The sequence below is a fragment of the Pan troglodytes genome, chromosome 14 (assembly GCF_028858775.2).
Source record: "Pan troglodytes isolate AG18354 chromosome 14, NHGRI_mPanTro3-v2.0_pri, whole genome shotgun sequence".
Classification (NCBI taxonomy): domain Eukaryota; kingdom Metazoa; phylum Chordata; class Mammalia; order Primates; family Hominidae; genus Pan; species Pan troglodytes.
In genome coordinates this window covers 9,768,002-9,840,090 of record NC_072412.2, presented here as the reverse complement: position 1 = coordinate 9,840,090, position 72,089 = coordinate 9,768,002, and the positions used below count along the sequence as shown (strand labels likewise).

Genomic DNA, 72,089 nt, shown 5'->3' with positions numbered 1-72,089 from the left:
CTCTCAGGCCAGGGGCACCCGCGATCCAGAGGCCGCCCGGGGCATGCTCCACCACCTGGGCGCCCAGCTACAGGCGCCGGGCGACTCCCAAGCTGGCTGGCGCGCCCAGCCGCGCAGAACCGGGGCTAGATGTCGCCGTGGCTGCGACCAAGCCAGGCGGTCTGCCCAGGGGCGGCTGCACCGGGGCAGGAACGGACCCTCAGCCCCATCCCCGGTGGCTGCAGACGGCCCCTGGGGCGGCCCCCATCTCTCTTCGGAGGAGGAGAGGGGCGGGAGTCACGGCCAGGCGGGCCCTCAGGCGGGAAGGAATGCACGCCTGCGATTCCGGGACGTCCCGCGACAGCCCAGGAGAACCCGCAAGCCAGCGGCGCCTGTTTCTCTGTGTGATTCTTTAAGGAACCACCAAACTGTTTTCCACAGCAAGTGCATCATTTTCTCTTCCTAGCAGCCAGTTCATGAGGGCTCCGGTTTCTCCACCTCCTTAGCAATATGATTTTCTGTGTCGTTGTTATGAAAGCCTTACTAGTGGATGCAAAGTGGCATCTCATTTGGGTTTTGCCTTGCATTTTATTAATGAATAATGGTGTTTAGCATCTTTTCTTTTCCTTCTTAGACATTTGTGTATCTTCTTTGGAGAAATGTCTGTTCAAGTCCTTTGCCTGTTTTTTAATTGGGATCTTAGAAATTCTGTTGTTGAGTTGAGGGATATTAAGCTTTTATCAGATACACATTTTGATTTTATCAGATACATATTTTCTCACATATTATGGGTTGTCTTTTCACTCCCTTGATAGTATCCTTTGATGCATAAAGGGTTTTTTATTTTGATTAAATCTAATTTTCGTGTATTTTCTTTTGTTATCTGTGCTTTTCGGTCATATTTCAAAATACACTTAAAACTCAAAGGTCATAAATGTTTACCGTGTGTTTTCTTCTAAGAATTACATATTTTTAGTCCTTACATTTAAGTCTTTTATTAATTTAGAATTAATTTTTGTATATACTGCAAGGTAGGGGTCTAACTTCTCTCTTGTGCACTGACATCCAGCTGTTGAAGAGACTGTTCTTTCCTCTCTTGACTAGACTTGGCCACCTTGTTGAACAGTCATTGACCATATATGTGCGGACTAACTTGTAGGATCTCAAATCTGTTCTATTGTATTGGTCTGAAAGTCTATTGGTCTTATTCCAGTACCACACTCTCTTGATTACTGTAGATTTGTAGTAGGCTGTGAAACTGAAAAACGTGAGTTTTCCAGTGTTCTTTTTCAAGACTGTTTTGTCTGTCAGATCCTTTGAATTTTTGTATGATTTTAGAATAAGTTTCTTTGTTTCTGCAAAAATGCCTTTGGGATTTTGATGGTATTGCATTGAATCTGTAGATTACTTTAGATGGTATTGTCATCTTAACAATATTGTCTTACAACCCGTGAACACAGAATGTCTTTCCACTTATTTCCACTCTCTTTAGTTTTTTTGCAGCAATGTTTTGTGTATACCACCATGGTTAGATTTATGCCTGAATAACGTATTCTTTGATGTCATTATAAATGGAATTTTAAAAATGTTTTCATAGTTCTTTACAACTATATAGAAATATAGCTCATTTGCCTATGTTTGTTTGCATCCTGCCTCTTTTATTAGTTATAATCGGTTTTGTGTTTTGTTTGGAGCTTTATACCCATAAGATCATGTGTAGATACAATTTTACACCTATTTTTTATTTCTAATTTAGATGCCTTTTATTTCTTTGTCTTGCCTAATTGCTCTGGCTAGAACTGCCAGTGCTACGTTGAATACAAGTGGCAAATGCACCATCCTTTTCTTCTAGATGTTAGGAAAACAGCTTTCAGTGTTTCATCATTGATCATGATATTAACTGTTGGGTTTTTGTACATCCCATTGTCATGTTGCAGAAGATCTCTTCTATGCCTAGTTTATTGAGTATTTTTATTATAGAAGGGTGTTGTATTTCATCAATGTTTTCTCTGCATCAATTGAAATAATCACGTGCTTATTCATTTTACTGTTACAGCATATTACACTGACTGATTTTTTTATATGTTGAACCACCCTTGCATTTTGGGGATAAATCTCAAAGGGTGATAGTTTACAATCGTTTGATTATACAGTATTGCTGCTAGTATTTTGCTAGTATTGCTAGTATTTTGCTGAGATTTTTGCTTATATATTCATAAGGGATATAGTGCTGTATTTCTCTCTTTTGTGCTCTCTTCGTCTTTGGTATAAGGATAATGCTGTTATCAAAAAATGAATTAGCAAGTATTCCTTCTTCATATATTTTGTCAGAAGAGTTTGAGAAGAAATGGTATTAATTTTTCTTTAAATGTTCGGTTGACTCACCAGTTAATGCAGCTATTTGGTCATAAATCTTTCTTTGTTAATCGCTTTCGATTAGTAATTCAATCTCCTAGGTTATAGGTCTATTCAGATTTTCTGTTTCTTCTTGAGCCACTTTGGTAGTTTGTGTCTTTCTAGCGATTCATCCATTTCATCCAGGGCACCTAATTTGTTGCTAGACAGTTGTTCACAGTATACTCCTGTAATCCTTTTGTATTTCTGTAAAGTTGGTAGTAATGGCTCTGCTTTCATTTATTATTTTAATAATTAGTCTTCCATCTTTTGCTCAGTCAATATAGTGAAAGCCTTGATCTTTCAAAGAATCTACATTTTTTCATTCTACTGCTCTCCAACCTTCTATTTTATTGATTTATGCTCTAATTATGCTCTTTATTATTTCTTTCCTTCTGCTAGCTTTGGATTTAGTCTTCCACCTGGATTTATTTTGGGAGTGATATTGATGTAACTTCATGGAAATAATACTAGATAGAAAGTTAGAGGATAGATTCTCTATCTGATGAGAGTTTGGGGCAAGTCGAGTACCAGGTTACCAAGTTTTATTTTTTTCTCTGACCCAAAAAACAATTTGGCAGCCGGTGAGAAACTCTCACAGCTCTGGATGTGAGTTTAGGATACTGCATTTCTACCATTCAATTTCTTACTACTTTTTTGCACAGGGATCATGGCACAAATTGCAGTTTCCACCCTGCCCATGGAAGATGAGGAGTCCATGGAAGATGAGGAGTCCATTGAAGATGAGGAGTCTGTTGAAGATGATTCCGTGGAGAGCAGGATGGTGGTGACATTTCTCATATCAGCTCTCGAGTCCATGGTGAGACCTTCTGTTCTAACATGATATAATTGGGTAGAACTGGGTGGTAGATAAGGTTGATTTGTTTTTGTAGAACTTATAATTTTATGATTTGTAGTTCTAATGAGTAGATCTTTTTCTGGAATAGTAGTTATGGTCAAACACTTCTAACCAAATGTGCCATGTTGTCCAGTCTGGTCTCAAAATATGGGGCTCAAGAGACCTGCCCACCTTGGCCTCCCAAAATACTGGGATTACAGGTGTAAGCCCCTGAATCTGGCCAGATATTTTTCTTTTTATGGCTGAATAATACTCTGTGTATGTATATATTACATTTTCTTTATCTATTCACCTACTGATGGGCATTAGGTTTGGGCTACCTTTTGGCCACTGTGAATAATGCTGCTGTTAATCGGGTGTACAAATACCTGTTTGAGTCCCTGCTCTCAGTTCTTTTGGTTATATACGCTTAAAGGGTGTTGATGGATCATATAATTCTATGCTTCATATTTTTAAGGAGCTGCTAAACCATTTTCCACAGTGGGCTGTACCATTTTACGTTCCAAAAAGCAATGCATACAGCTTCCAATTTCTCTATAGCACTGCTGACAGTTAATATTTTCTGTTTATGTATTGTATTTTTATAGTGTTTGAAATTAATCTGAGGCTTTTTGCTGATACCAAAATATTAGGAAAGGTTTTCCAAAAATAATACTGCTTATTATAAAGGATTTTACGTGTTACTTGATGCCCTGTGATCTGTTTTCTAAGTAAGAAGAGGAAATTCTTGGCTGGGCACAGCGGCTCATGCCTGTAATCCTAGCACTTTTGGAGGCCGAGGTGGGTAGATCACCTAAGATCAGGAGTTCAAGACCAGCCTGGCCAACATAGTGAAACCCAGTCTCCACTAAAAAAAAAAAAAAAAAAACAAAATTAGCTCGGTGTGGTGGGGGGTGCCTCTAATCCCAGGTATTCGGAAGGCTGAGGCAGAGAATTGATTAAACCCATAAGGCAGAGGTTACAATGACCGAGATTGCACCACTGCACCCCAGCCTGTGTGACAGAGCGAGAGTCCATCTCAAAAAAAAAAAAAAAAAAAGGAAAGAAAGAAGAGGAACTTCTCTCCATCCAGCCTCATTCCACTGCACCAACTCTTCTGTGTCGGGTTGTGCAGGGGAGAAAAGGAGCTTGGCAACTCTTTGCTGTGTTGAGTTGTGGTAGCCCATCACTGGGTTGTAAAGTGCCTTGCCTCCTTTCCTCCCCTCCTTTTTTGTGAGACAGAGTCTCACTCTGTCGTCCAGGCTGAGGTGCAGTGGTGCGATCTCTGCTCACTGCAACCTCAGCCTCCTGGGTTCAAGTGATTCTCCTGCCTCAGCCTCCCAAGAAGCTGGGACTACAGGCACATGCCACCACACCTGGCTAACTTTTTTTATTTTTAATAGAGACAGGGTATCACCATGTTGGCCAGGCTGGTCTTGAACTCCTGACTTCAGGTGATCCACCCACCTTGGCCTCCCAAAGTGCTGGGGTTAAAGGCATGAGACACTGCGCCCGTCCACCTCCTCTTTTACTTGGGAGAAATGCACAGATTCTGGGTGCCATGTGCATTTGTTTTGGGAGTGATAATTGATCTAACTTATGGAAATAATACTAGATAGTTAGCGGATGGATTCTGTATCTGATGAGAGTTTTGGGCAAAACGAATTCCTAGTTTCTGAGTCTTATTTTTCCCCTGATTTAAGAAAACTGTGAACTATCCAGCCGGTAAAAATCTCTCACAGCTCTGGATGTGAGTTTAGGACACTGGATTTCTACCACTCATTTTCTTACTACTTTTCTTGCGCAAGGATCATGGCACAAGTTGCAGTTTCCACCCTGCCCATTGAAAATGAGGAGTCTGTTGAAGATGAGGAGTCCTTGGAGAGCAGGATGGTGGTGACATTCCTGTCAGCTCTCGACTCCATGGTCAGACCTTCTGTTCTCACATTCTGCAGTTCGGTAGGACTGGGCGGTAGATAAGGTTGATTTGTTTTTGTAGAACTTACAATTTTGTGATTTTTAGTTCTAATGAGTAGACCTTTTTCGTGAATAGTAGTTACGGTCAAACACCTCTGACCAAATGTGCATGTGGAGTTTCTACACTGATTTTCAGACAATCTGGATCCCAACTGGGTATCCCAAAATTCCATCCTGACACTCCCTGGAGTTAGTGCAGACCCCGCAGGATGGGAGCTCAGTCCCAGGAGTCTACCCTCACTCCACATGCCAATTGCAAGTCTTGGGTTGTTACATGTAGTTTTGACCAACCAGTTAGAAAACAGGGTTTCATGACCCCCATTGGTGGGTGGAATCATTTGCTCGGACAGATTGCAGAACTCAGAAAAACAGATTGTTTTCTTTTTTTTCTGAGATACAGGGTCTCAGTCTGTTGCCAGGCTGGAATGCAGTAGTGTGATCAAAGCTCACTGTAGCATGGGACTCCTGGGCTCAAGTGATCCTCCCACCTCAGCCTCCCAAATAGCTGAGATTATAGGCCTGTACCAGCATATCTGGCTATGTTCTTTTACTTTTTGTAGAGATGGGGTCTTGTTATGTTGCCCAGGCTGGTCTCAAATTTCTGGGCTCACGTGATCCTCCCACCTCAACTTCACAAAATGCTGGGATTATGGGCATGAACCATTGCATCTCACCAATTTACTTTCTTTTACTGGTTCATTTCAAAGGCTAAATCTCAGAAACAGCCAGTGAAAGAGATGTACATGCTGGGCACAGTGGCTCATGCCTGTAATTTCAGCACCTTGGGAGACTGAGGCGGGAGCATCGCTTAAGTGCTCAGGAGATTAAGACCAGCCTGGGTAACAAGGTGAAAATGCATCTCTACAAAAAGATTTTTCTAAAAATTAGCCAGGCACAGTTATCTATAGTTATAGCTACTCAGTGCCTATAATTCTAGCTACTCAGGAGGCTGAGGTGAGAGGATGAGAGGATGGGGCTTGAGATACGGAGGCATAGTTCGCAGTGAGCCACGATTGTGCCATGGCACTCTAGGCTGGGAGACAGAGCCAGACTCTGTCTCAAAAAAAAAAATAAAACCACACAGGGCAAGGTATGTCGAGAGGGGTACAGAACTTCCATGTCCTCTATTGTGCATGTTACCTTCCTGGTATCTCCCTTGTGTTCAGCAACCCAGACATTCTCCAACTCCAGTTGTTGAGGGCGCTTATGAACGCTTCATTATGCAGGCATGATTGATGAAGTCATTGACCATTGGTGATTAAGTCAGTCTTCGGCCACTATTTCTTCCTGGAGCCCAGGGGGTGAGGCTGACAGTTCCAAGCCTCTAGTCACATGGTTTGTTCTTCTGACTACAACCACCCCTTTTTCTGAAGCTGTCTAGGAGCTTTCAGTCACCCAGTCATCTCAGTAACATCACCAAATGCATTCTTACTATGGTGATCCCAAAGGTCTTAGAGGCTCTTGTGTTAGAAACCTGGGACTAAGACCAAATATTGAAACAGAAGATGCCCCATCACCTTCATCACCAAGGCCTTTATAAGAGCTTGAGAAGCTCTGTGCCAGGATGAGGGGCAGAAACCAAATGTGTATTTCTTTTGTTTTCTTTTGAACACAGAGTCTCTGTTTCACCCAATCTGGAGTGCAGTGATGGTGTTGTAGCTAACTGCAGCCTCAACGACCTGTGCTCAAGCAATTCTCCCACCTCAGCCTTCCAAGCATCTGGGACTACAGGTGCACACCATCCATGCCCAGCTAATTTTTGTATTTTTTTTTGTAGAGATAGGATCTTGTTATGTTGCCGAGGCTGGTCTTGAACTCTGGGGCTAAAGCGATCCTTTCACCACAACCTCTGAAGTAGCTGAAACTACAGATGCATACTACCATGCCCAGCTAATTTTTTCTTATTTCTTTTTGTTGTTTAATTGAGGGGGTCTCGCTGTGTTTCCCAGGCTGGTCCTGAAGTTTTGGCCTCAAGCGTTTCTCCTGCTTTGAACTCCTAAACTGTTGGGATTATGGTTGTGAGCCACGGCCTCTGTGTCCAGCAATCACAAGAGGTCTTTATAAGTGAAAGAGGGAAGTAAGAGAGTCCGAATTGAAGGAGATTTGATGATGGAAGCACAGGTCACAGAGGGAGATTCGAATATGCTTTGCTTCTGGCTTTGAAGATGCAGTTAGGGGCCATGAGCCAAAGAATAGGAGTGGCTTTATAGATTTGTGGTGTATTAAGCCACTCAATGTAGGGTAGTTTGTAACAGCAGCAAGAAGAAATGAACATGAAGCCAGAATTGGTGGCCCACACCTATAATTCCAGCTATTTAGGAGGCTGAGGCAGGATGGTTGCTTTGGCCCAGGAGTTCACGATAAGTCTGGGCAACAAAATGATACCCTGTCTACATGGAAAAAAAAAAAATTAGCGGGTGTGGTGGCATGCACTTGTAGTCTTAGCTACTAGAGGCCCTGAGGCAGGACAATTTCTTGACCTAGGAGCTCCAGGTCTCAGTGCATTGTGATCGTGCCATGGCACCCCAGTCTGAGTGACACAGCGAGATTATATCTTAGAAAAAAAAAAGAAAAAAGAAATGAGTGAGCATGGCAGGAATAGGGACAGATAGCAATATTAAATAGAGTGGTCAGGGTTGGCCTCCTAAGTGAAAATTGAGCAAAGACTTGAAGGAGGGGAAGGAGCTGGCCAAGGTACTGAGGGAAGAGCATTGTAGGCAGAAACAACAGAATAAAGATGCTAAGAGGGAACTCCGTGGTGTGTCTGAAGCTCAGGAAAGAGGTCTGTGGAGTAGAGAGAGGGAGAGAAGTAGGGAAGGAGGCCAGGGAGTTGTTGGACTCAGATCAGTACAGATTGTGTAAGCCCTGGGAGGCTATTGCTGGGGCTTTGGTTTTTATTCTGTCTGATATGAGAGATGCGGAAGGGTTCTGAGCAGAGAGGTGACACGAACTGTCTACTGATTTAAAAGCATCCCATGGCAGCTGAGTTGAGAAAGATTGTGGGAAGATTTGGGTAGAAGCAGGGAGGCCATGCTGTGGCAACCTCCAGGTGGGAGATGATAGTGGTTCTGACCAGGGCCCTGGCAATGGTGAGAGATGGTTGATTCTTGTTGAAATACTAAGTAATTTTAAAAAATACCACTACTGCTTTTCCCAATTATATGAAGTATGGGATGCTAGATTACAGAAATCTTAAGTCCGGCCAGGTGCAGTGGCTTATGCCCAGAGCTTCAGCACTTTGGGAGGCAGAGATGGGAGAATGGTTTGAGTCCAGGAGTTTGAGACCACCCTGGGCAACACAGCTAGACCTCCTGTCTATGCAAATAAAAATTAATAAAATATAATTATCCCGGCATAGTGGTATTTTCCTGTAGAACCTGTTACTTAGGTTGTTGAGGTGGGCAGATCTCTTGAGGGCGGGAGTTTGAGGCCAGCTTGGGCAACATAGCAAGGCTCCTCTTTCTACAAAAAAAAAAAAAAAAAAAATTAACTGGGTGTTTTGGTGCTCATCTGTAGCCGTAGCTATGGTGAGGGTGAGGCAGGAGGATCCCCGGAGCCCAGGAGATCACGGCTGCAGTTAGCTATGAGTGCACCCCTGCATTGCAGCCAGAGTGACAGAGTGAGACCCGGTCTCAGAATACAGATACAAGTAAAGAAATCTCAGCTCAGAGCAGTCTGTTTGTCACTATGCAGCCTTTGCAACCCCATAGCTGCGCGATTGGGTTTGTGTTGCTGGAGGTGAGGAGACCCGTGCCCAGGTGTTGTTGCCTGTCTAATCAGTTCATTTTAAAATATATTAATGAAATTTATTTCATCATACTTTATGGCCTCATACCTGAGTGGTTTTTTGAATTCTCCTTTGAATAGCTTGTAACTATTCAAACCTCTTATTGGTTCTATAATTAATTCTTTATCTAATTAGCTTTTTAAAAATCAGAATTGATATTAGACTAATCAGTTATTAATGAGGAGATGAAATTGAGTTGTTTGTACACTTTATCTAAGATAGTGTTATATTGGCTAACTCAAATCAGTAGTTCAGCAAATGCAGAATCAGAGCTTCTTCAGCGTGGAACTGTCTTGTGGTTCTTGAAGATGCCATTTCTTTCTTTCTTTTTTTTTTTTTTTTGAGACAGCATCTTCCTCTGTCACCAGGCTCGAGTGCAGTGGCACAATCTCAATTCACAGCAACTTCTGCCTCCCAGGTTCAAGCATTTCTTTTGCCTCAGCCTCTGAAGTAGCTGGGACTACAGGCACATGTCACCATGCCCGGCTAAGCTTTGTATTTTCTGTAGATACGGGGTTTCAGCATGTTGGACAGGCTGGTCTTGAACTCCTGACCTTGTGATCCACTGGCCTTGGACTCCTAAAGTGCTGGGATTACAGGTGTGAGCCACCGTGCCTGGCCTCTTTTTTCAGTCTTTAATAAACTGCTGCCATCATTTCAGACCACTTGCTATTTTAGGCACTTAGAAATTTTTCACTGGAATTCATGTAAAGAAAGACCATGGATGTTTGTACTGGATTTAGTATTCATCCTTCGACTGCATGACTCACCCCTAGTGCCATAATTTTACTAATGAATTTTTCAGATACTACTCAGCTGGCCACTGAACCTAACCAGCAACCCACCCTCAACCATTCAGTGGTCTTTTGTTCTTCTCTGTTCCTCCTGAATGTTGATTACTCTCAGAAGGTGATAAAAACTTGGATTTCTTTTTTTTCTTTCTAGAGACAGGGTTTTGTTCTGTCACCCAGGCTGCAGTGCGGTGGCATGATCATGGTTCACTGCAGCCTGAAACCCCGGGCTCAAACAGTCCTCCCACCTCAGCCTCCCAAGTAGCTGGGACTACATACATTTGCCCCTATGCCCAGCTAACTTCTTTATTTTTTACTGTACAGATGGGATCTTGCTGTGTTGCTCAGGATGTTGTCAGACTCCCGGCCTCAAGTGATCATTCTGCCTCAGCTTCCCAAAGTGCTTGGATTATATGTAGGTGGGAGCCACCTGTGTTCAATGCCCATTTTCTTTTTCTTTCTTTCTTTTGGAGACGGACTCTCACTCTGTCATGCAGGCTGGAATGCAGTGGTGTGATCTCAGCTGACTGCAACCTCCACCTCCCTGGTTCAAGCAACTCCCCTGCCTCAGCCTCCCGACTAGCTGGAATTACAGGCACATGTCACCACTCTCAGCTAATATTTTTGTATTTTTAGTAGAGACAGGGTTTCAGTATGTTGGCCAGACTGGTCTCGAACTCCTGAAATCAGGCAATCCACCCACCTTGGCCTCCCAGTGTGCTGAGATCAGAGGCGTGAGTCACCACGCCATGCCCAGCCATTTTTAAAATAATAACGTTACTGAAATATGATTAACGTATCATGCAATTCATTTATCAAAGTACGCAATTCAGGCCAGGTGCAGTGGCTAATTCCTATAACGCTAAGACTTTGGGCACCTGAGGCAGGTGGATCGCTTGTGTTCAGGAGTTTGCGACTAGCCTGGGCAACATGGCAAAACAGCATCTCTAGCAAAAATACAAAAATTAGCTGGGTGTGGTGGCTCATGCCTGTAGTCCCAACTACTTGGGGGACATGAGACTGGAAGATCATTTGAGCCCAGAAGCCATAGGTTGCAGTGAGACCAGATGGCACCACTGCACTACAGCATGGGTGACAAAAGGAGACCCTGTCTTTAAATAACTAAAGATAAAAAGAAAGTATACAATTGAGTGGTTTTTAGAATATTCAAGAAGCTGTGCATCCATCACCACAGTCTTTCTTAGAAGTGATTACCCACTTGTGAGTTACCCACTTATGAGTGAGAAACCCTCACCTCTTAGCCGCTACCTCCTATGTACCCCATGTTCATAGGCAACCACTGATTTATTTTCTGTCATTGTAGTTTTGCCTAATCTGGACCTTTTATAGAAATAGAATTGTACAATGTGTGATCTTTTGTAATTTGCTTTTTTTTCTCTTAGCAGAATGTTTTCAAATTTCTTTCATGTTATAGTGTGTATCAGGATTTCTTTCCTTTTGTAGCTGAGTAATAGTTTATGTTTATCCATTCATTAGTTGATGGACATTTGTGTTGTTTTTGCGTATTCACCATCATGAGTCAGGCTGCTATGAACACTCGTACGTAAGTTTTAGTGTGAACATATATTTTTATTTCTCTTGGATTTACACTCAGGAGTGAAATTGCTGCATTATGTGATTACTATACATTTAGTCTTTGAGAAACTGCCACGTTGCTTTTCAAAGTGGTTACACTGGTCAGGCACAGTGGATCACACCTTTAATCTCAGATATTTGAGACGCTGAGTTTGGAGGATTTTCTTAGCTCGGGAGTTCAGGACAACCCTGGGCAACATAGGGAAACAATGTCTTGATTTTTTAAAAAAATCAAATGCCAAGAAAACACCCAAATTGATTACACCATTTTACGTTCCCACCAGTCATGTATGTGAGTTCCAATTATTCCAATTGTCACCAACTTTTTTTTTTTTTGAGACAAAATCTTGCTCTGTTGCCCAGGCTGGAGTGCAGTGACATGAACATGGACAGTGCAGCTGTGACCTTCCAGGCACAAGTGATCCTCTCACCTCAGCCTCCTAAGTAGCTGGGACTTACAGGTGCATGCTATCATGTGCAGCTGATTTTTACAGTTTTTGGTAGAAATGGGGTGTTGTCATGTAGCCCAGGTTTGTGTCAAACTCCTGAGCTCAAGCGATCTGCCTGCTTCAGCTTCCGGAAGTGCTGAGATTACAGGTGTGTGCCACCATGCCCGACTGGTGTAACCACTTTGGAAAGCAGCCACTGTGCCCGGCCTTCACCAGTATACCAATATTTGTTAATATCGTTTTATTTTTTACAATTTTTCCATTTTTAAAAACTTATTCTTTTACCTGTATTATTGATTATAATGAACAACGAATAATTTTGTAGTAGAGTTGAGTCCCCCCAAAAAGGATTTATTGTTTAACTGAAGTAGTTTTTTTTTAAACCTGGATATATATTTTTTCATTTTCACTTTATTTTTAGTGTTTATTTTTAAAAATTATTCATATGTATTTTTATTTTAATAGGTGTTTGAGAAACAGGTGGTGTTTGGTTCCATGAATAAGTTCTTCAGTGTTGATTTCTGAAATGTAGTACCCCTCATTACTCATTAAATTATATATTAAGTCATTATAAAATCATTAATAAACCAAGGACTTTAGTAAAATGGGAATTTTATTTTAACTTGCAACCTGGGACATAAACGTCAAAAAAATTAGAGAAATTACCACATTAAGGTTTTAAAATCTTGAACTGAAAAATGAAAACCTTGGTGCACCTAAGAACCACCAGCCCACTGGTCAAAGTGAACAAAACTAAATGAAAAAATAAAACCAAGAAAACCAAACTCAGGATTATTAGGTATTCTGTAATGCTATTTTATCTTTGGACTCACAGAAAATAGTTATTATTATTATTACTATTATTATTATTATTTTGATATGGAGCCTCACTCTGTCACCCAGGCTGGAGTGCAGTGGCGCAATCTTGGCTCACTGCAACCTCTGCCTCCTGGGTTCAAGTGATTCTCCTGCCTCAGCCTTCAGAGTAGTTGGGATTACAGGCAGGTTCCACCATGCCTGGCTAACTTGTATTTTTGGTAGAGACAGGGTTTCACCATGTTGGCCAGGCTGGTCTGAAACTCCTGATCTCAAGCAATCTGCCTACCTCAGCCTCCCAAAGTGCTGGAATTACAGGCATGAGCCACTGTGCTCAGCTGAAAATAGTTAATTTTATGTATATTCCAAGTCAGAATACATCCTATTTTTGAATATTTGATGACTTCAGGATACTATATTAACTCTTAATTGAATTAATACAAGTTTAGGTGTAAAGATGATGTTTACGTTGACAAAAATTATTAATGTTTTACATATATGAAAGTAACAATATCATATATTTTTCATACTTGTAGAATACTTTGAAATCTATTATTAGCGAATATTTTATATTCATTTTGGGTTTTCACATTATTGTTAGATCCAGAGAAAAGTAATATTTTGTGAATACTCAAATCATAAACATTTTGCTGGATGCATTCATAGATACTTTATTTTAAAAGTACACTAATTGAAGTTTTACACCATTTTATGATTCATCAAACACAGCAACTGAATACTGGTGTATAGCAACATTACAGATGATGTTAGTCTAAGATAAAACTCATAACACATTTTAAAAAGGGTAAAAGGAAGGAAAGGAAAAAGGATACAAGGCTGTAGAAAGATTTTAAAAACAAACGTTGTATGTCTGAACCTTTGCCTGGAGTTTCATATTTTGTGAAAAGCAGTTTGTAAGTAGAGGACTTGTAAGTGCACCTAGTACACTGCAATGGCACAGACACGGCAGATAGTCAATAAAATGATCTTTAACTTCTGATCTAGGTTATTTTTGTTGTTGTTCATGTATTAACCTAGTGAAACTCAGCCAATAGATGGAGTGGCATTGACCTGTACAACTTCCAAAATCCCATCCAACCTTAGTGTCCTCTGAAGTTCTCCATAACTTATTGTCTGTTTCAACCAACATTTAGCATAAGCTACAGCTTATATTGTTAATAATTCTTCTATGTTTATGTGCTGATTTGCAAATAAATGGGCCTATATAGTCTTTATCTAGTGTTGGATTGGGATCAAAAGTTTCATGAAATCATTGTTTTTAGTATACATACAGATGGATAATTGTATAAATAAGTACAGATGTGTATAAATGTGTGAGTATACATACATATATTTTCTAGCTCATCTAACAAAAGGGCCTAGAAACAACATCATCCCAGTAACAATGAGAACACCATTCTCCAATTAAAGGAACCAAGGCTCCTTGGGGACATATTTGATATCAGGATTGGGCAGGGAAAATACAAGATTAGTTTGAAATATTTTGTCATGTTAGAAAGTAAGGAAATGCTCACAAAATGGGGAAAATGTGAAAGGGAAACAGATCCACTTTGAATAAACTTCCGTAGCCAAATTTGAGAAAATTTGGGCAATAAAATAAATAACAATAGTAATATATTACAATCTACAGAAGAAAACTTTCAATTAATCCAGGCCGGGTGCGGTTGCTCATGCCTGTATTCCCAGCACTTTGGGAGGCAGAGGTGGGCAGATCACTTGAGGTCAGGAGTTTGAGACCAGCCTGACCAATGTGGTGAATCCCTGCCTCTACTAAAAATACAAAAATTAGCCGGGCATGGTGGCACATGCCTGTAGTCCCAGCTACTCCGGAGGCTGAGGCAGGAGAATGGCTTGAATCCCGGAAGGTGGAAGTGCAGTGAGTGGAAATTGCACCATTGCACACCAGCCTGGATGACAAAACAAGACTCCATCTCAAAAAAAAAATCCATATTGACATAAATAATAAACCAAAGATTGAGAATGGGTAATATTTTATTACAGTAAGATTTCATTAAGTGTAGGAGACATAAAATATAAGAATCATCACTTTGCAAATATCATAGTAATAATTGTTGCAAGAAAGAACCTTGGAGGGATGCTAAGATTAGAGGTGAATATATGTTGGGAAAGAACATATTTGCATAATATGAAAGTATCTTCCCACAAGATAATTATAGAATAGTAACTTCAAAGTGGAGATGTCAACTTAGCCAAGTGATCAAAGTTAACATTACTAATAATAAGATAAATGAACTTCATGTAACTTCTTATATGATGCACTGAGTAGGACAAAACGTCAATTCTATGGTATTCTTAGACAAAATGTGTAACTTTAGTCCTAATCGTGAGAAAGCATCAGACTAACTGAAATTGAGGAGGGACATTCTACAAAATAACTGCCAGTATTCATCAAAAGCATTTTAGAAAGACTGAGGAATTCTCCAGAGACATGGAGACATGTTATCTAAGTGCAATGGAGAGCATGCATTGTATCATGAACCAGAGATGGACAACAGTAGGATATATACAATAACACCCCAACATTTGAACATTAAACAAAATACTTCAGAAAAACCCATTGGCCAAGAAAAGTTTCACACACAGAAAAAATAGTTTAAACTGAAAGAAAAATTTTTAAAAACTTAATAAAATGTGGGATGCAGATAAATCATTTCTTAAAGGTACATTTATAGATGTAATATATTGAAAATAAAAGGCTTCAATCAATGACCTTTAGGTTCTTTTTTAAGAGGCTAAAAAATGAGCAAAGTATATCCAAATTAAGAAGAAGGAAGATGATAAAGATAAAAATGTAAACCAACAACATAGCAAATAACAAAAGGTGGAGCTAATTAATATACCCACAAATTGGTTCTTTGAAAAAAATTTTTTTAATAAACAATGGCTAGCAAGATTTATCTTGAAAAAAATTAGAGAAGCTACATAATGTAGATAATGGGAATTAAATAGAAGATGTAACTAGAGAACCTACAGGCATCAATATAATTATGAAAACTTTAGGCCAATACATTTGACAATTAAAATAACATGGGAAATTATTTGTAAAACTAATTCTTAAAACTGATGCAAAATGAAATAGAAAAAGTAATAGCTTCTCTATGTATTGAAGAATTTTTTTAATTTAAAAAGATTTCTATAATTACAGGCTACATGCTTTCTTAGGTGAATTCTATCAAACATTTAAGAAAGTACAGAGAGTCCTCAACTTACGGTGGTTTGACTTGTGCTCTTCTGACTTGATAATGGTGCTTTTATCTGTGTACATTAATGATGAGCATCAATATGACCAGTTTTTCACTATCAGTATAGTTTTCAATAAATTTCATGAGATACTCAATATTTTAAAATGGGCTTTGTGGTAGATGATTTTGCCCAATTGTAGGATAATGTAAGTGTTCTGAGCAAGTTTAAGGTAGGCGAGGCTAAGTCATGATATTCAGTAGGTTAAATATATTAAATGCGTTTTAGACTTACAATATTTTCAATTTAGGATGAGTTCATTAAGACATAAGACAATTGTAAGTTGAGGAGTATCTATAATATCAATCTTGAACGGACTCTTTTTAAGAAATAGAATTTAAGGGCCGGGCACAGTGGCTCACACCTGTAATCCCAGCACTTTGGGAGGCCAAGACGGGCAGATCACCTGGGGTCAGGAGTTTGAGACCAACCTGACCAGCATGGAGAAACCCCCGTCTCTACTAAAAGTACATAATTAGCAGGGCTTGGTGGCGCTTACCTGTAATCCCAGCTCCTCGGGAGACAGAGGCAGGAGAATAGCTTGAATCTGGGAGTCAGAGATTGTGGAGAGCCGAAATTGTGCCATTGCACTCCAGCCTGGGCAACAAGAGTGAATCTCCGTCTCAAAAAAAAAAAAAAAAAAAAAATTTAAAGGGACATTTCCTATCTTATTTTGTGAACCCAGTATTGCCGATTCCAAATCGAGACAAAGGCATTATACAACTTTGATGTTTATCCCTCATAAACATAGACTCAAAAGTCCTTAAAACATGATAACCAATTGAATGTAGCAGTACATAGAATGGATAATAAACTGTGAAAAAATTAAATTTCTAGCAAGATTGCAAAGTTAATTTATTATTTGAAAGGTCAGTTTAATCAATTTTATTCACCTGGATGGTTACATCTGGCAAAACTCAGCAAACTGTGCACTTTAAAATAGTATTTATTTTATGTAAATTATGTTTCAATACAACTGATTTTTTAAGAAAAAACGTTTCCCAGAGTGATCAAAGTGGAGGGCAGGGAACAGTAAACATCAGTGCTTATGTTATAGTTACTAGAAGCCTCCCAATTCCAACGACATGCTTTCAAGCAGGTCTGATCCTTCCCCTGGAGGATACCTCTGACCCAGGTGTGCTACAAATGCATTGCCCCTAGTTGCTTCTGTCACCTTAGTGATGGAAGTGACAAGAGGGTACTGGAGAAAGAAAAGGTGTACAAGGTTCCAAATGTACATTCTATTTCCAAAGGACATTTGTGAAGCCAGTGGAAAGCGAACAAACAAGCTGCTAAATAAGTCACAAGTGTGTTCTTGTACAGTTTTACGATTAACTAAATAGGACATTCAACAGATAAAATTTGTTTTACATAGTCACTCCTCTAATAGGATGAACACGTGGATTGTGAGATAGGGCTGATATAACCTGTTTTCTCTCTGCCTCTTTTTTTTCCCCAAGTTTTGTGTGCAATACATTGGGAAAAATATAATTGGGCTACATAGCTACAAAAATGGCTTCCTGGCAGTTCCATGCTTGTTTCCATGTGGTGCCTATGTTTGGCACTGTGTTCTCATTTGCACTTTCCTACTTGATTAGTTAATGTATGAAGGACAAGCCTGATCTCTACTGTGAATTTTTACCAAGGTATTCTAGTAGAAAAATGAGTATGTAATGGTGCTGTGGAATGCTAAAGTGTGTAAAACTTTAAGAATCTAAAAATATGCTCATTTCCAAGTTTTGTCCCAGAGCAACTGTGCACTCTGATTATATCGCTACTGCTATTTAAAGTTATCATTTGCATGTCTAAAAAATAGATTCATACTTATTGTCCCATTTTGATCTCAAAAACTCCTGAATACGAGAGTCGTGATCAAGGGATGCTTCATGAAATGTTCCAAAGTTAAAGTGTGCAATGAAACCAGATTTATCATAGCCTTATTTAAAATAATTATTTCTCAAATTGTTATTGTTTAATTATAAACTGTATCCTTTCAGGATACTTGGAAGATCCATAGCAGTGTTTTTATTTTCACAGAACAAGCATAAATTATTTATGAAATAATAACTCAGATACAGAGATTACTTCCTATTGGCCTTATATATGAATATAAATAAATACATATTATGAACATGAGCATACTTATTTTATAATTATGTAAATGTGTGTGTAATGTTATATATAAGTTCAATAAACTCATGCTTATACATGGTTTCAATTCATGCTTCTAAAAACCACTCAATGTAGTCATTATCATATGTTAATAAACAATTTCTGAAAATGTGCTTCTAGTAGTTGCACAATATCCCATCATAAAGATTGTCATGCTGTTTTTAAGTCATACTTTTCGTTATATAAGTTTTATCTGATATTTTTCTGCTACATATATACTATTATAAATCTATTAGTAGCTGATTTTTTGTCAACACATATGATTGTTTCCTCACAATAGTACAAGAGTTGGTTGTAACTTTATTTCCTTCCAACATTTATTTTAGGTTCAGCGGGTACATGTGCAGGTTTATTATATGGGTAAAATGTGTGTCAATGGGATTTGGTGTACAGATTACATAGTCATCCAGGTAGTGAACGTAGTATCTAATAGGGAGTTTTTTGATCCTCACTCTCCCCCCCACCCTCCACCCACAGTAGACCTTGTGTCTATTGTTCCCTTCTCTGTGTCCGTGTGGACTCAATGTTTAGCCCCCACTTATAAGTGAGAACATGCAGTGTTTGTTTGGTTTTCTGTTCCTGCATTAATTCACTTAGAATAATGGTATCCAGCTCCATTCATGTTGCTGCAAAATACATTATTTCATCCTATTTTATAGGTGTGTAGTATTCCATGGTGTATGTACGCTGCATTTTTTTAATCCAGTCTTCTCTTAACAGGCATCTAAGTTGATTCCGTGTCTTTGCTATTGTGAATAGTGTTATAATGAAAATATGCGTGCAAATGTCTATGACAGAATGATTTATATTCCTTTGGGTGTATACCCAATAATGGGATTGCTGGGTTGAATGGTAGTTCTGTTTTAAGTTATTTCAGAAATCTCCAAACTGCTTTCCACAATGGCTGAACAGATTTACATTCTTGATGAAACTGGAGACTTCCCTGACTCCCCTTGGCAGGATGTGCAATAGGGGTGTGGCTTGTCTGGCCACCGTGTGTGCTGTCAAACCCCTTACTGGGCAGGGGAGCATGCAGACAGCCAGGTGCAAAAGGCAGGGCAAGTGGCCATGGTACTGTCTAGGGGTGGGTTCCTGCGACTCCCACAGCCCAAGTGGGCATGTGTTACAGTGCACTCTTTTAGCTTTGCCATCCACAGACGGCTTAAGTGTTAACCTGTTCAGTGCCCTCTTGGTACCCAGTTCCTTGTCCAGCATCCAGAAAGAATTAAGTTGCACACAGACTTGAGGATGGTGAATGTTGGGGTTTTATTGAGTGGTGGAGGTGGCACTCAATGGGATGGATGGGGAGCTGGAAAGGGGATGGAATGGGAAGATGATCTTCCCCGGGAGCTTTGCCATCCAGAGGCTGATCTCTCCAACCACTGCCAGCCATACCCCTCTTGGCATTCAGATGCTCCTTCTCTTCTTTCTGCCACATCATTCTGCAATTCTGCTCTTCTGTTCATCTCCTCATCTGCTTGTCTGCTTCTGGAGCCTGGGGTCTGGGGCATATATGGGTACAGGACAGGGGGTGCATGGTGAGCTGAAAGACAACTTTTGGGTGCAAAAGCAGGAATGCCTGTTCCCATTTAGGGCCATGGGTTTCCAGGCTTGTGGGCAGGGCTTTGCCAGGGAACCACTCTCTTCTACCCAGTATTTCCCTGTCTCCTTTCTATATCACCACCAGCAGTGTATAAGCATTCCCTTTTTTCCACAAACTCGGCACCGTCTGTTATGTTTTGATTTTTTAATAATAGCCATTCTGACCGGTGTGATATGGTATCTCATGGTTCTGATTTTCTGATGATTAGTGATGTTGAGTATTATTTCATATGGTTGTTTGCCATACATACGTTGTCTTTTGAAAAAAGAATCCACAGACGGCTTAAGTGTTAACCCGTTCAGTGCCCTCTTGGTACCCAAGTCCTTGTCCAGCATCCAGAAAGAAGTTGCACGTGGACTTGAGGATGGTGAATGTGGGGTTTCATGTTCTTTGCCTATTTGTAGTGGGTTTGATTTTTGCTTATTGATTCTTTATACATGCTAAGTATTAGATCTTTTTCAGATATGTAATTTGAAAATATTTTCTTCTGTTCTGTAGGGTGTTCTCTGTTGATAGTTTCTTTTGCTGTGCTGAAGCTCTTTAGTTTCATGAGGTCCCACTCGTCAATTCTTCTTGTTGCAATTGCTTTTGGAATCTTCATCATGAAATATTTGCCTGCGTCTATGTCCAGAATGATATTTCCTAAGTTTTCTTCTAGGTTTTATATAGTTTTGGGTCTTACATAAGTCCTTCATCCATCTTGAGTTGATTTTTGTATATGGTGAAAGGAAGGGAGTGTACATGCCCCTGTGATATTGTTCCTAATATCCAGGTTGGGAGAGGATATTATACTCAATATTGCAGGAAGTGTCGACCACCCTGAATATTGCTTTTAATATCCGGGGAGAGAGGATGATATTACTCCCAATATCATCCTCTCCCCCACACCCTGCATAGTACAAGCAATATCAAAGGGGGTCTGTGCAACACGTGCAATATTGGGAGTAATATCCTCCCCCAACATGGATATTAGAAACAGTATCACAAGGGGTTGTACACCACATGTGATATTGTGGAGTACTATCATTTTCTTTCCCCATGGATATGTAGAACAATATCACAAAGGTGGTGTACAACCCCTGCTATATTGAGAGTAATACTGTACTTTCCCCACCTAGATATTAGGAACAATATCACGGGGGTTATACACCACTGCAACATTGGGAGTAATATCATCCTTTCCCTCCCTGGATATTAGGAACAATACCTCATGGGTGTGTACACCCTGTTCCATATTGGGATTAATATTTTCTCCCTTGCTGGACATAAGGAACAATATAACGGGGGGTATACACTCCTTATGATATTGCCAGTAATATTATAGACTCCCCCCAGGGATATTAGAAAGAGTATCAGAGAGGGGTGTACATCCCCTGCGATATTGGGAATAATATTCTTTCTTTCCCTGGATATTAGGAATAATATCACAAAGGGGTTGTATACCCCCCGTGACATTTTAATTAATATCATCTTCCCCACTGAATATTAGGAACAAATTCCCAGGGGGTTGTACACCACCTGCAATATGGACAGCTATATCATTGTCTCTGCCCCGAATATAAGGAACAATATCACAAGGGGGTTGTACAACCCCTGTGATATTGGGAGTAACTTTATACCCTTTCCACATGGATATTAGGAACAATATCACAGGGTGGGTGTACACCCACTGTGATATTGGGAGTAATATCATCCTCTACCCCCTGGGTGTTATGAACAATATCATGGGGAGGGGGTGTATGCCTTCTGTGATATTGGGAGTAATACCATCCTGTCCCCTCTGGATATTAGGAATGATATCACAGCGGGGCTGTACCTTTTCTGCCCTATTGGGAGTGGTATCACCCTCGCCCCCTACGGATATTAGGAACAATATCACAAAGGGGGTGTACACATCCTGCGATATTGAGAGTAATATTGTCCACTCTTACCCTGGATATTAGGAACAATATCACAGGCGGAGTGTACACCCCCTGCTATTTTACCTGTAATATTATTCTCTCCCAACCTGGATATTAGGAATAATATAACAGGAGGGGTGTACACCACCTGTGATATTGGGAGTAATATCATTCTCTCCCCCCATGGATATTGAGAACAATATCACAGGGGCAGTTTACACCTCCTGCGACATTTAGAGTAATATCATCCTTTTCCCCCATGGATATTAGGAACGATATCGCATGGGAAGTGTACACCCCCGCCATATTGGGAGTAATATTTTCTCCCTTGCTGGACATTAGGAACAATATCACGGGAATGCACACACCCTGCGATATTGCCAGTAATATCGTAGTCTCCTCCCAGGATATTAGGAACAATATCACAAGGGGGGTGTACATGCCCTGTGATATTGGAAGTAATATCATCGACTCCCCCCACAGATATTAGTAACAATATCAGAAGGGGTGTATACCCCTTGCGATATTTATAGTACTATCATCCTATACCCCCTGGATATTAGGAACAATACCACGGGGGGGTGTATACCCACTGTGATATTGGGAGTAATTTCATCCTCTACCCCTTGGATGTTAGGAGCAGTATCACAAGGGGGGTGTGCACCCTCTGTGATATTAAAAATAATACCATTCTCTCCTTCTCTGGATACTACGAATAATATCACAGTGCTGGTGTGCACCCTTTACACTATTTGGAGCAATATCACCCTCTCCCCAACTTGATATTAGAGACAATATCATGGGGGGTGGCGTGTAACACCCTGCACTGTTGGGAGTACTATCATCTAGTCTTCCCCTGGATATAAGAAGCAGTATCACAGAAGGGGTATACACATCCTGAGATTTTGGGAGTAATATCATCCTCTCCAAATCTGGATATTAAGAACAGTATAATGGGGTGTGGGGAGTAATATGGTGGGAGTAATACAATCCTCCTCCCCACTTGATATTAGGAACAATATCGCAAAACGTGTGTACACCCACTGTGACATTTGGAGTAATATCAACATTTCCCCACCTGGTATCACGGGGAGAGTGTACACTCCTTACGATATTGGAAGTATCATTGTCTCTCACTCTCGATATTAGGAAAAATAGCACAGGGTGTGTATACACTTCCTGTGATTTTGGGAAGAACATCATACCCTTCTGTCTTTGATATTAGGAACAATATCACAGAGGGGGTGTACAACTTCTGTGATATTATAATATTCTTTCTTCCCATGGATATTAGGAATGATATCCCGGGGGGCTTGTTGTACACCCCCTGTGATACGGACAGTAATATCATTGTCCTTCCCCCTACATATTAGAAACAATATCACAAGGGTGATATACACCCCTGGATATTAGAAACTATCACAGGGGGGCAGTACAACCTCTTTGATACTGTGAGTAATACCATTGTCTCCCCTCCTGGGTATTAATAACAATATCATAGGGTGGGTGTACACCCCCTGCAATATTGGGAATAATATCATCCTCCCTTCCCCGGGATATTAGGAACGGTATCACAGGTGGGGTTTACACCCCCTGCAATTTTGTCAGTAATATTACTTCTGGATGTTATTGAATATATCACAGTGGGGGTGTACACCCCCTGTGATATGGGGAGTAATAGCATCCACTTTCCCACTGGATACTACAAACAATATCGCAGATTGTGTACAACCTCCTGTGATATTGTTCACAATATTTAGGGAAGGAGAGGATGATATTACTCCACATATCGCAGGGAGTGTTACATCCCCTGTAATATTGTTCATAATATTTAGAAGACGACAGGATGATATTACTCCCAATATAGTAGGAAGTATACACTCCCCTGTGATACTGTTCATAATTTTTAGGGGATTAGAGGATGATATTACTTCCAATATCACAGGGAGTGTACAGTGGTGATATTGTTTATAATTTTCAGTGGATTAGAAGATATTATTCCGAATATCACAGGGGTTGTACATCCCCAAGTGATATTGTTAATATCCAGTGGGAAAGAGGATGATATTACTCCCCATATCATGGGGGATGTAAACCCGTTTGTGGTATTGTCACTTACATGCGGGGGGGAGAGGATGATATTACTCTGCATATCATAGAGGGTGCACACGGCTGTAATGTTGTCCATAATAACATCCAGAGGGGAAGAGAATATTATTCCCATGTTTCAGAAGGTGTACACACCCCTGTGATAGTCTCTGTAACATTTAGGGAAGAAGGGGATGATACTACTCCAGATATTGCAGGGGGTGTACACCCCCCTGTGATACTGTTCGTAACGTTTAGGGGGAAGAGGATGATATTACTCCCCATATCGAAGGGATTGTACATCTCCCTATATATTGTCCATAACATCCAGGGCAGGAGAGGATATTACTACTCCCCATATCACAGGGGGTGGACACCCCCCTCTAAATATGTCTGACATCCAGGCGGGGACAGGAGGATATTTTTCCCCATAACCCAGAGAAAGTAAACCTCCTGTGATATTGTCCATAACATCCAGTGGGGAGAGGATGATATCACTCCCCATATTGCAGGGGGTGCACACTCCACTCTGATATTGGCCGTAATGTCCGTGGGGGTGAAGTATGAAGTCACTACACATATCGCAGGGATTATTAGTATCAGATTGTTTGAAGGGCTCACAGTAAGGGTAGTAGTAGGGGGAGTTCTAACTCAAATAGGGGAAATGTGATGGCTACTAGAAAGAATTTTATGGAGAAGGGAATGTGGGCAGAGGATAGAGGGTCAAATCTGCATTCATAAGGGCTAGATTTTTCTATATATATTTATTTTATACATATATATATATATTTTTTTTCTCCCTCTCTACATATATATATATTAAGTTGTGGGAGCCAAAATGTAATAATTATTAGTAACAGGGCTAATAGGGTGTTGATTACTAGGGTTAATGTTAGGTGAATTACTGTTTTTCGGATGCTATCAAAACTTTGGAAATCATGGTACTATTTATACTAAAAGAGTAAGATCCTCATCAATAAATAGAAACATACAAGAATAGTCATACTACATCTACAAAGTGTCGATATCAGGCAGCGGCTTCAAAGGCAAAGTGATGACTAGATGTAAAGTGGTATTTTAATTGGCGGAGAAGGCAGACTGAGGAATGTTGATCCAATAATGACGTGAATTCTGTGAAAGCCTGTAGCTATAAAAAAATGATTAGCCATAAATACCATCAGAAATAGCAAAGGGAGCTTTGAAGTATTCTGAGACTTGTAGGAGGGTGAAGTAAATATCTAATATAATTGTAACAAGTAGCGCTTGGATTGTATGTTTTTGATTATTTTTTGTTAGGCTGTGATGGGCTCAAGTAATTGAAACTCCTGATGCAAGTAATACAGATGGATTCAGGAGAGGTACTTCCAGGGGGTCAAGGGGAGAAATACCTGTTGGGGGTCAATGCCCTCCTAATTCTGGAGTAGGGGCTAGGCTAGAATGGTAGAATGCTCAAAAGAATCCAGCGAAGAGGAATATTTCTGAGATAATAAATAGGACTGTCCCATATTGGAGGCCTTTTTGAACAGTTGTTGTATGGTGATCCTGAAATGTACTTTCTCAGATACAGAACACCCTTGGTCAATTGAATACAGATCAATCACTTTAAGTAAGCTAAGTCCTTACTAAGTTGATGAGACTTAAACCCATGAAAACTTAACAGCTAAACTCCCTAGTCAACTGGTTTGAATCTACTTCTCCAGCCGCTGGGGGAAAATAGGTGAGAGAAGCAGGATTGAAGCTGCTTCTTTGAATTTACAATTCAACATGAAAATCACCTTGGGACTGGTAAAAACAGGCGTTGGCCTCTGTTTTTAGATGTACAGTCTAATGCCCTACTCAGTCATTTTACCCTTTTTTCTCACTTCATTTATGTTGGCTGACAGTTGACTATTCTCAACCAACCATAAAGATATCGGGACATTATATTTATTATTTGGCACATGAGCAGGGATAGTCAGTACAGCTTTAAGCCTTATTCGAGCTGAACTCTACTAGATGATCAAATTTATGTCATTGTTATAGCCTATGCATTTGTCATAATTTTCTTTATAGTAATACTATAATTGGAGGTCTTGGCAACTGATTAGTCCCCCGATAATTGGCGCCCCCGATATAGCATTTCTCTGCATAAATAATATGAGCTTCTGACTCCTCCTACCCTCCTTCCTTTTATTACTTGCATCCACTATAGTAGAAGCCGGCACTGGAACCGGCTGAACAGTCTCTCCTCCCTTAGCAGGAAACCTAACACATGCAGGCGCCTCTGTAGATTTCACTATCTTTTCACTCCACTTGACAGGTGTTTCTTCTACTTCAGGGGCTATTAACTTTATTACCACAATTGTTAATATAAAACCCCCAGCCATGTCCCAATATCACACACCCCTCTTCATCTGATTAGTCCTAATTACAGCAGTTCTTCTACTCCTTTGTCTCCGAGTCCTAGCCGCCGGCATCACTATATTGTTAACTGACTGCAATCTTAATACTACTTTTTTCTACCTTCCTGGTGGAGGTGATCCTATCTTATTTCAGCATTTATTCAGATTATTTGGTCACCCTGAAGTCTACATCCTCATCCCACTGGGCTTTGGGATAATTTCCCACGTCGTAACATACTATTCTGGAAAAAAAAGAACCATTCAGGTATATGGGCCTAGTGTGAGCTATAGGATCAGTTGGGTCCTTACGGTTTATTGTATGGGCCCACCATATATTTACGGTAGGGTTAGATGTGGATACATGAGCCTGCTTCACCTCTGCTGTTATAATTATTGCTATTCCTACTAGCGTCAAAGTTTTTAGCTGACTAGCTAGCTACACTTCACGGCGGTAATATCAAATGATCCCCCGCAATGCTGTGAGCCCGGGGATTTATTTTCCTTTTTACAGTAGGAGGCCTAACCGGCATTGTATTGGCTGAGGCTTATATTATGGTTCATTCATATATTTAGAAACCTGAAAGTTTCTAAATAAGTTGTAAAAATGTTGTAAAAAAAACCCCAGCTGAAATAACTACGAAGGTGCCTTTAATATTCTGAAGACAAAATAGCTAAGATCCAAACTGGGAGTAGATACCCCGCTATGCTTAACTCTAAACTCGAATAGTTAGATCAACAAAACTGTTCGCCAGAACACTACAAGCAACAGCTTAAAACTCAAAGGACTTGGCGGTGCTTTATATCCCTCTAAAGGAGCCTGTTCTATAATCGATAAACCCCAATTTACCTCACCACCTCTTGCCCAGCCTAAATACCTCCATCTTCAGCAAACCCTGGAAAGGCCGCAGAGTAAGCACAAGTATCTACATAAAAACTTTAGGTCAAGGTGTAGCCCATGAGGTGGCAAGAAATGGGAATGTTTTCTACATCCAGAAAAATGCCGCGACAACCGTTATGAAATCTAAGGGCTCAAGGAGGATTTAGCAATAAATTGACAGCAGAGTGTTTAATTGAAAAAGGCCATGAAGCATGCACACACCGCCCGTCACCCTCCTCAAATATATTCTAGAAACTCATTGTACACCCCCCTGTGATATTGTCCATAATATCCAGGGAGGGAGAGAATGATTTGATTTTTTTTTTTTTTGAGACAGAGCCTTGCTCTGTCGCCCGGGTTGGAGTGCAGTGGCCTGATCTTGGCACACTGCAAGCACCGCCTCCCAGGTTCACACCATTCTCCTGCCTCAGACTCCCTAGTAGCTGGGACTACAGGCGCCCGCCACCGCGCCCGGCTAATTTTTTGTATTTTTAGTAGAGACAGGGTTTCACCATGTTAGCCAGGATGGTCTCGATCTCCTGACCTCGTGATCCGCCCGCCTCGGCTTCCCAAAGTGCTGGGATTACAGGTGTGAGCCACCGCTCCTGGCCAGAGAGAATGATTTTACTCCCCATATCGCAGGGGATTTACATTCCCCTGCATTATTTTTCGTAATATCCAGGGGAAAGATGAAGATGTTACTCCCCATATAGCATGGGAGAACAATTCCCTGCGATATTGTTCATAATATCTCTGGGGGGAAAGAATTATATTTCTCCTTTAATCGCAGGAAGTGTACACCCCCTTGTGATATTGTTTATAATATCTAGTGGGGGAGAGGATGATGCTACTCCCCATATTGCAGGGGGTGTACAACCCCCTAGAATATTGTTCATAATATCCACGCGGGGAGGAGATGATGTTACTACCCATATTGCCAGGTTGTACTTCCCCCTGCCATATTGTTTGTAATATCCAGGCTGGGAAAGGATGATATTACTCCCTGTATCACAGGGGATGTACACACCCCTGTGATATTATTAGTAATATCCATGGGGGAGATAATACTACTTCCAATACCATAAACACCCTGTGTGTACACCCTCTGTGATATTGTTTGTAATATCCAGGGTGGGAGAGGAGTATATTACTCCCTATAAGGCAGAGTGTGTATACACCCCTCTGTGATACTGTTCATAATATCCACTGGGGGATATGATATTACTCCCAATATCGTAAACACCTCACATGTACACCACCTGTGATATTATTTGTAATATCCAGTGGGGGAGAGGATGATATTACTTTCCACATCGCAGGGGGTTTACACCTCTCTGTGATACAGTTTGTAATATCTAGAGGGGGAGAGGGTTATATTACTCCTCATATCTCAGGACATGTACACCCCCCTGTGATATTGTTTGTAATATTGTTCCCAATATCCTTTTCCCCCATGGATATAGGAACAGTATCGCATAGGACGTGTACACCCCCTGCCATATTGGAAGTAGTAGTGTTTTCTCCCTTGCTGGACATTAGGAACAATACCATGGGGGGGTGCACACCCCCTGCGATATTGACAGTAATGTAATCCACTATCCCCTAAATATAGGAACAATATCACAATGGGGATGTACACACTTGGCGATATTGAAAGTGATATGATCCTCTCCCCACCTGGATATTAGGAACAATATCACAGAAAGGGTGTACACCCCCTGCGATATTGACAGTAATATCCTCTCCCACCCCCGGATATTAGGAGCAATATCACAGAAGGGTTGTACACTCCCTGCGATATTGACAGTAATATCCTCTCCCCCCCGGATATTAGGAACAATATCACAGAAGAGGTGTACACCCACTGTGATATTGACAGTAATTTCCTCTTCCCCCCCGGATATTAGGAACGATATCACGGGGGGTGTACACCCCCTGCGATATTGACAGTAATATCATCCTCTCCCCCCCAGATATTAGTAACAATATCACTGAAGGGGTCTACACCCTCTGTGATAGTGACAGTAATACCACCCCCAGATATTAGGAACAATACAACGGGAGGATGTACACCCCCTGTGACATTGACAGTAATATCAACCTCTCCCCCCACCCCGGATATTAGGAAGAATACCACGGGGGGTGCACACCCCCTGTGATATTGGGAGTAATATCACCCACTATCCCCTAAATATTAGGAACAATATCACAAGGCGGGGAGTACACCCTCTGCGATATTGGGAGTAATGTCATCCTTTCCCTGCCCCTGCATACTAGGAATAATATCACAGGGGATGTACACCCCCATAAGCTATTGGGAATAACATCACTCTTTCTTCCCATGGATATTAGGAACAATATCACAGAAGTGGTGTACACACGCTGCCTGTATAGAATAAAGCAGGCGGAGGAAGATGGGATAACCTTGCTAGCTGAAGCTTCTGGCTCTCTTTTTTTCTTCTTCCCGTGCAGGACACTTGCTTCCCTTCTTCCTGCCCTCGGACATGAGACTCCAGGTTCTTATGCCTTTGGACTCTGGGACTTGCACCAGTGGCTTCCCCGAGGCTCTCAGGCCCTCGGCCTCAGACTGAAGACTGCACTGCGGGATTTCCTGGTTTTGAGGCTTTTGGACTTGGACTGAGCCACTACTAGCTTCTCTCTTTCCCTACCTGGCAGACAGCCTATTGTGGGACTGCCTTCTAACCGTGTGAACCAATTCTCTCTCGTAAACTCCCTTATACATATACGTGTATCTTGTTGGATCTGTCCCTCTGGAGAACCCTGACTCATACATTTTGTTTATTTTTTCTCCACTGCCCTTTCCTCTGCTTCTAGGCTTACCTAGACCACCACCATTCTTTCCCCCTTTCTAAAGTAAAAGTTGTTTTTTTCTCACTAAATCCATGGTATTCTGCCCGTTTTCCATGGCTTCCCTCAGCCCTGCTCTGTTTATTCTTGCTATCTTAAGAGGAAATCCCTGCCTCTTCCGTGGCTTTTCCCACTTGGTCTACATACTGGTTTCTGTTGTTCTCAGAGACACACTGAGACCTTTCACATCTCACTGTCACTTCTTGGAAGGGCTCTCTACCTCGTCTGCCTGCTGAGCAACCTCTTGGGGAGACGCAGGCCCTCTTGAGTCACTGAACTTGAGCTATTTGGTGTTGGTATGTTAATTTATCTTCTTAGACCACTTACCACTTCTTTAACTTCAAAAGAGAAGAATAAGTATTATTTTCCATGGTTGATATGAAGAGTAGAAATAACTTATACAAAATGCATTGCAGTTAAGTGATAATAAATGGCCGTGAATGCCCTTATTAATGTTATTCTATCAGTCTCGGCTCAGATACCATCTGCTCTGTAAGCTCTGCTCTGAATCATATCTGCTTCTTCTCTGGGTTCCTTGTGCTCTGTTCTTGACTACTTTAAAGCAGTAATTGTTCTGATTCTAATTAGTGATCCTTCCCAATAAAATTTTAATTTTGTAGATCTCTTCCCCCCACCCCTGCCCCAGCCTAACCAGTGTTTTCTTACTTTTTTGTGTACAGGCTACATCACTGGTCTTTTATTTGTGGCTAAATAAATGTTGTGTTAGAAGAGTAAAGAGTTCCCAGTTACATGGGATCTATAGTTCTACAAAATGAATGTATACATAATCCATGTAAATATTTCACTTATTTTAAAACAATTTTTTAATTTTTAAATTAAATTTAATTTGTGCATGTGTGTGAGACCAGAGTGAGACCAGAGATGGCAGCGGTGAGGGGCGGTGGTCTCACCATGTTGCCCAGGCTGGTCTTGAACTCCCCTTCAAGTGCCCCCCTCCTCACCTGGCCCCCCTCACCTTGCCTCCTCCGCCTCACTCCTATGGCAGCCCCTGCCATTCCCTACCCCCTCTGTTGACCGCAAGACTCAACAAGTGACTTGCTGAGCAAACCCAGCTGAGAAGAGATCTGTTTAGGGACACAGGAGGCCAAGTACACAAAAAAGCAAAAGAACTAGCATGCCTTTTTCAATGGATGTCTATTTTACAGGGCTGGCTTCAGATTATTATTATAGCTTTAAATAAAAGGACCGTTTTGTCATCTCGGCCCATGGCCTACATTATTTCTTTACTGTCCATTGCCCTGGGCGCTTGACTAATAATTTAACAGCAATTTTTTTTTAAATTTTAAATCATGATTCATTGCATTGCTGTAAGAGTAATTAGAGGTAAATTAGGGCTTGAAACTGCCTGTAGTGGGTTACTTTCTGAGATTTTAGCATAATTATCAGGTGAGAGGGTGAAGTTTTAATTAGCGCTAAGTGGGATAGAAATTCAATGCACTGAAACTGCAGTGTCCAATTCAGTAGGCGCTAGCCACCTGTAACTGTTGAGCACTTGAAATCCTGGCTAGTCCTAATTGAGATGTGTTGTGTTAAATATACTGGATTTTGTCATTGGAGTGGGAAGAACAGCGTAGAATATCTGCTTGATAATTTTTTATATTGATTATATGTTAAAATTATTACTATGATTACTATTTGGGACATACTGAGTTAAGTATATTTAAAATTAATTTCACCTTTTCTTTTAATGGGGCTTACCAGTACATTTAAAATTACGTACGTGGCTCACATATTTATTGGACAGCACGGCTCTAGAAGTTTAGGAAGAAATAAGAAAAATATTGAGAATAGGTAGCGACAGTAGGAAGTTTGTCCTCCTGTAAGACTGATTCCAATAAAACTAATAGGTGATAGTTTTAATTGGCTTTTTCCTACTAGAAAAAGTAAGTGTACTTTACATGCCTCTTTGTTCTCCCTCTTTCCCCTTCAATTTAGTGGTTAGCATGTATTTACTACATCAGGCTTAATATTCACTAAGCAGTGTTAAGAAGACTTAGGTAAATGATTCCCTGATGAACACACTTGATTTTCAAAGCACTTTCCTAACCCATTTTTAATAGGAGTAGAGTCAAAGGTAGACGGCTTATTAGTTGTCATCTCATTTAAATCTCATGGAATTTTCCTGCTAAATCTCAAAGTAAACAATTTGTTATAGGTTGTTTTGTCAAGTATGGAAGGGACAGCATAAGACATGTGGTACTTCATTTCCAAATTGCTTGAGATGGTTTTCATTATAATCATACATTATTTGCTTCTGGTTTTCCGGAAAAGCCAGCTAAACCTGTGGTTCATTTAGATATAAATGAAATATCCTCAAAGGATTGCTCAAAGTGACTTATGCAACTTGAATATATATTTTTTTCTGTAGGGTGTTTATTCCAAATTATCTGGCCATTTGTGGCAATTTGCAGTTTTTTAGAAAACACCAAATATTTTTCAAGTTAGAGATGTTTTAATAAAAACAGTCATATTGAACTGGAAGCAGCCAAATAAAATGGCCCTTTATTTCACAGTTGAGAATTTGAAATTGGAAGGTAATTAACATATGTAAGGATGATGTATTTGCTGCCTGGCTTATAGGAATGAGCCAAGTTGTTTTTTGAGGGATGTTGTTGCTGTGTATGTCCCACCTATTTTGCTTCCTTAATGAACAGTGCAAGTTTGAGACAGAAATATTTGAGAACATTTTTATCAGTTGTGACATTTTGATAGTGAACATTTTATATCTTCTGTCAACTTAAAATGTTTACATCTTCTGTCTGCTTAAAATGTTTAATTTGTTATAGCCAAATAATTTGGCTATAATTGATAATTTAATTTATCAAATTAAATTGCTTTTTTTCCCTTTAGACTTTCTTCAGTCACATCTGAATAAATCACTTAGAAGTAAGCTAGATGTAATATAATGAAATGCTTAAAAGGGCTGTGTATCTTCATATTACACTTACAGTGATTTTCTGTTATACCCATTATATTCTACCTGCAGCTAGTTGAGGTAAAGAGAGGGCATTTAACTGTCAAGGGAACCTGTGAGGAGACTGTAGAAATCTGGAAAGTCTCTTGGGTCTTTGAGGGATTTTGGGATGCAGAGAGTGGGGCTGGGATCTCTGACTAGGTTGGAGCCAGCCTGCATTTGTATCTTTATCTTGGAAGCAAACTTAGAATGCAGAGATAGATGTGGCCTGGATGCTGCTAACTCTATCCAACCACTAAATCTTAAGGTGGGAGAGATGCAGGCTTTGGCTGGGTGCTAAGCTGCTGTAGCTGGTTGAATGTAGAGGTCACTATCTTTTCTGAATACTTGTAAGTAAATTAAATCATTCTCTACTCCTGTATGCCTGCCAACCAAATGGGAAATCGCTATAGAAAAGATGGTTTAAATTTTAGTCTTTGAAGTGGTTAATGCACGTTTCTGGAATCAAGATTTAATGTGGACTTGGATTGGATATTGAATATTTTTGATTTGCCTACTTTTCTCTCCATAGGGAGCTTATAGCTTCATTGCACTGTGTGTGGCACTTGGGTCCTGTTTGGCAGCAATGACTGCCTTTCTGTTTAGTGTCTGTGTGCTATGAAGATTGTACACAGGGGTCCAGATGCATCCTGTTTTGAGAATGTTAATGGATACACCAGCTGCTGCTTTGGATTTCACCCATTGGCGGTTTCTATAAAAACTTTAGACACAGTGAGCCACTCTTCTCAGGGAATGGTGGAAACCCTCCCAATTCCAATTTCCTAAACACCAGCCAAGGGCCAGCCTTGCATGCAGGCCTTTCTAAGGATGGCAGTCTCTTGCCTGTTATATGAAATCTTTTCTGCACACTTTGTATAGCCCCAACTTAATTTTTGGTGTTGTTTTAAAATTTCATTTTAATAACATAATATTATAAGATAAGGTAACTTGGTACTAATTTCTGTTGTATGATCCATCTTAAGTTGCAGCGCTGGTTACTTTTTTGACTTTCGGTGACAAACAGCTATTTGTACATAAGTTACCATAGCAATGTTAGGTAATTATAATCTGTCCTATTTATCTCATTTACCTTTCAGTAAAATTGTTAAATAAGCAAAATAATTTCTGAGTTAAAATTAGAATAAAAATTGTCTTTTATTTGGATTACATGAATAATCTAGTTTTCATATTGTGCTAAAGCCCTGCTTAGAATTATGAAATAAGATAAAATATTCAATCATTTTTATCAATATTTTCTTACCTAAGCATGCAATTAAATTTATTTATTTTATATATTTTATATACTTCAATTTGAGAAATAATGACCACATGTTGTTACTTTGGTCTTCAATGATCTCTAATTTTTAGGGTCGCCGTGTCTTGCTTAAATATATCATAGTAACAGGTTCAGTGAATATCTTTATTTTTAATTTTATTTACTTATTTTTTTTTGAGACAGAGTTTTGCTCTTGTTGACCAGGCTGCAGTGCAATGACACAATCTTGGATCATTGCAACCTCCACCTCCCAGATTCAAATGATTCTCCTGCCTCAGCCTCCCAGGTACCTGGAACTACAGGCATGCACCATCATGCCCAGCTAATTTTTTATATTCAGTAGAGATGAGGTTTTACCATGTTAGTCAGGCTGGTCTCGAACTCCTGACCTCAGGTGATCCACCCACCTCAGCCTCTCAAAGTGCTGGGATTACAGACATGAGCCACTGCCCCCAGCCATCTTTTTTATTTATTTATTTTAATTGTTGTTCTGGAGATCCTGGGATGCATAGACAGTGAATATCTTTTGTGTTTTTTGAGACAGAATCTCACTCTGTCTCCCAGGCTGCAGTGCAGTGGTGCGATCTTGGTTAACTGCAACCTCTGCTTTCTAGGCTCAAGCGATTCTCCTGCCTCAGCCTCCCGGGTAGCTGAAATTACAGGTGCCAGCTACCATACCCAGCTAATTTTTGTATTTTTATTAGAGATGAGGTTTTGCCATGTTGGCCAGGCTGGTCTTGAACTCCTGACCTCAGGTGATCCACCCACCTTTGCCTCCCAAAGTGCTGAGATTACAGGCATGAGCCACTGAGCCCAGCTGAATATTTTTTTTAAATCAATAACCTTATTTCTTAGAGTAGTTTTAGGTTCACAGCAAAATTGAGAGGAAGGTACAGAGATTTCTCATATATCCCATGCCTCCCACACATGCATAGCCTCCCCCATTATTAGTATTTTCCACCAGAGAGTGGTCCATTTGTTACAACTGATGAACTTACATTGACACATTATAATCACTTGAAGTTCATAGTTTACATAAGGCCTCACTCTTGATGCTGTACATTCTGTGAATTTGGACAAATGTATAATGACATGACATGTATCTATTACTGTAATATTATCGACAGAACAGTTTCACTGCCCTAAAAATTCTCTGTGCTATGCCTGTTCATCTCTCCCTTTCTCCCTAGCAACTCGTGACAACCATTGATGTTTACTCTGTCTTCATAGTTTTACTTTTTTCAGAAGAGTCATATAGTTGGAATAAGAAGAGTGGATATCTTTTTGAGTAGTTAAAAAATTAAAGATCCATGGCAGTTGAATGTAGTCATTTAAGATGTTCTTTGTCCTTTTGTTTTTCTTTTGCTTCTTTATCTTTGTAAAGAATGATGTATTCTGATGAGATATGATTTACATACTTAGAAAACATGATTTGTATAGATATGTGGCACATAATAGAAAGGGTTGAGGAAAAGGACACCACACCGTACTACACAGCACAACCTGGAGCATCTTGCTCTGTGAGGTGGGTCCAGATAGACTCTTTAGCAATGGAAGGGGACAAGTGCAAAGGGTTGTGCTTTATAAAACTGGAATCACAAAGTCTTTCATACTTAACTTCTTTTGGAAATAAGACCAGGCAGTGAATGCTATTAGGTAAATACATAAGTTCCTCACTGATCCTCTTCCTTTGAGGGATGAGGTTGACAACAGCCTGTATTATGATGACACGACTCACCTACAACTAGATTCTGTCATGAGAGATGACAAGGGAGTTTTGCTTTATGCGAGGTGAAAAAATTTTTTTCTCCTACTAGGGAGATGGGCAAGCATTAGAACATTCTGGTAGTAAAAGGGCATTGATAGTTTTCTTTCTATATATTTTTTCACATCAGATAATATTGCCCGGCAGCCTGCCATACCTCCCCAGTGTTTATTCAGCTTCTCTCTGAATGTGGATAAGCTCTTAAAGGAGTGATCTTTCCAGTGGTTCTTTCTGTGGGAGGTAAAATGGCAGGTGAATTTGGGCCTTGTTATACGTAGGCCAGAGCAAATAGCCACAACTAAGGAAACCACCCAGCACCTTACCCAGAAAAGTATTAGCCAGAGTAACACACTGATCTCTCTTGAGATCTTCTCCACTGGTGGCTCGAAAGTCTTTTCAAGGATTCCTGTTTCTGGTCTGCTTCCTGTGTTTTGTTGGTTTCTGGCGATAGCATGTTTTATTCTAAACTAAACAGTTTGAACTGAAGAGCTAGAGAAGCTGTGTTGTGTTATAACAAAATAAGTGCAGTAACTACACCTTAACTGTGGGAGATACATTCCAAGACCCCCAGTGCATGCATGAAACCATGAATAGTACTGAATCACAAGCTGTTTTTCCCTATACATACATATCTATGACAAAGTTTAATTTATAAATTAAATTAAATCTGGTGTTATCTGTAGATAGGGTGTGAGAATTGAATTGTGTCATCAGCAGAAATGATTGCTTGTTTGTTGGGGGGAAAAACTCTCCACACATTTGGTCACAGAAGCCTTCTTTGTTGATGATTGTTGTTGTGGTGTGACAGCAGAGAAAAACGTGTCAAGTATGTCTTTCTGCGCATATAGTGGATAAGGGGTACTAGTGTATACTCTGTTGTAATGGCCCCTCATATTTCAGTCCAGAAATCATGCTCTTTGACACTGTTGACTCATCACACCTGTTCTGCTAACAATACCATCTTTACTCAATCTCATAGGCTTTGGCTAGGATGACTTGTATACTGCAGTTCACTTGTAGATACCAAATTTTAATAAATTTCTTCCTCTTTTCATCTAATAAATACAGAGGGAAGAGTTCTTACTGCATTAATTACCTACCAATACATATAATGAATGTTAATTCTAATAAGGTCCCAGGCATGCTCCCAAAGGAATGCTTTGTAACAAAGCGTCAGTCTTATGCTTTAAAAAACCAAACCAAACCAAAACAACAACAACAACAAAAAACAGGATCTAAAGCATACACACAAGTGTGCACAATTTTTTTATGAAGGTAGAGTCTTACTATGTTTCCCAAGCTGGTCTCAAACTTCTGGGCTCCTCAAGTGATCCTCCTGCCTCATCCTCCCAAGTAGTCTGGATTAGAGGCATGCATCACTGTGCATTCTTATGATTTTAATATTCTGTATATTTATTATTGATTTAAAATGCATTTTACCTTTTTCTTTAATAGATGTTGGAATTTCTGATGAATCTGCAGTCAGGTAAGATTTCATAGATTTAAAAAATTATGTTAACTAAGAAAATATAGATGGAAGAAACTAATATCTGTTGAGTGTTGTATTCTGGGCTAGACATCCTAATATGTTCTATGCATTTATCATCTCGTAAAGCCATCATAACATCTGTGTTCCTATAACCTACTGTTAAATAAACAACTATGGATTAGAGCTGGTTAATTGCCTCATGATCCCATAGTTAACAAAGTAGCTGGCCTACAGTTTGACCATCAGCCTGCCTGCCTTCCAAATCCTTTCTCTTGCTCCTCAACATAGATTGATAGATATCTGTGCAGCCCTTGGATCAAAGTATAGGTCTGAATCAGATCAATCGGATTCATTAATTTGATTAACTTCTAAATTAATGAGAGTTTAAATACCTTGAACTCTCATTTAAGTTTATTGTTAGAATGTTGTTAGTCCTAATAAATTTGACGATTTCGGTGGTAGCCAGTATCTTATTTTTACCTTCAAAGGCTCTAGGGCAGATCTGACTTAGCTTTGGCCATAGGACTGTAAGTTTTACCAAAGCAAGTTTAGGCAAGTCTTAGAGACAAATTATTTGACTTCCCAGTTTGGTTTTCCATTTAGGCAAGTATTTCTGCTTATTTCCATAATACTTTTTTTAGTCTTGTTGCTTTTTCCATGACTTTCATATAATCTTGTCTTCATTTTTTAAAACTTTCTTCTCTGTTTTTCTTGGTGTTTCTTTTGTTCTATTATTTTTTCAAACTCTGCTGCCTATGCATTCCAAGTTTTTCTATAGACAGAATCAAGAGGACATAGAATTACAGAATTTTAAGGAATCTTGGAATGAATTAAAATACCTTCTAGTATTTTTATCTGCGTTGAACATTCTGGTCAAGTGATTCTCTAGATAGAGAATGTGAGGCTCAAAGAGATTAGGAAGCTTTTTTTTTTAGACATAGGAATTGGCAGAAATGAGATTTGAACTCATGGTAAAGCCCAGTACTCTTGCTTCTTTTTATGTCCTATTGGCGTGTGTTTTAATAATGCAAAAGGGAGTGAGTCTGTGGATAGAATGAGAATGGAATTAGCTGGTGAACCCAATGGAAGTAGATAAGAATGGAATGAGCAGGGGAAGTCCAAGTTTGAAGATAAACAACACTGGATTGGATAGGAGTATGGACTCTTCTACAAGAGATCAAAGTATTGGGGTTTATGACAAGTTTGATAAAGATAAATTATAAAAATGAAGGACACAAGATGTTGGGAATTATCTACAAAGGCACATTAAAATAGAAGGTTCAAGGGAGCTCTAAAAATTTTGCTGCTTTTTTTTTTTTAAATCAAGGACTGACAAACTTGAAGATTTTTACTGAAAGATGCCAAAACATTTTGAGACACTGGGAAGAATGTCTACAGCAGATAGAAATGTGGTGTCATCTACTTCCATCCTGACTTACAAAGGGGTGGCTTAGAGCCCCTGGAGTACTAAGGGGCTGGAAATTGTTGAACTACATAGATGTGTGGCACAGGACAGGTGTCTCCTCACCTCTGCCTCTTTTCACAGTTCACTGATGTCCTTCCCATGTCCATGTGGGCTGGGTCAGGGACATGATTAGCTGGCAAATCAGTCATGGAGTTCAGTTGGGTAGTTGATAGTGTGTATAGCTGGTGGCAGGTGATGGAGACTCCAGTTAGCTTGTTTTTCAGGAGCAGGGATATAGAGAGCTCCTACTCCTGGTCATTTGAGGCCATTCTTTCAGGAATCTGTGCTTTCATACACTGAAGATTTGAAGATTGGAGACTTCTGTGGAACCCTGCAGAAGTAGAATCTGGAAGTGGGTGTCCATAGGAAGAAATATACTTAGATAGTACTTAGGGAAATAGAGGTACAACTATCATGACCCTGTTTCTTTTCTGGCAGTCTCTCTCCTTGGGTGTCTGAGTGCCTATGAAAATTTTTAAGGGCTTGCTAGTTTATGTGGACCTGAATAAGGTGGGACCTATAGAGTGAAAATAATGGGATTTTATAATTGTTAATATTTTAATCTTTCTGGGAAAAGTATTCTCAATAAGAACATACACCTTTGCTATTTGACTTCTGTACATTTAGCTTTCATACATTTCAAATATTGTGGGGGCTTTCCTGTACCAATTTAGGGTAAAGGAAAGCAATAGGACCTTCCTAAGTTGGATCCATGCTGAGGAATCAAGACTACCATTTTGAAGTGATGTAGATTAGTCTTTTATCCAGAGACAGATCACGGAAAAGAGACAGTGGATCTTTCTACCTTGTTTTAGGTCATCAGTTTTATTCCAGTTTAGGGAACAAAATTTATGTCATCCATTAATTGAATTTGAAGTTCAGCTTCAGGACAGATAATTTGTGAGGGCACATTATTGTCAGGCTCTGCCAATATATTGACTGTCACTATTTGTTATAAACCTCAAGGTTAGTTTTCATTGAATATTTTATAGATTTAGACAGGTGGAGGCAGAAATAGGTAACTAAAATCTATTTTTAGAACAGGGGACATATTTTAATTATATCAAGAATCATAATTTAATATATAGATCACTGACCTTTCCCCAGATTATGTTTTCCTTTTTTTGAGGGGGAAGCTGGATATAAACTGGCAGTTTAAAAAATTGTAAAGAAATCAACTTGCTCATTTTCATTGTGTATTTTTGCTCTCAAGCATTTTGCATGAACTGTGTGTGGATTCATTGCCTACATTGGATGATGAAGACTTGAGTGTTGCTACTAAGGTAAAGTGGTCTCTTGTAAAATTAATTTTCTCACTCTGAGTGTAGTTTTGCATAGTATTTACTTTTCAAATTTAGCCGTGGTTTACCTATCATTGTTTTATGGTGGTAATGGAAAGCTGGTCAGAGAAAAACATACACATGGCTAGTTGATTCAAAAAATGTGTTTAACTTTGGTAACTAATAAAGATTGGTAAGTACTGTGACAGGGTGGGAGCTGAAAAATAAATGAACTGGAAAATAAGTAGTCACAGGAAAATCACATTAGGAAATGCTTTCTCCAATAGAGGAAATATGAAATTTGGTTAAAGTTTATTTGGATAAATACTAATACTTTGACTTAAATCATATGAGTGTGACTTTCTTAATATTTATTCCTGTATAAATCTTCAGTGGATCAAATTGTTTGCAGTAATCATGGAATCCTCCTGGTAATTTTTAGTGGCAGAAATGTTCAGCACATAGCATATAGCTTTTGTTCTTGGAAACTTATCATTTTGGTGTCATATAGTTTTTAGGAGAGATTGTTTCTCTACTTATATTATTGGCTCTGTAGTGAGACTAAAAAAGTATTAAAATTGTAGAAAAATAGCTGAGTTTGGTGGTGTACACCTGTAGTCCCTGCTACTTGGGAGTTTGAGACAGTAAGATTGCTTGAACACAGGAGTTTGAAAACAGCCTGGGCAACATTACATCTGATTTAAAAATATAAATTGTGGAAATGTAGAAATTTAAATTTATGTTCTCAAGATTTGTATTGCAAAGGGATTTTCATGTGATTTATGAGTTGTCCATGAAGAGTTTATATAAAACACTTCATCTAATTGAATAACATGTATTTTCCTGCAAATAACCAGTTCTAGAAGCAGAGACTCTTAATACCAATATGGTAAGTCTTTATCATCATAATTTTGTCATTGTAGTTTATTTAAAATATTTACTTGGCCAGGCGTAGTGGCTCACACCTGTAATCCCAGCACTTTTGGAGGCCGAGGTGGGTAGATCACCTGAGGTCAGGAGTTCAAGATCAGCCTGGCCAACATGGTGAAACCCTGTCTCTAAAAAAAAAAAAAAAAAAAAAGCACAAAAATTATCCAGGCATGATAGTGCATGCCTGTAATCCCAGTTGCTCAGGAGGCCAAGGCAGGAGAATCGCTTGAACCCAGGAGGCAAAGATTGCAGTGAGCCAAGATCGCATCATTGCACTGTAGGCTGGGTGACAGAGCAAGACTACATCTTAAAAAATAAAATAAAATAAAATAACCACTCAAAGTCCTTATATCATATTCTGAAAGTTTGAATGTTAGAAGGTTTTCTATTTAGTTTTTTAAATGATCATTGGAAGCTCCTGCATACCATAAGCTACTGGAGGTCAGTAAACATATTTGTGTGTATCCTGGAGTACCTAGAATACAGTCTTCCATGTAAGAAGCATTTTACTTGTTGTTTTTTGAGATGGGGTTTCACTCTGTCACCCAGGCTGGAGGGCACTGGTGAGATCTTGGCTCACTCTGATCTCCATTTCCTAGGCTCAGGTGATCCTCACACCTCAGCCATCCAAGTAGTTGAAACAATAGAGCTATGTCACCATAGACCTGTGTCACCATGCTGGGCTGAGTTTTGTAGAGATAGGGTTTTTTGCCTTGTTGCCCAGGCTCTTCTTTAACTGTTGGGCTCAAGTGTTCTGCTCACCTCAGCCTCTCAAAGTGCTGGGGTTACAGACATGAGACATTCAGCCTTAATAGTTGTTTAATCTGAATAAATAAACAAATGAATTTTTATATAATGGAATGTTATAAGTAATATAATAAACCTAATGTATCTAATCATTATTGTATTTAAAATATTGCTTACATTGTATTATTTTTTAATATTTAAGGGTGTATAAGTTTTGACATGTTATGTTGAGAAATTATGCCATAATTAAAAAGGAAATAAAATAGAAATAGGTCATCGGTAGCAAAGAGGGTTACAATATATTTTGTAGTATCATTCAACTGGAATCTTAACATTGAGATTTTAGATTAACATTTCTTAAGCTTTTTATTAGACCCAACTCATGTTCCATTAAATATACCGTTTCAAGCCATACATTACTCTTTATTATTATTATTATACTTTAAGTTCTAGGGTATATGTGCACAACGTGCAGGTTTGTTAAATATGTATACATGTGCCATGTTGGTGTGTTGCACCCATTAACTCGTCATTTATATTAGGTATATCTCCTAATGCTATTCCTCCCCTCTCCCCCCACCCCATGACAGGCCCTGGTGTGTGATGTTCCCCATCCTGTGTCCAAGTGTTCTCATTGTTCAGTTCCCACCTATAAGTGAGAACATGTGGTGTTTGGTTTTCTGTCCTTGCAACAGTTTGCTCAGAATGATGGTTTCCAGCTTCATCCGTGTCCCTACAAAGGACATGAACTCATCAGTTTTTATGCTGCATAGTATTCCATGGTGTGTAAGTGCCACATTTTCTTAATCCAGTCTATCGTTGATGGGCATATGGGTTGGTTCCAAGCCTTTGCTATTGTGAATAGTGCCACAATAAACATACATGTGCATGTGTCTTTATAGCAGCATGATTTATAATCCTTTGCATATATATCCAGTAATGGGATGGCTGGATCAAATGGTATTTCTAATTCTTGATCCTTGAGGAATCTCCACACTGTCTTCCACAATGTTTGAACTAGTTTACAGTCCCACCAACAGTGTAAAAGTGTTCCTATTTCTCCACATCCTCTCCAGCACCTGTTGTTTCCTGACTTTTTAATGATTGCCATTCTAACTGGTGTGAAATGATATCTCACAGTGGTTTCAATTTGCATTTCTCTGATGGCCAGTGATGATGAGCATTTTTTCATGTGTCTGCCATACATTACTCTTTAGAATTCTGGTGACCAATTCTTTTTCTGGGTGGAAAGTTGATGGAAAGTTCCAGTTTTCTCTCTCTGTTATAATAATGTTCTTTCAGGTAATGGTAGATGACCATATTTAGCTAATTGAATGTCTTATAGTAAGAAACACTATCACAGAAGTACTTACAAAAAACTAATTGCAGCATAAATATTAATTAGTATTATCAGAGTTATGAAAGACCGAAGGCTCTGTTATAGCTCTATTTCCCCATGTACTTTATTGTACTTCATGTTTTTCGTTTTCTTTCTTGGCTTAAGCTCATATTTCATTGACTAATTAGGCTTGTTTTTTGTTTGTATCTCTCTTTGTTCTCACATTTTAAATTGAAATTTTTGGGGAGGCAGGGTCTTGCTCTGTTGTCCATGCTGCAGTGTAGTGGCATGATCTTGGCTCACTGCTGTATCCACCTCTCAGGCTCAAGTGATCCTCCCACATCAGCTTCCCAAGCAGCTGGGACTACAGGCACACACCATCATGCCTGACTCCTTTTGGTATTTTTTGTGTAGAGATGTGTTCTCATTATGTTGCCCAGGCTGGTCTCCAACTCCTGAACTCAAGCAATCCACCCACCTTGGCCTTGCAAAGGGCTGAGATTACAGGTGTGAGCCACCATGCCTGGGCAACATTGAGATTGATTTAAAGAAATTGATTAGGGCTGGTTGTGGTGGTGCACACTGCTTATCTCAACATTTTGGGAGGCAGAAGTGGAAGATTTGCTTGAGCCCAGGAGCTTGAGACCAGCCTGGGAGGTATAATGAGGCCTTGTCTCTACAAAGATAACAATAAAAACATTAGCATGACATGATGGTATGCACCTGTAGTTCCAGCTATTCAGGAAGTTGAGGTGGGAAGATTGCTTGAGGTCAGGAGTTTGAGACCACAGTGAGCCATAATCAGGCCCCTACATTCTAGCCCTGGGTTGACAGAGTGAGACCCAGTTTCATAAAAAGAGATTGATAAGAAAGTCTTGATGCAACTCATTATAATTTTAAATGGAAACTAATTCTTGATATTACCTTAGCAATGTGTCCCCGAGAAAGTGTCAGAGCCTTTACGTGGACCTTCTCATGAAAAAGGAAACAGAATAGTCAATGGAAAAGGAAAAGGTGAGAACCGTATTTTATTTAAAAAGTCATTTGATGGAGACCAGGCGCGGTGGCTCACGCCTGTAATTCCAGCACTTTGGGAGCCCGAGGTGGGCGGGTAATGAGGTCAGGAGATCAAGACCATCCTGGCTAACATGGTGAAACCCCATCTCTACTAAAAACACAAAAAATTAGCCGGGCATGGTGGCGGGTGCCTGTAGTCCCAGCAACTCAGGAGGCTGAGGCAGGAGGATGGTGTGAACCTGGGAGGTGGAGCTTGCAGTGAGCGGAGATCGTGCCACTGCACTCCAGCCTGGGTGACAGAGTGAGACTCCATCTCAAAAAAAAAAAAAAGGCATTGATGGAATGTTTCTTTTAAAATATGAGCACTAATAGAGTTTAATAGCTAAAGAAAATGTCCTATTAACTGTATCATAAGTAAAAGAGAAATGAAATGGTGATAAGTGGTGTCTCTAACCAAGGGTCAGCAGTTGATTCTATTGGAAGTACCACTAAAGGAGCTGAGTTATGAGTTCCATTTTAACGTACTCTAAGACCTGAGGCAAGTCAGGAGAGAGGGAAGAGGAAATGAATAAAAGAGAAAGAAAGAATGAGGAGGGCAGAGTGTACATGGAATAAATAAAAAAAAGTGGATGTATGTAATGGAGGGTAGTAAAGTCAAATTGAGCTGTAGAAGAAGGAAGAACAGGGTGTTAGAAATAGGAAGGAAGATAAAGTGAGCTTCCAGTACCAAAATGTGTCATATAATTACAGTAACATTTTCCTTCTCTTGCTGTCATTCTCGCTACTGGGGAGGCATTAAGGATTGAGGTACTTTACCATGCAGACCTGTGTTTTATCTACCATAGATGAACATCACCGTAAATGGTCAGCCATGTATGGCTATAATTTGTTTTTATAGAAAATGTTGTAACTTCACAGGATAGTATCATATTAACATAATTGAAAAGAATAGTGTTGGGTGATTTATTGGGAAGAAATTAATTAGAGAAGCTTTGCCTGATTAAAAGTTCATTAGAAACATTATGGCTTATAACGTAGTATTAAATTCAGGGACATAATAGGAAAGAAGTTGAGGCTAGGCCAAAAAGGCCAATTAGGGTAAACCAATGTGGAAGCACACTAGTGTAGAACAGGGCATTCAAATTGTCATGAATTCGTTGAGGAGCTTCTGGAAAGTGCACATTCTGACTCAGCAGGTATTGGAGTCTGCATTTCTCATGAGCACTCAGGTGATGTTTGTGCTGGTCCTTGGACACAGCTCTGAATAGCAAGGGAATAGCCTTCCTTTAGAGAAATCTGGAAAAAGAACCACTGGAGAGAAATTTAAAAAATAACAGAATCCAGGGAAAGCTTTAATTTCCTTTTATTTCTGAGCATGATTCTAGCCACAGGGGAAGGAAAATGAGATGAAAAAAGAGAGATGACAGGTGTATACTACTGCTGAATACAGATGAAAAAAGTGGTCACAATCATCCATAAAAAGCAGTTAGGAAGGGAAGCATCAGGATGACAGTTCTGATAATCATTTTTTCAAAGGAAGAGGGATGGTGAAAGGGCACAAAAGGAGGAAAGAAAGACATTTTCTGGGGTCTTGGGAGTTAAAGCCAAGTAAACTTGAGACAACTCACTTCCAGTTGCTTCAGCATATGCCCAGTCTCACAAAAGAGGTTATTGCTGTGGAGAGTACTGGAGACAGGAGGGAGTGCTAGAGTTGGGGTAAACCACAGCAGCTCATTTCACTTGATAACTGTCAGGCCTCAGGGAGAGAAGTTTCACTGACATGAGTGAATAAGATATGATTAAGTTGCATATAGATGCTTTGGCGAAATTTTTTTGAGACAGCCAGTTCTTTGATATGATAGCTGTTTTATAAAAGTCCTTTACAGTGTAAGATAATATACCAAACTTAGTTAATTTTAGAAGTAATCATAAAATTCATTCCATGAAAACCAAAATTCTCATTTTCAATAAATACTGCACTGATTTTGAAATATAAATATGTATTAATATCCAGCAAGTCTGTGGTCATTCAATGTTTTCTTTTTTGATAAATATTTTGATATCTGAAGCTTATTCGACATGGTTTATTTGATGTGTTTTATGGACCACCTTGCATGAGTGGATCAAGGAGCTGTAATTCAAGGCCAAATGAGGGGATAGGAGAAATGTAGGTGCTGCAGTAGCCCATGTGATCATGGGAAAAATGAGTAGTTTGATTAGCTGTTATTTCATAAGTGTGTATCCTAGCTGATCAATGTAGAACCCTTTCTTTGATGAGAGGTGAATCACACATTCACCTGAACTGTCATCCCAACTGCGTATTTCCTCAGTGACAAGACAAGGGGAATTTATTTGTGCTGTGCTGGCAGCAATGCCTCTGGTGTGTGGAGTTAAAATTCTCTGTACATTCACCATCAGCTTTGACATTGATTCTCTCAGGTTTAATTTGCCCCTCTGTTTAATGGTCCCTTTTCTCCTCATCAGTCCACGTGTTCACGGTTATATCAATGCTTTTCTATTTTAAGTATAGGCATTTGAAACATAATCTCACTACTGAAATGTAAACTGTGCATTTTGGGAATCCTATATTCCTATTTTCCTCATTGTGTTTCTGTCATGTTGCTGTCCTAGGCAATGAAAAGAAGAGCCAAGAAGAACCCTCAAAACCTTAAGTAATTATTTTTATAGCCAGGCCTGAGAATTCCGCTCGACAGTAACACTGCATGAATGTTTGGTTGGCCCTGTCATACTTACATATAATTGATGACATATCCCCTTTGCTCTGTAGGGCCTCCTGCAAAACATCCTTCCTTGAAGGTAATTAATTATGTATATTTTTGAATCACAAACTCCATGTTGTATAAAATATACATGATTTATGAATCGTTTTCTTTTAAAACCCATTCAGCCTAGCACTGAAGTGGAAGATCCTGCTGTGAAAGGAGCAGTACAAAGAAAGAATGTACAGACATTGAGAGCAGGTACATTTAATGGAATACTGGAAATAAAGTACATTCAATGATTGGATGTACTCATATTATTCTTATTCCTAATTCTATTTGTTCAATATTGAACAGAAGGCATTGGCATAAATGTTATTGCTGGTATCCATATTTGAATAAAAACAAATTTAGAAGCATAAAAAAGATTTTAAAAATGTAAGCTTTAAGTCAGATGTTTCTGTTTTAATGTTTTGAATAGCATGAAGTTTTCAGTATAAAATTTTTATACTTGTCAGGGATTCAAAGCAGTGAATTTTGAGACTCTTAAGATATTTCCAGTGAGTTAAGTGCTAGTTGCAGTTCTGATCTTTACCTAGAGGAAAGCTTTACTTATTAAAGTGTCAGTTTCTGTTTTAACTTCAGAGGCTTGCTGCTAGTGTTATTACACTGATGATCTGAAGCCTATCAGATGTTCTAATGAGCAAGACTGTGTGTGTAGGTGTATATATAGATGTGTGTATGCGTGCGCTTGTGGCATCTTTGACTATTACAAATGACGAAAGTAATGATTCATTTATGACTGGTAGACACAGTCTTTTAAAATGGTGATTTTGAGCCTTTTTGGTGTTAAAGTTTTTAAAACATGATTGCATAGAGGCTACCAACATCATAAGGTGGTTGTTTTTCATTTCAATGCCCTTTTGAAATCTTTAAATACATTGTGATGCTCAGAAATAATATGCAGAATTTTTTGTGTCCTAAAATGTTATGTGAGTGGTTATACACTTTATATACCTTTCTGCCACTTTCTTTGGTGTGTTTTGTATTATATTTTCCACTCGTACCCACATTGGTTTGATTATCTCTGGTTTAATTCATTTTACACTGTTCATTGTATTCCCTCATACCACTTTACCACATTTAGTTAGACTCTCCTGTTGCTGATAAATGAAGAAATAAAAAGAAAAATAATGTCAGATTAAGAAGGCTTTTCTTTAATCGGTTTGTACCTATTAGCATTTACTATATGAGAGTTTAAACCTGAAAAGTTCAGAATACAAGCATGCACCACCATATTTTATTAATGCCCTTAGAACTATGACTCATGAGCCTTTAGCCTATGAAGTTAGGACAATTCATTTCTCTGAAGAAGAATGCTGGGCTGTTCTCAGAAAAGAAAACTGAAAATAGCAAATGATATTGTCTTATTTTACCTCTTGGACATCCTTGAATGAAACTGCTACTAAAGGGATACTCGGATCAAATTTCAGATCTAATGTTTTGAACAGTATAGTTTGTGAATGTTCAGTGATCATGAGCCCTTGATGGGGAAATGACCTTTTGAGTTTCACTTTTGCATTTTTTGCTCTTTTTGTTGACTTGTCTTGAAAGCTTAAATTCAACTATTTTATTTTTACAGAAACCAGGAATATAACCTTTAAAATATATGTCTGTCCTGTCTCACGGTGTTGTGTACTCGTCAGATCTTGTATGAACATAGACTTATATGGGAACAATTAGGTTTTTTGTTTGTTTGTTTGTGTTTTTGAGACAAAGTCTTGCTCTGTCACCAAGGCTGGAGTGCAGTGGCTCAGTCTTGGCTCATTACCACCTCTGCCTCTTGGGTTCAAGCAATTCTCCTGCCTCAGCCCCTCGAGTAGCTGATACTACATGCACGTGCTAACATACCCTGCTAATTTTTCTATTTTTAGTAGAGATGGGGTTTCACCAGGTTGGCCAGGCTGCTCTTGAACTCCTGACCTCAGGTGATCTGCCCACCTCGGCTTGCCAATGTGCTGGGATTACAGGTGGGAACCACCGTGCCAGCTACAAATAAGATTTTTAAGGCTATTATATTTTATACAATTCTTTGGTCTATGTGAATTCTGAAGGTATTCATGCATTGAGGGAAGATTATCTCAGTTTAATGAAAGCAGTTTTAATTTAATGTATATTCATTAAAAATTTTTTTGAAGTTTTTGTCTCTAGTACACGAAAACACACAATAATGTCATGGGTATTTGACCTTAATGTGTTTATGCACAAACTTAGTTATTCAAATATTTTCTTATCCCTGAAGAATCTTAATTACTAATAAACAAATTTCTCATGGAAAACAACATATATAACAGAGATGGTTGAGTGATTGAAAGTAAACTGTAGTAAATACCAGAAGCTTAGAACAAGTTAAGTAAACTTGTCTGAGTTAATAGCAATTACAGGACTTTTAAAATACATTGGACCATGGGGGAGTAGTGCATTTGTGGGGTAGAGGACAACATGGTACTGCTTCAGTGAAGAAAGAACTTTTACACCTTGTTACAATTTGTATTATTATTTACATTCTAATAAATAAAAACTTTATTTTCAGATATTTTACATCATGTTTCTACTAGTTGAGCCATCAATAGTAAGACTTTTCAAAGATTTGGGAAGTTGCGAGTTGATGATAAATATCTGTATCACCATCAGTGATCAAAAATCAGACAGCAACTACCACAGATTTTGGACACGCAAACTTCATAGTTAAAGAAAGGATTAATCTTGGAGCTGTGTTTCTATCAAGGAATTACACTCTTCATTACCTGTGTGAATCGCAGTTATTAGAGTAGAAAGAGAGCAAAGAAGGGAAAGAAGCATAGAACATTTTATTCTAGATTACCTCGTTTGGCTTCATGCTACCATAGTTCTGACTTTTAAAAAGTCATTTTGTTGTCAAATGTACTTTATGTTTACTCCCCTTATGCAGCCTACAACCAAACAGAATGGTTCTTAGCAAGGCATTTGTATTCTTCCCTTAAGGAAAGCAACATATAAATAACAAAGAGAATGAGAAGAAAGAGTGAGTTCATTGAGGTTGGTATTTAACATAAATTTGAGTGCAGGTACCATGATTATATTTAGAATTTTGTGGCTGGATGGGAAAACCAGCTAGATGTCTATAGATTTCCTACTCAAACACAATGTGCCTTTGTTTTACTTTTACGTCTCTGATTTAGCAATTATTAGGTACAACTGTATGCAGTGTCACTAAAAATACCTCCCAAAACCAAATATTAAATAATGTCTATGGCTTTCTGTTTTATAGTGTTGATTTTCCCAATATTAATGGGAACCACTGAGCATTTGCCTTGTGGTGTCTCCTCAGCTGTATTCACATATTCCATCACCTTTTCTTAATGGATAATCATGCACTATGAGTAAGGGTTTTCAGAAAAGCTGTGTCATTTAAAGATAACACAGGAGCATCAAATTTAATTCTGCTAGGACGCCTGGTCTACTGATTAACTGCAGCTAATATGAGGTCTACTTCACATCCAAGTTAAATTCAGTGCCCTTAATCAGTCATATGATGAGGTCAACAGTAGTAAATTATGCAATATTTTTTCACCCACCCCTATAGTTTTAATTTCTTTTTCCCCTTTTGTCTGTGTTTAACATTTTCCTTTGCAAAACATGATAATAATCTTCTAGAGTAGTGAGGACAAGCTATAAATCCAAAGTTTCTTACCTATGCAAATGACTTGTTTGCTCTATTTTCTCATGAGCTTGGTGGATCCAGGAAACAGAACTTTTAAAACAAAATCCCCATATGTTGCTGGGTGCGGTGGCTAGTGCCTGTAATCCCAGCACTTTGGGAGGCTGAGGTGGGCAGATAACCTGAGGTTGGGAGTTTGAGACCAGCCTGACCAACATGGAGAAACCCATCTCTACTAAAAACACAAAATTAGCTGTTCATGGTGTCACATGCCTGTAATTCCAGCTACTTGGGAGGCTGAGGCAGGAGAATCTCTTGAACCCAGGAGGCAGAGGTTGCCATGAGCTGAGATCACACCACTGCACTTCAGACTGGGCAGGAAGAGTGAAATTCCATCTCAAAAAACAAAAACAACCACAACCACAACAACCACCACAAAACCCAAATGCATTTCCTTGGCACAGTAAAACTGAAACAGAAAAAGGGTAAAGTAAATACAAGTAACTGAAAGAGTTTATGTATATTATTTTACTTTTCATTTGATAAAATTTGTAAAGTAATGAGCAGAGTGTATTTCTCCAGGGACCCAGATATATACATTTATTTATTCAATAGAAATTCATTCTTATAATGGCCACTGATACCTATATCCTAAATATTTCTGAAAACATCTCCTCAGGCCTGCATCATCTTTGCAACATTGCCTTATATTTTATCTTTGTTCATTGATTTATATGCCTCAGAATTTTATGCTCCTCGCAGTATTTAGAGTGAATTAACCCTAATGCAAATAGATCCGTGAACCACTCCTGAATACCTAATGTCCAAGCATCTTAAAGGTTTATATAAGGATTTCAGAAACTGACTTCTGGGTTGGGCACGGTGGCTCATGTCTGTGATCCCAGCACTTTGGGAGGCTGAGGCAAGTGGATCATTTGAGGTCAGAAGTTCAAGACCAGCCTGGCCAACAAGGTGAAACCCCATCTCTAATAAAATACAAAAATTAGCAGGTGGTAGTGGCACGTGCCTGTAATCTCAGCTACTCAGGAGGCTGAGGCAGGAGAATTACTTGAACCTGGGAGGCCGGGTTGCAGTGAGCTGAGATCATGCCACTGCCCTCCAGTTTGGGAGACAGAGTATAACCTTGTCCCAAAAAAGAAAAGAAAAGGAAACTGATTTCTGACCAAATCTCCATCTGTATCCCTTTCCCCATCTGCCTTTTTCTCTGGAATTACTGAGCTGCTGGTAATGGCCCCCTCACCATTCCTCTTCTGTAGAGAAATGCATACTCTCTTGGAGGCTTCTCTTCCTCTCTTGTTGCTGCCTGGCATGTGCTCACCCTTTCCTGCCCTCTGCCTCGCTTAATCTGGCTAACCTCACTCTCTAAGTCTCAGCTCATGGATGATCTTTAGGAAAGCCATCCCTGACAGCTTCTATTTTCCTTCCTTATTCCCCAGTGCCTAACACTTAGCAGGAACTCAATAAGTAATTATTTAGCAAAATTAAGACTGTTTATACAAAGATGATTCAAAAGATTGTCCTCTACAGTCTAGCAGCAAAGGGGGTCAACATGTAAAGACATGATGTGCAGGTCAGGTGGTAAAGTGACACTAGAAAAATTGACAAGGTACTAAGGGACCCCAACGAAGCAGACACCTGTGTGTGTGGAGAAAGATAGCTAGAATCAAGGAAGATTTCACATAGCATTCTGAGCCTTTTTTTCCCCTCTTTTTGGAGACAAGTTCTTACTCTATCACCCAGGATTGGAGTGCAATGGCATGATTGAGACTCACTGAAACCTCAGACTCCTGGGCTCGAGGGATCTTCTCATCTAAGCTTCTTGAGTAGCGGGGACAACAGGAACATATCACCATACCTGTCTAATTTTTTGTAGAGTCAAGGTTACCTATGGTTCCCAGGCTGGTCTTAAACTCTTGGCCTTGAGCAATTCTCCCATTTTGGCCTTCCAAAGTGCTGGGATTACAGATGTGAGCTATTATGCCCAGCCTACTTTCTGAGTCTTAAAAGATGAAAATAAATTTTTCAGAATAGCAGGGGAAAACATTTGTGATGTAAAAAATGGGGTGCACACTAATTGAGGTATAAAGAACAATAATTTTGCAAATTATTAGTAACTGCCAACTCAATTAGTGTCTTGTTAAAAAGATAGTGTTACAAAGTATAGTAAAGCATTACATTGTATATTTTGACTGTATTTCAAATTTCTGTTTTGTTTCCAACAGTTTTGTTGACTTATGTTGGGTGGAACAATTTGTGAGTGACCCTGAGATTTTGCATGGCTTGAATCTGGTGATATCTGGTGTCTCCCCAAGTGGTTTGTTGAAGTTTTGGATAATTAGAAGTATTTCTTACAGAAGTAAATATTTCAGTAAACATTGTTTCATTCAAACTCTCAAAATATAAAATACAAAGAAATGTTATTCTCTATTTATTTTTATAAAGATTATAGTCTTTATCTAACTCTTCTTAGTTCATTTGAACTAAATCAATGAATTTATCAACAGAACAAACCTTACCAGTGGCTTTAGAGGAAGAGCAAGAAAGGTGTGAAAGAAGTGAAAAGAAGCAATCACAGGTATATGAAAATTTAAGTTCTTGTTTAATATTAGGTTTTTTTTGCTTTACTAACAAAGCATAGTCCTAATGACATGACCTTTCAGAGTATACCTTTAGAATCCAATAGATCATAATTTTATATTTAATTTTTAAAACATCTTAACCAGTTATGAAACTTAAGATATTCTTACTATCTCTAGTAACTATTAGTTACTCTAGTAATTCTTAGTATCTCTAGTAACTCATAGCTGTCTTTACCCTTGGAATTGAGGCAAGAAATTTTCAGAATTATCTTGCTGTTTTATTTATATAACCTTACTCATAATACACAAGGTAACATGAAGTATTGGGTCATATTACTGAGGAATAGAAATTATGAACAGTTTAACAACAATGGTCACTGAGTTGAACTAGTGTTAAAGGAGTCATCATTGCCAGTGCTTCAGATGTTGCAGTTTTATATTGCTGGTCACCAGTGCCGAGGTTAAAGATTTATTCTGTTTTGTGGTCACCAGTTGACCTCTGTGTCTGTGTTCAGGGAGTGAATGGGGTCATAAAAGTCAACCCAGTTGCCTATTAAGAGAATCCTACCTTGCAGAATGGGACCTTTGGTGTCAGGGTGTGAACAATAACTTTATTTCAACATAAATACATAGTAAACATTACTAAAATTTAAAAAATCCAAACCCTATCACTACTGGAACTTAAAATATATTAGAAGTGAATATAAGCAGAAATTCTATCTAGATACATAACACTATCATAGTATATCATTTGAATTAGAATTTAAAATTTTGCTTCTCTTTCTTATTGGTGTTCAGTTTAGCTCTTAATAATTTAGTGTTTGCCTAGTGCTCTAGTTAATCTTCAGAAATAAACATGCACTGTAGGGGCTCACTCTTTCTGGTATGCTGAGGTAAAGTCTTTGTAAGACAGGAAGCTTTTATAATACTACCTATCATCTTTGAATTCATTTCTGGTAGATTTTACACAAATGCATTAAGTTTAGTCCAAACAGACACTGAGAGTTCAGCTTGCTGCTTCATGTTTCTGTTCTATGTTAAGCCAAGGCAAATTATTTTTGACTTTTTAGTTACAATCCCATAATTTAAGAGTAGCCACACATAGATTAAGTTTCACAGTTAAATTTTAACTATTTTATAATATTTCTTTGTTTATACTTGATTAAAGCTAAGTTTAAAACATGCACTCTGACAGAAAAGACATCTGAGAAACAAAACAAGCAAATTTGTTTTCCATTTTGCACCTGCCCCCCCCCCCAAAAAAAGTCTCAAGAACCAGAACTGGGTAAGAACAGTGATAAAGGGAATCAATCTATATATTCATGACTTTCTTTAATATTCATTACAAACAAGTTCAAGCTGAATATTGGTAAAAGTTCTGAAAACTCCAAAATTACTGCTTGCCCTGAGGAAGAGCTCCTACATGGTAACTCTAAAGAGGGATGAACAAAAAAGGAGTGCCCTCTAGTCTGATGAATCGTGTCCCTGATTGTGAGGAGAAAAATGTATCTGGAGTGTCTAGCTCTGTGGCAGTCCAGGCAGCGCCTGAACAGAGGAAGCCCATGTCAAATGTCTTTTTATTCCATTCACACTCCAGGTCCCTGAAATACACTTACCAGTCATCTTCTAAGGTTCATTTAAATTAAAATAAATCAGACTATAAAAATGATAACAAACCAGACACACAGCTTGTTTCTAACACAGATGATGGAAATTTTTGTTATGATATAGAAACTGAAAAAGTAAGGAACCCAGTAATTATGATTGAAATGAAAGATGATTAAGAGTTTGACATGCAAATGGAAAAATATATAAACCCAAATACCACTAATTGGAAATTAGACATTAGGCATTGGTCTCAGTCTAGAGATCCAGAAAGTCTTTTTGATTTGTGGTTTACCCACCCGAAAGAAATGAAGCACATGATTCAGATAGAAAGTCACAGTATTTCTGCTGCTACAGATACTTATAAAAACAGAAAACCAACACAGTGCTTATTACAGAAGCTGCTGTATGACAATCCCAGTGTTAATAACTACAAAACCATGAATCTTGAATTATAAAATGCGGGTTATTCTTTGCCACATAGTGAGAGAACATCAAAAATATAGCTAGAAGACTTACAGCAAGATATTCCAAGGTCGCTAACATAGCACATGTATACATATGTAACAAACCTGCACATTGTGCACATGTACCAGAACTTAAAGTATAATAATAGTAAAAAGAATGAGGTAGGCATGTTACAAGTAGAGTTCCTGGCTTTGGAGAAAGAGAAAGTCCAACTTCAAAAAGACAGAGGTTCACTTGCTGCTTCTTTTTTCTCTTTATCAATTATTTGATTTAGTCAAATTTTCTATTCAAGAAAATCTCATGTGTACAGTTACAGCGGGGTTTTCTAAATGTGTAATTATGTGTCAAAGTAGATTAGTCCTGCTATCTAAACAACGGCTCTGGAGAATGTTCTCATAATGTTTCTTCATTAATCAACCTAAGTCTCACTCTCAGTCTTCCAAGTGGCATATGAGCTGGGAAACTAATTCAGCCATATACCATGTGACCTTCTGAACGAGATCAACATAAATAAATTGCTAAAGAAATAAGCTTTAGATTCTAGATTCTTTTTTCTGTATTCATTTAGGGATGAATTACATTTATTTAATGATAGAATGGGAATACAATGGGAGGGAAGCAATGACTGAGATGAGCCACAAAAACACGTCTAGCCTTGAGAGTTGCAATGAATATTCCCAGCCAAATGAGTCTGTTTAATGTGTTTTCATGCACGCCAGTTTATCTGCTTAGCTCAAACTGTTTGAATTTATAGTTTCATCATGGTTATTTCCAATATTTTGAAAACAAATATATACTTCCACATATTTTTAAAAATCAGCACTCCAATATTTCTGTTGAATCAGACCTTACATTATGTTGTTTAATGAAGTATGGAAAGTTTTGACATGTCTGATTTTTATCATGTAAGAAAGAAGCATAATTTCTTAGCTAAAAATTTAGCCTTTGACTCTTTAGTAGAAAGTTGAGTTCTGTACATTGTGTTCTAAAGATAGACAAAAATCTAGAGATTTTCTTCTTTCAAAGTAAAAGCAGATGAGGCCTTTTTCCACCCTCTGAGGTGTTAAATTGCTTTGCTCAAGTTAGACTTTTAATATATCTGACTAATTTGATAAATTTATCTGGTAATTTATGTAATTCAGCAATATGGAATTGTATCATGTTATTTGGTGCCGTGAAATGCTAGGGAATGCCACCTCAAGAGCTCTGGATGAAACATTTCATATGTCTTGGTTGGTTTGACTCCCATTTTCAGTAGATAATGGGGCTAAAGTAGATAACTGTACCGTATGTTTTCCACCTATAAACGTTTGTGGTAATTGAATGTGAAATCTGGGAAGCATCTCGTTTTCCAGAATTCTGCACTAGAAACTCAGCAGTTTCACTCTGCTTCTTGTGTTGTGGCAAACATTGGTTCCCATAGTTCAGGGAGAACTTTCACTTTTTTGATATCCCAGGATCCAAAAAAAAAAAAAAAAAAAGAGAGAGATAAAAGGCAGTGGGGAAAAGAATAGCTCAGTGCAGAAAAGGGAAAACTTCTTTACTCTTCCTGAAGGCCTACAAGGTCACATCCTCTTAATCTGGCTATTTCATGTAAAATCCAGGTGGCAATGACAGAAGATATATGTTATGCCTGTGTCTTTTTATTTCTCTGTTTCTGCCAGTCAGATAGCATAAACATTTATATCAGATAGCAAAGAGTGGATGCGAATAAAAGCACAAAATGGAGAAGAGTCCTTTTTGAAATTTTGGAAAATTATTCCATTCACTCAAACAGAAATGAGCAGACTTGACAAAAATTTCAATGATAAAATGATAAGTATCTTATAATTATTATGTATAATGATAAAATTAAAGTAAGCACAAAATACTTTTATCATTAAAATGGTGATAGTTAACCTGAATCAAGTGAAAAAATCAGGGAAAAAGTTTTTTTATTGAATAAAATAATAATTATTATTCATATTACTTTTATTAAAGGTCAAAGAAGGAAATAATACAAACAAAAGTAAAAAAATACATCTATCAGAAAATGTATGTCATAGTACATCTTCTGCTGCTGCTGACAGATTAACCAAACAAAGAAAGGTTGGGAAAACGTATCCTCAGCAATTTCCCAAGAAACTGAAGGAAGAGCAAGATAGGTAAGTAAGCCTACAGCAGTGTGTTTTTGTTTTTGTTTTTCTTTTTGTTTTTGTCTGAGATGGAGTTTCTCTCTTGTTGCCCAAGCTGGAGTGCAATGGTGTGTTCTCACCTCACTGCAACCTATGCATACTGGGTTCAAGTGATTCTCCTGACTCAGCCTCCCTAGTACTGAGATTACAGACATGTGCCACCATGCCCAGCTAATTTTTTGTATTTTTAGTAGAAATGAGGTTTCACCATGTTATCCAGGCTTGTCTCGAACTCCTGACCTCCGGTGTTCTGCCCACCTCGGCCTCCCAAAGTGCTGGGTGTACAGGAGTGAGCCACCGTGCCTGGCCACCTATAGCAGTATTTCTCAGCAGATAATTGTCATTGTGCTATAAACTAATTCAAAATTGGACTAATGTTCCTTATGATTAACAAGTTTTATAGTTTTACCAGGGATATTTAGCCCTGCCTGGTAATCAGAAAAATGCAAATTAACATAAAATAAGATATATTTTGTAAAGTCATGCTGATATTGAAAAAGTAATTACTACCATTGAAAATGTGAGGAAAAAGGCATTCTCATACACTGCTGGTATATGAAATTGGTAAATTATTTCTGAAGGGTAACTTAGTGCTGTGTATCAAAATTTCAAATAACCTGACATCCTTTTAACTCAACAACTCCACTTCTGGGACTAGATTTCACAGGAAAACATAACTTGTGTAAACATACACACACTTATTAAGGGCATTAATTATATATTACACATAATGAACAATAGCTTAATAAATATATAAAATATATGTAATAAGAAGTTGAATTGGAAGTATTAAGAAAGAATTATAAAAAGTGTGGGGTAACAGATGTTAGACTCTTTAGCCTAGTTTTAGATGACAATCATCTGCAGATATAGTTTGTGAAAGAGACATCTTACTCTGTAAATCATTTGGAGAGACACCTACAATATTTCATAGAGATGAAAATTTATTTCTAGTGAACTTATACGCTTGTCAACAAATAGTAACTTTAAAAATTTAGTTGATTGTAAATGATCTTTTCTAATCGGGGAGTAATTATGACTGTGTGAATTGAAAAGGTAATTTTGAACTTCTAACTATACTGAATCATTTCCAGTATCCTTTTTTATAATACATACTAGAGTGACTAGTAACAAAAACTTTAGCAGAATATTCTTTCCTTACTACTTTTCAAGTATATACATTCGTTTGAATATGTTGAAGTGAGAAATTAAATATCTGAGAACTACAAAGGAAAAATAATCCAGAACATAGAAATTTTATTAGGATGATAAAGAGCATCTGCAGAGGTAGATCACAGGATGACCTCTTTGTTTTTTAACAAAATGAATTTTAAGATAAATGTCTTTATCTGCAGATGCATCTTAAGACAAGAAAGTGAAGAAAAAACAAATGTTAATATGCTGTACAAAAAAATAGAGAAGAATTAGAAAGGAAAGAGAAACAATATAAGAAAGAAGTTGAAGCAAAACCACTTGAACCAACTGTTCAATCACTAGAGATGAAACTGAAGACTACAAGAAATACTCCAAATCAGATAAATCAATCTTTGGTAAAAATTCTATATTTTAAACTTTATTTTATCAATGTTACTTATAATATCCCCTTAATTTAATATATAATATTTTGATCTAAAACAAACCAGAAATGTTATCTCATTTTCAAAAAATGAATGATGACACTTACAGGTACAATTATTAATATTTATTATAAACCTTGGCATCCACATAGGATATTATTTTATTACAAAGAGCTTTTGAAAACAATAATATGCCATAATATATACTTAGTGATAACCTATTGATAAAGATTTTTTCCCAGTAAAATTTTCCTTGTACTTCCCGCTATTTCATATTGATTACTGTACCTAATACTATAAAGAGGAAACAAATTATTGCAATCACAAATAATCTCATGATATTCTAAGAAGAGCTCTATAAATTTTATCTTATTTACCATTGGTGTTTTGAAATAAAAGTTTTCTTTCGTATTGATACATTTACACCACAGAAGTAACTGTGATCTGTCAGAGAACTAGAAGTAGAGTCAGAAGTCCTGGGGAAAATCCTGTAGCTTGCTTATATTTTTAACATTTCTTTTTCAAAATTGTGGTAACTAGATGAGTTCATCAATGAATGTATATAGGAGTGACTAGTATAATGTCTAGATTTATTATTTAGTAAATGTAATTCTTGCAACTGACTATAAAAGTGTTAAAAGAGTCAAATTGAAATAGAATGTTATCAGCGAAACAGAACTGTAGTAACTCTGGGAAATTTTATCTGTCCAAATACGTGTGAAGTAAGGTTCTTACTATAGGGTGGTGTATGGGTTAGATATCAAAGTGTAAATGCAATTTTTTGATATACTTTAATTTAGTCAAATTTGTTAATGCTTTAATTTATGCTTTTGAGTTTGTTGTAATTCAGGGAAAGGCTTTTCCAATTCTGAAATTCTTAAAAATTCTCTGGTGTGCGTGTGTGTGTGTGTGTGTTTACTTTTATAAATTCATTGACTTTAAATAAATTTCTGAACTTTTTGGAACTTATGCTCTATAAGGTTCAAAGTTTTGCTTCAACTTTTTCTCCAGTTGGATATCCACTTACAGTAACCTTTTTAGTATATGGAAGTGCAGGTTATTCTTTAACTTCATAGGTAATCATGATATGTTATTTTATTGAGTACTAGCTAAAACTTTCTTTTGTTTTATTTAGGATTTTCATAATCACGAAGAAATGAAAGATCTGATGGATGAAAATTGCATTTTGAAGACAGATATTGCTATACTCAGACAGGAAATATGCACAATGAAAAATGACAACCTGGAAAAAGAAAATAAATATCTTAAGGACGTTAAAATTGTGAAAAAAATAAATGCTGCCCTTGAAAAGTATATAAAACTCAATGAGGAATTGATAACAAAAACAGAATTCCGGTATCAACGAGAGCTTAATGATCTCAAAGCTGAGAATACAAGGCTCAATTCCGAACTGTTGAAGGAAGAAGAAAGCAACAAAAGACTGGAAGCTGAAATTGAATCATCAGTCTAGACTGACTGCTGCTATAAGTAAACACAGTGAAAATGTGAAAACAGAAAGAAACCTAAAACTTGCATTAGAGTGAACACAAGATGTTTCCGTACAAGTAAAAATGAGTTCTGATATTTCCGAAGTAGAAGATAAGAATGAGTTTCTTACTGAACAACTTTCTAAAACGCAAATTAAATTCAATACCTTAAAAGATAAGTTCCGTAAGAAAAGAGATACTCTCAGAAAAAAGTCATTGGCTTTAGAAACTCTCCAAACGACCTAAGCCAAACACAGCAGCAAATAAAGGAAATGAAAGAGATGTATGAAAATGCAGAAGCTAAAGTGAATAATTCCACTGGAAAGTGGAGCTGTGTAGAAGAGAGGATATGTCAACTCCAACATGAAAATCCGTGCATTGAACAGCAACTAGATGATGTTCATCAGAAAGAGGATCATAAAGAGATAGTAACTAATATCCAAAGAGGCTTTATTGAGAGTGGAAAGAAAGACCTCATGCTAGAAGAGAAAAATAAGAAGGTAATGAATGAATGTGATCATTTAAAAGAAAGTCTCTTTCAATATGAGAGAAAGAAAGCAGAAAGAGTAGTAAGTATCAAGGAAGATAAATATTTTCAAACTTTTAGAAAGAAAATTTAAACATTTGGTTCTGAATACATGTTGAACTTAGTTGAATATAAAAATCAATGGATAAAAAGTGTGTTTACCATACTGTATAATTCCATTTACATGAAGCATCCAGAAAAGATAAACGTATAGGGACAAAAAGTAGACTAATGTTTGCAAAGGGCTGGGGCTGAAAGCTGGTAGTGACTGCTAATGGGCGTGAGGGATCTTGCAGTGATGGAAATGCTGTAAAGTTGGATTGTAGAGATGGCTGCACAACTCAGTAAATGGACTAAAAAATCTTTTAACTTTAAGTTAAAACAGATACATTCTATAGTATGTAAATTATATTTCAACAAAGCTGTTTTAATTTTAAAAAAAAGGAAAACCGTGTTTACTATACCAGCTTAGAAACGTGCCTCATTTCTAGGAAATAAAAGGTAGAGGTGAGAGATGATTTACTTTGAGAAAAGACATTGTGTCACCTATGAAATTTTATTAGGCACAGAGTCATATTTTAAGGTAGATAGTTCTGTACTGCTGAAATAATAATTTTAATGACTTTATGTTGCCACATGTTAAGACCATAATGTAAGTATAAATGGAAATGTTTACACCTGAAATGAGTATTTTCAAATTAAAATTTAATTGATTTTCTTTGACACTTAATTCTAGATTTCCCAGATGAACTGAAGTGTATTGCTGTGTCTTGTAATACCTTGCTTTAAGTAGCTTTTTATGTATTTTAGTTGGTATATCTTTGTTATTAATCATATTAATTTAACAAATCTGAAAATATGTCAAATTACATATTTTTTTGACTATGTAATGTTTTAAAGGCACCTACTTGTTATAAAATCATAATTTAGGATACATGTGGTAATATTTAGCAAAACTATATTTGGTTTAGTCTTCCCACTGGTATTTATAGTTTACCTTGAATATTTATATTAATAATTAGCTCCTAATTTTTATTTCAAGGCTCAATGACTATCATTGGAATATAATTTTGTTCAGTACAAAGATACTTGTAGCTGCCTGTGATTTATGAGTAAGGCATTAGATCCCTATTTTCAGACTGAGGGGTGGCAGGCTTCACGTACAGTGGGAATGGAGTAATTATAGGAGGGAGTTGTAGGAGCTTTGAAGTCAGAGAGGGAGGAAGAGACCTGTTTACCTAGGACCTCAAAGGCCTTTGGAATTTTACTTTTATTCTGAGATAGGAATCTGTTGGAAGGATTTGAACAGGTGATTGAATATGTCAGGAACTTTGAGGTTGAGTTGAGCTTCTAAGATGATTGAATGGTGGGATGAATCTGTTATGTAAGTAAGAGAATACCAACTTGGCAGGAAGAGAACATATTGTGCATCCCTCACTGAATTCAGTAATAAATACAAATGTGTACATGTGATTAAAAGAAGGTGAATTGATATGTGTGGTGATAATTTTCAAAGTAGGTATGTTAGAGTTAAATATTATTAACATAATTTAATAATAAGGCAATTTATAAAATCAGTAACAAAAATATTTTCTCAGGTGGTTGTGAGACAACTTCAACAAGAAGCGGCTGACAGCCTAAAAAAATTAACTATGTTAGAGTCTCCACTGGAAGGTATATCACATTATCACATTAATTTGGATGAGACACAGGTCCCAAAGAAGAAATTATTTCAAGTGGAAAGTCAAGTATGTATGGAACTTAGCATGTCAACTGTTATTCTGTAGCTAGTTGAATTACATAACATGTTTTAGGATACTAATTATGGCAGAAGCTTGATTTTTTATTTTCATTACAATGAATTATTTCCATTTTACTATCTCTATAATGTACTTTTTTTATATATAGTGACTTTCATTCTACCATTTTGAAAAACCATTGCATACCTTTTCTCTTACAATATGTACCCTTGGAAAAGTTGAGAATTATACATCATTCCTCATAGAAAACTGACTTTTGTCCTGTTAAAACAGTATTTTTAAGTAATTTTTGTATTGCTCTGATGAGGCAGGCCAGATTAAATCAGAGAAGAATGTTTCATGGAATGTTCCAGAAAATTGTCTTATTTCTTCACTTTTGTGAGTGGACACAGAATCTGTGTCTATTTATTTCACAGATTCTAGGTTAACTTGTACAGAAAAGCCATTATACTATTCTTTTAAAAGTGCATGTTTTAGGTTAATTTACAAACTATTTGAAAAGTTAGGCATTTTCTTTATTTATCTTTTATTTAAAATATACTATAAAACTGTGGAAATATTTAAATTTGAGATAACATGTACATCAAAAATTGAGAGTTGAGAAAATTATCTTGATCCTGCCTTTGGATTTTAAAAACAGTTTCACTGAGATATCATTCACATTTCAGAGAGTTCAACCATTTAAAATGTACAACTCAGTATCTATTAGTATATTCACAGCATTTTCATCACCCTGAAAAGCAACCCTACATCTCCTAGGCATGACTGCAGCCTTCCTCCATGTCCCTCCACCTACCTCTGTTGTAGGCGACCACCATCTATCTACTTTTGTCTCCATATGTTTGCCTGTTCTGCTTATTTCATATACATAGAGTTATACAATACGTAGTCTTTTGTGACTGGCTTTTTCACTTAGCATAATGTTTTCAGAATTCACTTAGCATAATGTTTTAGCACACATTGGTAGTTTATTTCTTCTTATAGTTAAATGATATTCTATTCCATGGCTACACTGGTTTTCCATTCTTTCATCAGTTGATGGACCTTTAGGTTAGTTTCCACTTTTTAGCTTTTATGAAAAATGCTGCTGTGAACATTCACTTACAGGTTATTATGTGGACACGGGTTTTTATTTCTCTGCCATTGGACTTTATCCTCAGAGTTAATTGGGCAGATTTCAGCACTTGTCTTGCTCATGCTATTCTTTCTACCTTCTCAGTTTCTGTTCATCTAGCCTCATTCACTCAGACGTGGCAGACAATTTATTGTTTTCATGAAGCTTTCTCTGACTGTTCTCTCATTGACCTTATGTGTTAGCAATCATTGTCTAGTCTGTGCAGAAAAACTTAGTTCTTAATTTTACATGGCTTTTTTTATGGAAGATAATTTTCTCTCATTATAAATTTGCTTAATGGGGGAATAATATATAATATGTATGCCACCTATCCTTGCATACATTGAAAATATTTTAGCTTAGAAGTTTGTAGCATACAATTCAATACTTTATACCATACCAATTATTTCTTCTTTGAGACCTTGACACAGTAAGGTTTATATTCTAAGTGTGTTTTTAGCAATTATATATCAAATCTAAACCAATTAGTTTAATACAGGAGACTTGTTAAATCACATATTTATGTTTTTCTCTCTATGAAAAAGAATCTAAATTGGCCTTTTTTCACTATGCAGCAGAACTGTATTTCTGGACTGCTACCAGTTTGTCAGCTGAACAGTTCTGGGTGCAGCTTGTCCGATGACAGATAGCAGAGCACCTCAATCTGAGTGCTCAGCAGAGTGCTTGTGAAGGCAGCACCACAGCAACAGTTGCTCAGAGGGAACGGATTCAGGAGCCTTGATTTAGCAATAGAGTCCAGGGTTTTCAGCTCAGTGCCTTTAGCCTGTCTCTGCTGGTCATGTCAGTTATGTACTATTCAATCCAGGAGGTGCTGTTTACATTGTAGTACATACATAGTCATTGCCTAATGAGTCATACAGAGAGAAAAGTAAGTTATAAATTATGTCCCCCATTTGCTGCAACTCTCAGTGGTAAGAATGATTCAGTGCAGCTATAGGAGAGTACTTCCATTGGCATGCCACCTGCCTAAAATACACAATTTTGTTAAGATATACAATAAAATTATTATGCTAATAGCAAATATTTTATGTAGCTCACTATGTTCCACGTAGTCTTCTAAGTGTTTCATGTTAGTCCCCAGTTAAACACCTGGTTTTGGAAGGCTGAAGCAGGAGGATCGTTTGAGCCCATGAGTTTGAGACCAGCCAGAGCAATATAGTGAGACCCTGTCTCAAAAAAAAAAAAAAAAAAAATTAAACACTTATCTGAGGCATGGTGGTGCACGCCTGCAGTCCCAGCTACATTGGGAGGCCGTGGTAGGAGGGTCGTTTGAGCTTGGCATATTGAGGCTGCAGTGAACAGTGATCAAGCCACTGCACTCCAGGCTGGGTAACAGAGGGAGACTCTGTCTCATAAATAAAACGTTTTGTATAGATTCCCATAGAAGTGAGTTAGACATCAGTCATAGAATTATTAGCCACTTTGATGTCTACCTTGGGAGTAAAACATATAATAAGGGGCAGCGTTAAACCATCTCAATCAATAGCCTCCAACTTCTCGAGAAGGTTCTTATTTCATGAATTTCTAAACAAGCGACTACCTGGATTAAGACATTTGGTGGACACCATTTTGAGATGAAGAATCTTGAGTGAGAAGAAGGGAGATCTCTACTTACTGAAGCTTCCCAATGACATAGTTCAGTGTCCCCCAAAAGAAACTTTAGAACAAGACTTTCATCATGCCATATCTCTATGGAAAAGGAATTTCTTTAAAAGAAAACAAAGGCAAACAATTGATAATATGATTCTCATGGGAAAGTTTTCATCATAAAAGAAAAAGAGGGCTGGGTGCCGTGGCTCACGTCTGTAATCCCAACACTTTGGGAGGCTGAGGTGCGTGGATTACCTGAGGTCAGCAGTTCAAAAACAGCCTGGCCAACATGGTGAAACCCTGTCTCTACTGAAAATACAAAAATTAGCCAGGTGTGGTGGTGTGCACCTGTAGTCCCAGCTACTTGGGAGGCCGAGGCAGGAGAATCACTTGAACCCAGGAGGTGGAAGTTGCAGTAAGCCGAGATGGTACCACTGCACTCCAGCCTGGATGACACAGTGTGACTCCATCTCAAAAAAAAAGAAAAAAAGAAAAGCAAAAAAGGGACAAAGTATACTGGTCCAAAAAAGAAGAAAGCAAGAAAAAAAGGACAAAGTATACTGGTTAGTATCATAACAGTGAGATAGTCCCCCTTTGAGATTAGAAAATAACAGTATACTCAAAGTAACATTAATGAGAACCAACATAAAATAGACAACATTCACTATCTACAAAAGTAATCTGCACCAATTAGCAATGTATGAGCATGTGGTTGAGAATATTTTCTATAACATGTGTACTAGAAGGAAGAGACCTCAAGAAAATGGTCAGAGCTGGAAATGTAGATTAGGGAATCTAGGTCAAAGTTTTGAGATTTTAGGAGTCCTGAGAGAATTTAAAAAGAGAAATAGCCGCCATGCATGGTGGCCACACCTGTACTCCCAGCACTTTGGGAGGCCAAGGCAGGAAGATCATGAGGTCAGGAGTTCAAGACCAGTCTGGCCAACAAGTTTCTTATATAGGTAAACGTGTTCCATGATGGTTTGCTGCATCTATCAATCCATCACCTAGATATTAAGCCCTGTGCACATTAGTTATTGATCTTGATGCTCTCCCTCCTGACCCCAACAGGCCCCAGTGTTTGTTGTTCCCCTCCCCGAGTCCATGTGTTCTTATCGTTCAGCTCCCACTTATAAGTGAGAAGATGCAGTGTTTGGTTTTTTCTTCCTGCATTAGTTTGCTGAAGATATCAGCTTCGGGTTCATCCATATCCCTGCAAAGAGCATGATCTCATTCATTTTTATGGCTCCATAGTATTCCATGGTGTATATATACCACATTTGCTTTATCCCATTATCACTGATAATGTCTATCTGTGTTGATTCCATGTCTTTACTATTGTGAATAGTGCTGCAGTGAACATGCAAATGCATGTATCTTTATAATAGAATAATTTATATTCCAACGTATGGTAATTTTAAATCAGTTTTGGTATTAAAAATCATGCATTTTGGAAAATATTGATAATGGAAAAAATCCAAATTCTGCCAAAATATGTTGAGAAAATAGAGGGTAAATATATCTTTTCAAACTTTAAATGCCTCAGGCTCTTAGTTAATCTTCCCCAGATCTGGGAAGACCTAGAAGGGGAGAGATTGGGCTACCTTAATGAGGGCCATTTCAATCTCTTGGCCCTGCAGCAGCCATTTCAAAATACGTCAAAAAATATATTTGGGGGTAAAATATTTTGATTTCCTTCAGCTTCTTCTCTCTGTGATGCTGCACCAGAATCAGATTAGAAAGGAAGCCACATTATAAGTGTTAATAAAACCCATCTGATGAGATTTGATAGTTTGAAGGGTGTGTTTCCCAGACCCTTTAGATAGAAATTGGGGCCAAAGAAAACAAGGTCTTATTCCTCTATATAAATCTGTCAGTGCTTTAAGCAGTGAAAGAAAGATTTTTCATTTAATTTTACAGACTTGATACTAATGAAAAGGATAGCTTGTAAAATATAAATCTCTTTTTCTATAAAAAGGACATGTTGTTGATTCTCTTAGACCTTGAACCCTGGCCAGTGATTTGAAACCAAGCAGTACCTATCTCCAGATCTCTAGTACCAAATTAATTTGGGGTGGGGGGTAACAGTTTTATTGAGAAATAATGAACACGCTATGCAATTCACTCATTTAAAGTATAGAATTCATTAACTTTAGTATTTTCAGAGAGTTATGCCGTCATCATTACAATTAATTTTAGAACATTTTCATCACCCAAAAAACAAACCCCACATCATTTAGCCATCTTCACCAGTTTTCTCATCCTCCGTCAGCCCTAGGGAACCACCCACCTTCTTTGTATACATTTGCCTATAAGTCTCTGAAATAAAAAGCAAGTGGTCTGCTGGGACTGGCTTATTTCACTTAGCATAATTTTTCATGCCGCATCTGTGCTGTAGCAGGTATTCATGCCGGGTTTTTGCTCCTTAGTTCAGCTACATCTGGGTTCTTCTCTCGTGACCAGGAAAAATTAAGCATGCAGACACATTGAGGAGGGCAGAATTTATTATGTGAAAGGACAGCTCTCAGCAAAGAGAGGGGTCCTGCAAAGAGGTTTCCACCTCACAATTGAATACCAGGATCACATGAGCTGAAGCGGCCAGGCTCCTCCTCTGCATAAGGCGTGAATTCCTGGTGACTCCACCCCATCCCCCCACTGCATGTGGGCCTCCGGTCTGCTGTGGGCATGTCCAGGCAAGACAAGTCCAGGTTCCCTTATCTGCACATAATATCTGGTGTAAACACTTGTGGGGCTGGTTGGAGATTCTCCGGGGACCCTTCCGTATCTGCCTAGGCATTTTGCTGTCTCCTCCTAATACGGTATCTGTACTTAATTTCTTCTTATTGCTGAGTAATATTCCACTGTATGTATACATCAAACATTTCATTTATCCATTCACCAGGTGATGGACCTTTGGGTTCTCTCCCACCCAAAGGTGACAGACGTTCTGGTTCTTTCCACTTTTTGACTCCTATTAATAATGCTGCTGTAAACATTTATGTATGAGTTTTTGTGCATGCGTATGTTTTTACTTTTCTGGAACATATACTTATGACTGGAATTTCTGTGTCATATGGTAACTTCATGTTTAACCCTTTAAGGAGCTGCCAGTTTGTTTTCCAAAGTGGCTGCATCACTTTACATTCCCAGCAGCATTAGATAAGGGTTTTAATTTCTTTACATTTTTCCTAACACTCTTTTTTCTTGAACAAAGATTTTATCCTGTGGTGTGAAGTGATACCACATGTGGTTTTGATTTACATTTTCCTAATGACTAATTACATTAAGCATCTATTAATGTGCTTATCCATCTTTATATCTTCTTTGCAGATATATCTATTCAAAATCTTTTCCCATTTTTTAAAATTGGCTTATCTTGTTATTTATTAATTGCAAGAGTTATTTATATTTCCTATATATGTAAGTCCCTTATCAGATACACGCTTTTCAAATACTTTCTTCTACTTGGCGTCTTACCTTTTCACTCCTTCATACTGTCTTCTGAGGCACAGCAGTTTTCAATTTTGAAGTCCATTGAATCCATTTTTCCTTTGGAGTCATAGCTAAGAAAACACTGGCAAATGCAGTCACGAAGATTTATGCCAGTGTTTTCTTCTGAGGGTTTTATAGTTTTAGCTTTTACAGTTAAATATTTTATTTTGAGTTAATTATTAAATAAGATATTTGGTCGAACTTTATTTATTTTTTGCTTATGGATACCCAGTTGTCCCAGCACCATTTGTTGAAAAGACTATTCTTTTCCCATTTTGTTCTTTTGTTAAGCTTGTATAAAATCAATTGACTGTAAAAGTGCAGGCTTATTTTTAGATTGTCAATTCTTAGCTTGTTTATGTCTATTCTTATGTCAAGGCCCAATCGAATTGAATGAGAAGTTTTTTTCAATCATGTTGCATATTACCAGTTGTCTTATGTCATAATAAAAATTAAATTTAGTGGAATGTCTGTAACTTCACCTTTTGTGTCACAAAGGAGTCTCTGGCCAGCTTATACCTTACTTCCTCTAAGACATGATCAGACGCCAGGCTTACAAGACACACTTAATTTCTTTTTTTCTCCATTCAAGCCTTTAGTCTCTTTTCCATTGCCTCCCACTATAGTTATATTTTCAGTAAGTTTTGGTTATAGGATCTGCTGACATAGTCTAATATTCAGTGCATTATGTTTTACTAACTCATTATAATTCATAGAACCTTCCATAGATGTTTACCATCTAGGAAGGAGAAGTTTAAGTCTGAGCCACCAGCTTTTCTCAGTGGAAATCAAGTGAAGTCATCATCTTGCAGTTTACAGACCCTCTTTCCTCCTGGTAGCTGGTTCTCTTGGGTAGCACTGTGGCTAATCCTTTTCTTAGTGCAGATCTTGCATTCTCAGAAACCACAGTTCCCTGTATTGACCTCCCTTTACTGAAACAGAGATGCACAGCTCTGCTTTCTAGCTCAGTAGAGGATTCTTGGAATAAAACTTTTAACTCATTCCAAGAAAAAGTCTTAGGAGTGCAGCACTTCAAAATCAGATAACGTTCAGGCAATTTATCAGAGACACATAGTAGATTAGTATTTTGACTTTCAAAATTTCAGAGCCAAATTGTGTGCTATAGAGAAGCATTGTGGCATAGCATAGAGATGGGATGGTCTTAACTTCTCCATACAAACAAGCTTGGAGTAAGGTAAAGGAGAAATTGCATTTGTGTCTTAACACTCAAAAACACACTATGCTTATTTTACTTCTGTGAAGAATAAAAATCATTCCATAATATTCTCCTTATTTCCTCATTTAGAAAAGAAAATGAAAATTGAATACTAGGTAGATTAATAAATACTCAAAACTTCTTCTTTTAGAATTTTAGTTAATTGAAATCAGGTAAATGTCTGATTTTGCCTATGTCACCCAGTATTTCTAGGTGTTTTTCAAATCATACATCTTCTTGCTTCCTAGTCTTACTTCCTAACTTGAGGGGAAATTGTAAGAAGACACCCTTGCCTTGTTATCAGAGTTCATAATTGAAGGAGTTTTAGGAAAATTCCTCCTCAGCAGCTTATGTCTCTCTCCTGGTTATCTACTGCTTCTCAATAATGTTTGACATCAATAAATAAATATCAACATTTATTAGATCCTGCTTTAAAGGAGACTCTTTTCTGCTGCATAAGTTATGTTTCCTGTTGTCTCTTTTTAAAACTTATTTTCCTAACAATTACCCAGAGTCTTGTGGCTTGAAAGAAAAACATTTATTTTGCTCATGAACCTGTGGTTTGGGAAAAACTTGGCCAGGACAGCTTGTCTCTGCTCCCTTCAGCTTCCCTAGGAACAGCTGATCAGTTGGGGAAATGGAATCCTCTGAAGCTTTGGTCACCCACTTGTTTGATGGTTGACGCTGGCCATCGGCTGTAAACTTGGTTGGGACAGGCAGCATGAACACTGACACAGGCACTTTCAGGCTCTCTTTGTGGCCTGATGGCTCTCACAATTGGGGCTGGGTTCCAAGGGAAAACAGTCTGAGATAGGGAAGACACATGGTATCCCTTTCACTACATTCTACTCATTAGAAGGAAGTCAGTAAGGCTGGCCCATATTCTGTTTTTTAAATGGGATGAATGTAGCTTCTCTTTTGTTTTAATTGACACATATATACATAATTATGGGCTATAGAGTGATATTTTTATACACGTTTATAGTGTGTAATGATCAAGCTAACTAGCACATTTACTACTTCAACCATTTTTCATTTCTTTGAATTGTGAACATTCAAAATTTTCTGGCTTTTTAAAAATATACAATAAGTCATAGTTAACCATATTCACCCTAAAATGCCACAGAACACCAGAACTCACTCCTCTTATCTAACTGTAATTCTGTATCCATTAACCAGCCTCCCCTCCCCTACTTCTGTGAGCTTTTTTTTTTGTTAAGAGACAGGGTCTTGCTAGTGTAGTCTGGGCTCTGGGCAACTGTAGTCACCCAGACTGGAGACAGTGGTTTGATCATAGTTCACTGCAGCTTCAAACTCTTGGGCCCATCTGATCCTCACACCTCAGCCTCCTAAGCAGCTGGCATTATGGGCATGCACCATTGCACATGTCTGATTTTTGACTTTGTAGAGATATCTCCCTATGTTGCCCAGGGAGCTCTGGAACTTTTGGCCTCAAATGATTCTCTTGCCTTGGTCTTACAAAGAGCTAGGAAATTACAGGCATCAGCCATATTGCCCAGCCTTCAATTTTCCTTTAGCTCCCTTACATGAGTAAGAATGTGCAGTATTTATCTTTCTGTGTCTGCACTTAACATAACATCCGTCAGACTGATCCATGTGGCCACGAATAACAGGATTTAATTCCTTTATACGGTGAATAGTATTCCACTGTGTTTGTGTGCCACCGTTTTTCGTCCATTCATTTGGTGATGGACATGTTGGTTGATTCCATACACAAGCTGTTGTGGATAGAGCTACAGTAAACATATGAGGACAGATATCCTTTTGATCTATTTTTTTCTTTTCTATTGCCTGAATATCCGGTAGTGGGGTTGCTGGATCCCTCGGCAGTCCCATTATTAGTTTTTTTGAGAAAACCTCCTGTTGTTCTCTATTGTGGCTGCACTAATTTACCTTCCCACCAACAGCATGTAAGAGTTTACTGTTCTCTGGAGCCT

The 72,089-nt window shown here is 38.2% G+C and overlaps 1 protein-coding gene, 1 long non-coding RNA gene and 1 pseudogene across 2 annotated transcripts in view; all 3 read left to right on the top strand.

Moving 5' to 3' along the window:
• Nucleotides 1-445, top strand: part of LOC112208037 (uncharacterized) — a 773-nt gene extending 328 nt beyond the window's left edge. Inside the window, exon 1 of the mRNA XM_063791902.1 lies at nucleotides 1-445. This exon is cut by the window's left edge and continues 328 nt beyond it. Within this exon, the coding sequence (XP_063647972.1) occupies nucleotides 1-445 (445 nt within the window).
• Nucleotides 446-29,941: 29,496 nt separating this feature from the next.
• LOC134806993 (uncharacterized) lies at nucleotides 29,942-42,589 on the top strand. The gene is made up of 4 exons (XR_010150336.1): nucleotides 29,942-30,095; nucleotides 37,270-37,300; nucleotides 39,982-40,051; nucleotides 42,316-42,589. It is a non-coding gene; the product is annotated as an uncharacterized LOC134806993 (long non-coding RNA).
• Nucleotides 42,590-43,015: 426 nt separating this feature from the next.
• LOC129135384 (putative ankyrin repeat domain-containing protein 20A2) lies at nucleotides 43,016-61,032 on the top strand (annotated as a pseudogene).
• The last annotated feature ends 11,057 nt before the right edge of the window (nucleotides 61,033-72,089 follow it).